The sequence below is a fragment of the Brachyistius frenatus genome, unplaced genomic scaffold (genome assembly GCF_029030835.1).
Source record: "Brachyistius frenatus isolate BFR_SWC_R1_liver_20210118 unplaced genomic scaffold, ASM2903083v1 Contig_5, whole genome shotgun sequence".
Taxonomy (NCBI): Eukaryota; Metazoa; Chordata; class Actinopteri; family Embiotocidae; genus Brachyistius; species Brachyistius frenatus.
The window spans coordinates 940,889-1,012,977 of NW_027210604.1; the positions used below are offsets into that span (position 1 = coordinate 940,889).

The 72,089-nt window shown below is 40.7% G+C and overlaps 1 protein-coding gene across 1 annotated transcript; it reads right to left on the reverse strand.

The window, feature by feature from the left end:
• Positions 1–5,825: 5,825 nt before the first annotated feature.
• Positions 5,826–13,780, reverse strand: LOC138631239 (histone deacetylase complex subunit SAP30L). The gene is made up of 4 exons (XM_069716059.1): positions 13,523–13,780; positions 12,061–12,183; positions 10,711–10,809; positions 5,826–8,133 (listed from the first exon to the last, which is right to left on the reverse strand). The coding sequence occupies exons 1-4, from the start codon at positions 13,706–13,708 to the stop codon at positions 8,005–8,007; spliced, it is 537 nt and encodes a 178-aa protein (XP_069572160.1). The 5' UTR covers positions 13,709–13,780; the 3' UTR covers positions 5,826–8,004.
• Positions 13,781–72,089: the final 58,309 nt, after the last annotated feature.

Sequence of the window (72,089 nt, forward strand, 5' to 3'; positions counted from 1 at the left end):
ACATGCTATAGTATGACTTTTTTTATCATATTTTAAACGACATGCTATAGTATGACTTTTTTATCATATTTTAAACGACATGCTATAGTATGACTTTTTTTATCATATTTTAAACGACATGCTATAGTATGACTTTTTTTTATCATATTTTAAACGACATGCTATAGTATGACTTTTTTTATCATATTTTAAACGACATGCTATAGTATGACTTTTTTTTATCATATTTTAAACGACATGCTATAGTATGACTTTTTTTTTATCATATTTTAAACGACATGCTATAGTATGACTTTTTTTATCATATTTTAAACGACATGCTATAGTATGACTTTTTTTATTTTTTAAACGACATCTATAGTATACTTTTTTTTTATTTTAACGACATGCTATAGTATGACTTTTTTTATCATATTTTTAACGAAATGCTATAGTATGACTTTTTTTTGTAATATTTTGAACGACATGCTATAGTATGACTTTTTTATCATATTTTAGACGACATGCTATAGTATGACTTTTTTATCATATTTTAGACGACATGCTATAGTATGACTTTTTTATCATATTTTAGACGACATGCTATAGTATGACTTTTTTTTGTAATATTTTGAATGACATGCTATAGTATGACTTTTTTTATCATATTTTAGACGACATGCTATAGTATGACTTTTTTATCATATTTCAGACGACATGCTATAGTATGACTTTTTTTTATCATATTATAGACGACATGCTATAGTATGACTTTTTTATCATATTTTAACGACATACTATGGTATGACTTTTTTTCATATTTTAACGACATGCTATAGTATGACTTTTTTATCATATTTTAGACGACATGCTATAGTATGACTTTTTTATCATATTTTAGACGACATGCTATAGTATGACTTTTTTATCATATTTTAAACGACATGCTATAGTATGACTTTTTTTATCATATTTTAGACGACATGCTATAGTATGACTTTTTTATCATATTTTAAACGACATGCTATAGTATGACTTTTTTTATCATATTTTAGACGACATGCTATAGTATGACTTTTTTATCATATTTTAGACGACATGCTATAGTATGACTTTTTTTATCATATTTTAGACGACATGCTATAGTATGACTTTTTTATCATATTTTAGACGACATGCTATAGTATGACTTTTTTTATCATATTTTAAACGACATGCTATAGTATGACTTTTTTTATCATATTTTAAACGACATGCTATAGTATGACTTTTTTATCATATTTTAAACGACATGCTATAGTATGACTTTTTTTATCATATTTTAGACGACATGCTATAGTATGACTTTTTTATCATATTTTAAACGACATGCTATAGTATGACTTTTTTATCATATTTTACGACACGACATGCTATAGTATGACATTTTTTTATCATATTTTAGACGACATGCTATAGTATGACTTTTTTTATCATATTTTAGACGACATGCTATAGTATGACTTTTTTTTTTTATCACATTTTATGACGACATGCTATAGTATGACTTTTTTATCATATTTTAAACGACATGCTATAGTATGACTTTTTTATCATATTTTAGACGACATGCTATAGTATGACTTTTTTATCATATTTTAGACGACATGCTATAGTATGACTTTTTTATCATATTTTAAACGACATGCTATAGTATGACTTTTTTATCATATTTTAAACGACATGCTATAGTATGACTTTTTTATCATATTTTAAACGACATGCTATAGTATGACTTTTTTTATCATATTTTAAACGACATGCTATAGTATGACTTTTTTATCATATTTTAAACGACATGCTATAGTATGACTTTTTTATCATATTTTAAACGACATGCTATAGTATGACTTTTTTATCATATTTTAAACGACATGCTATAGTATGACTTTTTTTTATCATATTTTAAACGACATGCTATAGTATGACTTTTTTATCATATTTTAAACGACATGCTATAGTATGACTTTTTTTATCATATTTTAAACGACATGCTATAGTATGACTTTTTTATCTATAGTATGACTTTTTTATCATATTTTAAACGACATGCTATAGTATGACTTTTTTATCATATTTTAAACGACATGCTATAGTATGACTTTTTTATCATATTTTAGACGACATGCTATAGTATGACTTTTTTATCATATTTTAAACGACATGCTATAGTATGACTTTTTTATCATATTTTAAACGACATGCTATAGTATGACTTTTTTTATCATATTTTAAACGACATGCTATAGTATGACTTTTTTATCATATTTTAAACGACATGCTATAGTATGACTTTTTTATCATATTTTAAACGACATGCTATAGTATGACTTTTTTTTATCATATTTTAAACGACATGCTATAGTATGACTTTTTTATCATATTTTAAACGACATGCTATAGTATGACTTTTTTTATCATATTTTAAACGACATGCTATAGTATGACTTTTTTATCATATTTTAAACGACATGCTATAGTATGACTTTTTTATCATATTTTAAACGACATGCTATAGTATGACTTTTTTTTATCATATTTTAGACGACATGCTATAGTATGACTTTTTTTTATCATATTTTAAACGACATGCTATAGTATGACTTTTTTTTTATCATATTTTAAACGACATGCTATAGTATGACTTTTTTATCATATTTTAAACGACATGCTATAGTATGACTTTTTTATCATATTTTAAACGACATGCTATAGTATGACTTTTTTATCATATTTTAAACGACATGCTATAGTATGACTTTTTTTATCATATTTTAAACGACATGCTATAGTATGACTTTTTTATCATATTTTAAACGACATGCTATAGTATGACTTTTTTTATCATATTTTAAACGACATGCTATAGTATGACTTTTTTATCATATTTTAAACGACATGCTATAGTATGACTTTTTTATCATATTTTAAACGACATGCTATAGTATGACTTTTTTTATCATATTTTAAACGACATGCTATAGTATGACTTTTTTATCATATTTTAAACGACATGCTATAGTATGACTTTTTTTATCATATTTTAAACGACATGCTATAGTATGACTTTTTTTTCATATTTTAAACGACATGCTATAGTATGACTTTTTTTTATCATATTTTAAACGACATGCTATAGTATGACTTTTTTTTATCATATTTTAAACGACATGCTATAGTATGACTTTTTTTTATCATATTTTAAACGACATGCTATAGTATGACTTTTTTATCATATTTTAAACGACATGCTATAGTATGACTTTTTTTTATCATATTTTAAACGACATGCTATAGTATGACTTTTTTATCATATTTTAAACGACATGCTATAGTATGACTTTTTTTATCATATTTTAAACGACATGCTATAGTATGACTTTTTTATCATATTTTAAACGACATGCTATAGTATGACTTTTTTTTATCACATTTTAAACGACATGCTATAGTATGACTTTTTTATCACATTTTAAACGACATGCTATAGTATGACTTTTTTTATCACATTTTAAACGACATGCTATAGTATGACTTTTTTTATCACATTTTAAACGACATGCTATAGTATGACTTTTTTTATCATATTTTAAACGACATGCTATAGTATGACTTTTTTTTATCATATTTTAAACGACATGCTATAGTATGACTTTTTTTTATCACATTTTAAACGACATGCTATAGTATGATTTTTTTTTATCACATTTTAAACGACATGCTATAGTATGACTTTTTTTTTATCACATTTTAAACGACATGCTATAGTATGACTTTTTTTTATCATATTTTAAACGACCCTGCAGGTGTGCTGCATCTCCCTGATCACCTCCCCGGACCATATGTACCCCCCCCCCCCCCTGCACTCCTCTGGTTGTCGGTGCATTAGTACTCCTACTACTAGCAACAGCTGGACGACGGCGAGTTACTGCGAGTTGTGCACCGCAAGGCCGCCGGTCCGTCCCGTTCCCGTTCCTCCGGCTCCTGTTCCACCTGCAGAGCTACCTGTCGGAGTCACCAGTCAGTTGAGTTGCCCTCCCGACTTGGACGTTGCAGGTGCCACCTTTTGTTAGTTTGTTTGTTTTCTGTTTGTTGGAGTAAAGACTGTATTTTGGAACTAAAACCCGAGTCTGTGAGCCTGCATTTGGGTCCTGGTAAAACACCACCTCATAACAATAGCATGTAGAAAATATGAAAAAAAAAAGTCAAACTTTTGACATTACTCAGGGTCGTAGTTGAGATTCCAGTCAAAGTCCTTAACGGGAATCCAGTCAAAGTTTTTCGTCAGCTATTACGGATTATTTTTTAATGAATATTTTAAATTAAGAAATTTCCATGTCAAAATGTGAAAAAAGTGAACATTGCCTTCGATTTTCTCAGTAACTGTAAGGTATAAACTCTTGATATAAAGTAGGGTCATAGTCAGGAGGGACTTTAACAGGAATCCACTCAATGTTTAACACTGCGTTCTTAATCTCATGTACATAATCTCGCGTTCTTAATCTTGCATACATAATTTGTCATTCATAATCTGCCATTCTTAATCTAGCGTGTATAATCTGTCGTTCTTAATTTCGCGCACATAATCTGTCATTGTTAATCTGATGTTCATAATCTCACATGCATAATCTATCACACTTAATCTCATGTACATAAACTGGCATTCTTAATATCACGTACATAATATGGCATTCTTAATCTCACGCACATAATCTGTCATTCTTAATCTGATGTTCATAATCTCATGCATAATCTGGCATTCTTAATCTCACGTACATAATATGGCATTCTTAATCTGGCATTCTTAATCTCACGTACATAATATGGCATTCTTAATCTGGCATTCTTATTCTCATGTGCATAATGTACATTTTTAGGCATTTTAAAATATTTTGGCTGAAAAAAACCGTCATACGTATGACTTTTTTGTGATTTTTTTGGACGAAAAAAATGGCATGCTATAACATGACGTTTTGGACGACATACCTTTCTCTTCATATTCACGTTCAAAATATCATAAAGTCACAGTATAGCATGTCGTCCAAAATATCATAAAAAAGTCATACTATAGTACGTCATCCAAAATATCATAAAGTCATAGTATAGCATGTCATCCAAAATATCATAAAAAAGTCATACTATAGTACGTCGTCCAAAATGTGATAAAGTCATACCATAGCATGTCATCCAAAATATCAAAGTCATACTATATACATTTTTTGGCTGAAAAAAAACATACTATAATGACTTTTTGGTGATTTTTTTTTTTTGGATGAAAAAAATGGCAAACATGACATTTTGGACAACATACTATGGTATGGTACTACGGTCGTCCAAAATATAATAAAGTCATACCACAGGCCACATTTTTATCATCGAAATGGATTAATTTAAACGTTCTCTTTTTAGATGATGCCTCGAGGATTCAAATCTGTCATATTCCTACACATTTTAGTTAACTGAGAGCCTAATAGAGAAGTATTTGTAGAAACGTTATTTTTCTTTTTCCAAAGTCTGAAAATCACGTAGTTTTTCCAAATTAAATCCACCACTCTGTCCTGCTGCCCTCCATTTATAAGGAGGATCAATAGTGACACCTGGTGGTTGATGACTGTTACTGAAACAACACACCGTGAAGAATCTGCAATATTTCCCAAGACCAAAGAAAAATCTGGTTCTTCTCTTCATCCTTAATTTTAACATCTACAAATATCATGTTCATAGATTCTGTATACGTATTCGGACATTTAGACTAAAAACAACATATACGTGTAACACATGCATCAAAGCAGAGACGAGACTGTAGCTTCTCCCTGTACAATACATTTATTAATATTATTATTGAGAGCAATAAGCAGCTGTACTTAAATATGTTTTTTTTTTTCTAATACAACAATTAGGTTAATGGCGTGGCGTGACCTATAATGTTAATAAAGACGGGTGTTATCTACATGACACTAACAAACCTACAAGCAAAATTGAAAATGAGACAATTAAAAAAAAAAAAACCCTGTTAAATGTAGGCAAACAGTGTGGCGGACAAAGTTAAATAAAAAAAAAAAAAAAAAAAAATCAACTGCGAGATCAATCCACGCAGTTACACGAGGATGGATCAGAGATGATGTAAAACACCTAACTTGTACGTCATCCGGGGGGCTTCAGCAGTGCATTAAAAATTGTTTTTAAACTTTTACGTTTTCAGCAGTGCACAACGTTTGACGTGTTACCTGGGACTCACTGAGGGCTTTCAGTCCTTTTCAATCACAAACTGAAACTCATGGAAATAAAAAAAAAAAAAAAAAAAAAAAAAAATCCCCAATTCAACAACAACAACAACAAAAAAAAGACACTTTTAAATTCAAATTTCTGGCGTTTTTGGACTGTTGATGTTGAATTAAAACAAATATAGTCGCGGTCTGATGCCATTTTGGAGCCAAATTCATGTCGCGATGACATTTTCGGAGACATACAGGACACTTTCGACGGGGCATAAAAATGTGAAACTATTCAGTCGTCACCAACAAACTGTCATTAAAATTCAGATCACATGGAAGGAAGGCTTCGACCCCAGTGTCGTGAAATACATCCAGGTAGTAAAATCAAGAGCTTAGACGTTGCCCACTATAAACATTGCTCTTAAATATTAAAATTACTCTTGCAGCCGGATCACTCGCATACGCACAACTTTCACTTCACGCGAGAAACAAAAAAGGATGGAGAAAAATCTAAATCATATACGCAGACAAAAAAAACAAAAAACAACACAACTTTATACAACTTGTAGAATTAAGGCTGAACTAAAGAGAAAAAAATAAAATTAAAAAAAATGAAAGTAGCTACCAACACCTGCTACGCACAGAGAGATAAATCAGCATGTGTGTGTTTATAAGTATGAAAAACAACAACTAAAGGGCAGGAAAAGAGTGGGCGGGGCCGTAAGCCAAATGCTACATCGTTCCACACCGTCTTGTAAATGCGTCACGTCCTTTTTGGAAAGAGGCGACGAGTAAACATCAGGGATAAGTTCAGTTTTAAACGCTATTAAAGAATTTTTTTTTTTTTTTCTATTTCAATTTGAAGCGATTTGGATTATTATTATTATTATTTTTAAACTGAACTCGAGCCCCGATATTTGAAGATGTGAACGTCAATGAAGGCTCCGCCTCTTTCCAACCAGCCATTTGTTTAAGATTAAAAACAATAAAAAAAAAAAAAAAAAAAAAAAAAAGTCCACTCGGCATCATTCAATTCACTTTCCTGTTTGGCACAAGCATCACTCGCGGTGAACGTTTAACAGTCGACTCGGCAACGAAAAAAAACAAAAAAACAAATGACCAAAACGTGTTCTTTTTTTTTCTTGTTTTTTTTTTTAACTCTTAAGGCAGCTATCTCGTACATTGCATTCAACCAGATCGGACGCGGTTCCTTTTGTACATATAGACAGTTACATTACAGTAGGACGACGTAGAACTCTGCAGGGGGAGTCGTGGTCCTCGACAGTCTTTATGGACCTCGCTTGTGGTTTTTTTTTTCTCTTCTTTTTTTTTTTTTTCGCGAATCGGAAATACCTTGCAGAAGGCCGAGTCGGAGAGGACCGACCCCGGTGACAACATGAGACTGCATTTATGTGAAGAGGAGAGGGGGAGGAGGGGGAGGGGGCGGCAACGTGTGCCGAGGCGAGCTCACTCCACCTCCTCTCTCTCCCCCCCCCCCCGTCCCGCCTTCATTCTCCGCCACTTCCGTTTAATGTCCCTTCGAGGACAAGAGTTCATGTTCTCACCTGACGGGGGAGGGGTGGTGGTGGTGGTGGTGGTGCGGGAGGAGCTGGTTTTGGTTGTTGCTGCTGTTATTGTTGTGTGTGTGTGTGTGTGTGTGTGTGTGTGTAGCTGCTGCTGTTTTGTCACTGTGGTTGTTGCCGTCGATGCTTGCTGCTGTCGGGAGGAGGTGGGGGTGAGGAGGTGGGGGGTGGGTGGGGTGTGTGTGTGTTTAGTCCAGCGGTTTGCCACCGTCCCCTTTCTGGTCCAAGCGGCTCTTGCTGCTCTTCACCATGTAAATAAAGTAGGTGAGCGTCTCCTTCTCGTTGACGGGGATGTTCCTGAAGTGACGACTCACCGTCTGCAGGACGAGGACAAAGGGGGAGGAAGAGAGCTCGTTAAGAGGTGTCGGACAAAAAAAAAAAATCATTTCAGGATTCGTCCGGTGGAAAAGGGCTTCCGTTTCTGAGGATAAAACATCATAGAAGTTAAGAAAGAAAAGTCCTCTAACAGTTTTTGTTGTTGTTGTTGTTGAAGACGCTGATCTCACAGTGCTGTAAACATGTCTTCAACACGACTTAATTCACGACCAGAATTTGTGAGAAATTGGGCGCCAACGACCGACCCATGAAGTACTGCTCTCCACTGTCACTGGACCGACAGAAAAGTTGAACCCCCCCCCCCAAAAAAAAATTCAATTCAAACTAAAAGTTGCTGCTAAGTACAGGAACTCGGAGGGAGGCAACGTGTCATAACGACGACGACGACCGCTTCACTTAATGTCCGTGACGATAATAATTCTGCCGGTGTGCGCCAGAGCTGCATCCTGCTGTGGCGTCACGCGGTCTGGGATTCATGGGCTTTCTTTGAGGTTTTGATGATCGTGTGGACGGCCGTGATGAAACGGGACTTTTTGTGTTTGTTTGTTTGTTTGTTTTTGTGGTCTGCACAAAGCAGTGCAGCCGGAGCTCTCGTGCTAAAATACAAGCCAGATTTAAACTCTATTTTTTTTTTCTTTTAAGCCTACAAGAACAAAATCTTTTTATTTCCGACAACGGGCTACAAAGTTGTTGTTGTTGTTGTTGGGTGTTGTATTGTCAGCCAGTTGTCATGGTAACTCCTGGGCGGTTGTTTGTTTTTAATGGCGAGCTTCTCCCTGGAACTCTGCCCAGCGTGAACGGAGCAGCTGAAAACTGTTTAAAAGCCCACGACCAGGACGATCGCTGGAGAGAGACGGGGAGAGACGGTGAGACTTTTGAACACGCCAACTGTCATATTTTCCAGCGGGGGCGGAGGGGAGGAATTTAATCAGGCCTCAAAACTGCAGCCGGACTCCTGGTTGTTTGTCTTTATAAAAAAAAAGGAGCAAACAAAACCGGCGTGTGCTGCCCATCTGCCCGGCAGCCACCGAAGACAGCTGTAACTGGTTGTGTGTGTGTGGGGGTGGGCGTTGACTGCCGCTTTATTAATGATGTGGGAAGGCTCATTCATGGTGGGGGTGGGTGGGTGGGTGGGTGGGGGTTCAGAACCCCAACTGAAGGCCTCAGGAAACATCCAACTTACAGCTGAAGTTTACTCCATTCATTCCCAGTGAACAGGCGAGTCACGTCCGACCGGGCGCACCGCGTGCAGAAGGTATTTGTGAGGATGGAGGGGGCGGGGGGTGAGAGGGGCGATTGGGAGGGGGGGGGGGGCAGCTGCACGACGTCCACCTGTCGGTTTCGAAAATTAAGTCTAACAATCTGTCCATGACCGGTTACTGCGGAGCGGGACCTCCGACACCACGTATATCACGGTAAATGAGGAAGGTGGAGCCGAGAGGAAAGAGGCCCGCACACCTAACGAGAGCAGCTCGGCGTTCCCAAAGACCATGAACTTCTGGGGCCTAAAACTTCCAAAGAAATCCTTAAAGAGAAAGCTACAGGTTGAACGTTGGGCTAATTAACATATTTTGGAAACGACCAATACAAAAAACAAAACAAAACCGTTAATGTGTTATTTTTTTCTTTTATGGGACATAAAGGCATTTTTGAACATCTCCCACTCTCGGTCAAATTCCCCGAACTAAAAAGCTGAAATTCAATGAACTTTAATAAACAGAAAAACAGGCTGCAGACGCCAAACAGCCACATCGTTTTTTATTGCCGACAGTTTGCGAGCTCAAAACTTTTCGCTGCTTGAAGCTGCTGCACAATTACGATCGCGCGCAAGAGAGCTTATAAAACCGAGTGCAAAAATTAAGTCTTCTCTCAAATTGGACCGGTAAGAAGCCAACACACTTCATTTGATAGATTTATAGCAGTTTTACAAACTTTGCATTTAGCTTTTCTGTCGTCTTTATTTATCACTCGGGCTTTTAAGACATCGCGTTGTTGCCAAAGCTCTTGAAATCGACATTTTTCTGGCACGTTTGACTTCCTAAACAGGTACAAGAAAAAAAAAACATCTTCACTTAAGGGCTAATAACACAATAAAAAAAAAAAAAAAAAAAGACTGCATAGAAAATATTACATTTTGATTAATGGCAACTCAAACTAACTCATGCAAACTAAATTCCCTGACTTTTCCTGTCTGGAAAAGAGTTTTTAAATTTCCCTGATACGGCATGAAATTCTCTGACCTGTGGGAACCCTGAAAAAACACTTAAAACGAGAGGACGTCGTCTCAGCTGTGATTTTTTTTTTTTGCCGCTTTTACTCATCCGTGAATTATAGAGCAAGCGGCACAAACTCCATCCTCTCGGGACATCGAGTCCACAGATTTCCTGACAGGAAGAAGAACGGAGCTGCTTTTGGTGTTTTTAATCGTTCTCAGAAACAATTCACGTACATTTTTTATTTCTTGGATTAGGAATGATTTCGTTTTGGCTTGAAGACAAAAAAAACAACAAAAAAACCAAACAGACAACACGTTGGTGTGATTGTTTGGGTGCCGTTACCTCTGCCAGCTGGGCTTTGTTGAGGCCCGGCCTGGTCTGCAGCTTGTAGTGTCGCTTGTAGCGTCTCAACGTGTTCACCTGCAGCTGGAAGAGGTCCACCTGGAAACAGCAACAGAGGCAGGAGATCAGAGAGGAGAGACAGAGAGAGACAGAGATGGATGGAAACGTCTCACCGGGCCTCCGTCTCAGGACGACATTTCAGCGAGACTCCCTCTACCTCGTTTCCAGCTTTTAAAGGAGATGAAACTTTAACGATCTCCGCGGAGAAACTGGGTCACCGCAGTAATAATAATTAAAAAAATTAAAAAAAACACACACCAAGAACTAAATACGGGATGAATATGAATTTCTTAAAAAGAGCAACGCTGGTAATCCGAATGTATTCTGATGACAAAACCGGTATGAGCTGATGTTTTCTGTTGTGTCGTTGCGATTTCTTTTGTGTGGTTAATCTGCAAAGTATGCAAAAGTTAGGGACCCCCCTCCCCCCCCCACTCCAAATTACATATTTTTTTTTGTTGGTTTGTGAGCCACAGCAAGTGTGCATGAAATCACCGTTTACTAATTAATGGTGAAGAAGCAGGGAAGGTTATAAAAGTATATCAAAGCACCTCGAGATTGCACATTTCCATGTCTGAAATGGCAGTTAAGTTGGGACCCGTAGGACCGACCCCAACAAATAGTTGTTTGTTTGTTATTTATTCTATGTGATTACGCCTGCCTGGGAAAATGTGATTTCACCCATTTCAAAAACAGGTTTCAGTTTCGTAACATGAACATATATATATATAAAAAGCAAAATAGGAAAAAAAACAAAAAAACATCAACTCCTTGTTTTTTTTTTTTACTTAAACTTGAACCGTTTGTTGCATTGAAGGCTTGAAAACAACGTCTGCAGAAGCAAAGAGTCCTTTAGGAAACAACTACTGTCGAGATGAAGTTAATTCTGGTCTTTCGCTACGATCGCAGAAGGTTTGGTGAAAAAAAGAAGCAGCAGACTTGAATGAAAAGAACACCTCGCTCGCCGTTCTGCAGCGGCACCGGAGACGGACGGAAGAATATCCCTTTAAAGTCCGTCAGTAAAACGAAACTGAAAGGAAAGATAATCACCCAGAGCGGAACTTAAAATCCACCGCGACCTGCTTCAAGAAACACGAGCTGGAGGATTTGGGAGAAAACCCACAAAATGACCTGAACATTCAAAATCTGTGGGTCGATGTTAAACATGCTGAAGACGGCCTTAAAAAAAAATAAAAATAAAAATAAAAAAAAATCATCTCAAGACAAACTTATAGAAATGGAGAATATAAACACAGCTGTGCGGCGCTTCGACCGTGACGTCCGTCTCACCTCGGGCACCTCCACGTCGTGATCTGGGGACTCGCCTCCGTCGTCGCTCGTCTTCCTCTTCCTCTTGTTGCGGACGCTCTGGATGAAGTTCTTGTGGAAGTCGCAGATGTAGAGGTGCCGCACCTGTCAAAGACATCGACGAGCGTTAAACGGACGACATCTGAATTTCTGCTCTAACGCCAAAAAAAAAAAAAAAAAAAAACCAACAACGAGTGACGTTGTTAACTTTAGACTGGACACGAGGCCGTGTTGCGCAACAGGATCGTTCCACTTAACTTGTATTTACAGTCCAGTAAACAAATACTGCAATGGAAAACAAAAACAAAAACAAATACTCCATTAAAGTCCTGCACGGACAAAACTATTTCTTAAGTTAAAGTGCAGAAGTTTCAGCGGCGCGTTTGTTCCCCCTGACTGATGTATTATTACACATGACATCATTAGATTATTGATAGGGAGGCATCAGTGTGTAAACAGCATGTTAATGTAGCTGCTGCAGGTGGAGCCGGTTTGAAGTGCTTTCTAGAAAGTTGTATTTCCAGGGACGGCACAAACATCCCAGGGTTTTGTCAAGATGACTGCCTGCAGAGGAAGTTCTTATCCAGAAATCGGGTTTTTTTTTTTTCCTCTGATATTTCGATTTTTGGTGCCGTATAGGATCCAGTTGTACATTTGACATGAAACCACGTGAGGAGTTTCATGGTCTACATGTCGTGGCACCGGACACCGTGGACAGAAGTACGTTTGCAGTTGGGAAACGGTGGCCAAAAAAACCATGCTCACCACCGAGAGAGCCGGCATGGAGCCGAAGAACAGCCGAGGCTGCCGGGGAGGACCGAGGATAACCAACCAGCAACTCCGGAAACATACGAATCATGTCCTTTTTGTTTGTTTGTTTGTTTTGTTTTGTTTATTCACGTCAACCGACGCGAACAGCTGAGGAGTCCAAACGACGCTGAAGTCAGCTTCCGATTCGTCCTTAAGGGGAAACGTTTCAGTGAATTTACAACCGAGTTGCTGCTTCTGTCGTTTAGCACATTTTGTTTTGAAAAGCCCGTTAAAACATTTCAGATGAAGCTTTTATAAAAAGATTTATTCTAATTGATCAAAAAAAATTTTAAAAAAAGGGGACATTTAACTGCTTTTTTCTTCTTTCGTATTTTTTAACTGGGTCGGATCTAAAAAAAATAACAACACTTTACTTAAACAGGTCAAACCTGGATTAAATGACCCCACACAGACTGACGTTTCTTAAATAGTTTCCAAAGTGTTTTGTTGTTGTTGTTTTTACAACATTAAAACGGAGCTGAAAGCTCGAGTCAAGTTTTCCCTTAAGTGTCGAATCGCAAGCTGACTTCAGCCTCCCTCCCTCCTCGATGATAGCCCAACTTTTCAGCTGACATGCCGCACTTCGGAAGCGACCAGGTGGGGTGGCGGGTGGGTGGTGGGGTGGTGGACTTACGCTCTTGTCGATGTCCAGCTTGAGCTTCTTCTGAGAGATGCTCTTCTGGATCCTCTTGCTGAACGAGGCGTTTCCAGCCGAGCGGCCGCAGCGCTCTCCGTCCTCGATCAGGCAGCAGCTCTGCCCGTAGAACGGCGGCGCAGGCGGTCCGTCGTGGCTGTCCTCCTCGGTGCTGAACCCATTCATTCTGGACGTCTGGGGGGGGGGGGATGATCTTTGTTCAGTAATCCCAGGCGATAAGAATAATAATAATAAAAATAATAAATTAAAAAAAAGTGCCCCCTCTTTTTTTTTTATTTATTTATTTTTGATCCCGGTTATAACGTCGGCTTTAGCTAGCGAGCTAACTCGGCTAAGTGGCTAGTTCGCGAGCTAACAGCTGTCGTTGTTGTTTTTAAAAAAAAAAAAAAAAATGCTGGCCGGTTTCACGAAACGCCGTATCCCCGGTTTGAAGACATATCCCTGCAAATCTCCCGTCGGATTCACGCCACCTACCAGCTAAACCGCTTGACTTTTAGCCCCGGTGTGCTAGCGGGTGGGTGTGTGGTGGTGGTGGGGGGGGGAGGGACACCGAGCTGCCGCCGCCGATGCAGAGATTCCTTCGGTGTTCGTCTCTCCTCCCTCTCCCTCTCCCTCTCCCTCCGTAAAACCAGCCTCTACTTTTCCCGACAACAACCTCGCGTGACCTCGGACCTACTCGGCGGCCTCCGGCGTCTGCGACAACTTTCTTTTTTTTTTTGTTTTGGGGGGAAAAAAAAAAAGACCCACGCGTTTAAACGCCCGCAAACCTCAACAATCGCGGCACTCTTTTCGGAACGGCTCGTACAATGGAACATGCTCCGTCCCGTGTGGCGGAAGTCGCCGTTCGGAACGGCGATTGGTCAGTTTCGCACGAAGGCGGGCTTAACGTGCGAAACGAATGCTTTCCCATTGGCTGGAACGGAGCGTCGCTCTTGCGAGCGTGCGTCTTTCCTGTATCGCCCGACCGTCATATGTTTTCTACCGTCGAGTTAAAAGAAAGAGGCTTTAAACTTTGCACAGCACGCCTGCGAAATTACATCGGCCTCACCAGTTATAAATGAAATATAACGACGGTGTTACCTGATAAATAATCTGAACGCACGAGGAGTGAACGGGGAAATCCTGCGTGTGTGACTTGTTTACCCCCTTAAAAGATGCCCACGTAACAACGTCGGTGAGTCGGTTTGAATTCTTCGAGAAGCACGCCGGCCAACGAGCAGGATTTAAACACCAATGAGCACCGAGCTGTTGACATCACCGCAGCGACGTTACCGTCTTTAACCGCGCGGCGGAGACAAAAGCCCACAAATGAATAGAAATCAGAGAAACGCCGACAGATGCAGCAGTAAATAACGTGGTAATGCACTTTCATGAAGTCAAAATAGAGGCCGAGACAAGTGACTTTTTGTCCTCTGGTATTGTAATGCATTCCTTCTCTTTCCAGTAGTTTTGTTTATTGTTTGTTTAGCAAACGATGCATACATTTCCATCGCTACAGATGACAGCCGGACTAGTAGTACAGCGTATGCATAAAGGTCCACAGATGCTGTTGTCCGACCTCAACACAAACACCTGGAACAAACACCATTGTGTATTTGTGTATGTAGGGCGGCCTTTTTTCTTTTCTTCTTTTTTTTTTTTAGACCCTTTAATGGTTATATGCAACTTTTGATAAAGTAAAAAAACAACAACAACACTATTAAATAGCAAGAAAGTTATGTAACTGAAGAGCAGGAAATGTACTATATTTTCAGACATTAACGTGTGCTTGCAAAATTGTGGTTTCAACTTGACTATACACAAAGCTGAGGTCCATAAAAATGTGGGGATTTAGTTTTTTCAACTTTGGTGTGGAAGTATTCCACTGGCTTACACGAAGCCCTGATCTCAACCCCATCCAACACCTTTCCACCGCCTGTGAGGGCTTATCCCTTAACATCAGTGGCCAACTTCACTAATACTCTTGCCGCTGAATTGTAACAAATGGCTGCAGGCAGTCCCCCAAAAAATGTGGTGGAAAGCTTTTCTGGAGACAGTTACAGCAGACTGGACCGATCACATTACGAGGTGCGGCGAGTTCATTCGGGGAAGAAGCCAGAGACAGAGCAAACTTCAATGTGAAGCCTGTTTAAATAAGGATTTAGCAATAATGCTCTTTGTTGTCATTTTGTCTAATGTGATATTTTCTAATGTGCAAGCCGTCTGCCTCATCATGCTCGGTTAATAGAGAAGACGAGAGTGTAATACAGAAGGTACGAAAAGAACGAGGTAGGGAACACCAGATAAAAAGTATTAAAGGAGTAAAGACAATTGGATTTTTTTTTTTAGTTGGAAATGGTGTTGAGCCCAATAAAGACTCTCTAATGGAGATCTTTGATAGGAAACTGTGGGAATCTAATAGACCGGTGTGTCTCCTCACCCTTGTATGGCTCACGAGTGGAGGGGAATGCTGATTGCTGTGCTGACGGATTGACTTTAAAAGTGGGAGATGATGGAGCGCTGAAACATTAACAGGTTTTTCACTTTGCAATTTAGAGGTTTATATCATCGGGGAAATGTCTCTAAGAGGCAATAACATGTAAAGCGATCTCTCGGTGTATTCAAAGTTCTCCCCGGCACCTCTCTCTCTCGCTCCCTGAGCTGGTGTGACAAGTTGAGCGTTATGACATCCCATGAGACTCAAGGAAATGGGCCACGCTGAGGAGCAATATTCAGCAACATCTGAGTAAATCACTGCTGGCTAAAAGCTATCTCAGCTCCTGTGTTGACAGATGAAATGATTATGTGATTAACATTTTGTACAAGTGTGTTTTAACACCATCAGTCACGGATATGATTAAACTCATAGAATAAAGCAAAAAAAAAAAAAAAAAGAAGAAGAATGCAATAAAATAAAACAAGAGGTGACAAGAGAGGTAGATTACAGAGCTGGGAAAGTTCCCAAAGAATGTATTCAGGGAGGAGACGACCATTGTTGAGATATGAAGTAGGGATTACAAAGAAAGACAAAAACTGCAGTGAAAGAATCAAATCCGTTCAGTTTGTGCTGCAGTGGGATGCGGATAAGGTTTTGAGACGCAGAATAAACAGCAGATTTTCAGAGTTCAAGAAAAAAAAAAATGAAGCAAGGGCTGCTTTGAAAGGCAAAAGGAAGCCCCGTACGAACCTCTGCCAAGCACACACTCAAACTGACATTTAATCTGAAATTTCTAGAAGACATTTCAGGCATCCGGCCAAATTCCATAAAATATTATCAAACATTCATCAAAAAGATTAGATTTTATCGATTCCGGGAGGGAAATTAATACTCCCAACATCCACCATCCATCCACAAATGTCCAGTATACATACAACCTGGTTACGTTTCAAAAACATCGACAACGACAAATGTATACTGACCAATGGACACCCATTCATTTTAGCACTGGGCCCTCTTATCAACCCAACATGCTTTTAGGGGCATCATGAAATCTCACATGATAAGATTCAACATATAAATCAATCAGATAGACGTAAATAAAGCCGTCTGTTCCCGATGCCTCAGATGTAAAGACAAAAATCCCCAAGAAAAATGAAAACAACACTGTTGTTACTCTTGCTCCTTCTCCCACTCTGTTGTGTGGAGGTCTGACAACAGAACATAAATCACTTTAACCACATCTTGGTGGGAAACGCAGGATCCTATCGCTACATGCTCAAAACTAACACGTTAGTGAGCTTGGCCAAAGACGGAGGGTAAAAACCAAATGCTGTATCGTTACAAATGATTATCCTCAAAGATGTTCTCAGTGTTATACAGTACTCTTTTGTGCAAACATCCGTGATGGTCTGATTGTTGGTTTTACGAAACATACGAGCAAGTATTGGATGAGTTCATGCATGGTGTGTCACGGTTGGCCGACCACGATAAAAGAAATTGAATGTGCAGAAATTGGACATGTACCGTGTGTGTTGACAAGCTTGAGCAAGCAGAGTAATAATTAATATACTGTAGGTTTTCACCTGGCGTTCAGGCTCGGGGATTTTCTCTGTTCGAATCAAGTGGCAACCAACCGTGACATCACTCATTGGACTTTGGCTGTCTCCATTTTGCTTATTTTGGAACCAGAGGTGACCACATTTGGACGAGAGAGATGGATCTGACTCAATCTGATTGGTAACATGGGGACGCTACGCCCCGCCCACTGATAGCGGAAACCTGACTGCACCACGAGCCTGTCAATCAAACAGACACGCCTCCCCCCCCCAAAAAAAAACAAAAAACCACTTTTTGAGGCCTAATATCTAATTAATGATGGAATTATTTTCAAATGGACCGCCAAAAAAAACTAATAAGAAGGAGTGAATTTATCGAATGACACCAAATTAACTTTAATTTATTGACTTTGTACTTTAAAAGAGAAGTTGAATGGGAATCTATGGAGCCAGAGGCTTTTTGGAGCCAGACCCTAGTGGCCATCGATGGTATTGCACGTCTGTTTTGGCCTTTTTCAGACTCGGAAGCTACGTCCACTTTTATATGCAGTGCATGGTTTGAATGTGTGCTTCCTTCTCTCCACACATATTTATTTGTATTTGAAAAAGAAAAATCCGTCCAGTTATTGGTTGGGTACTCACAGAGACATCAAACTGTTCTGTTGGCACAGCTGCAGTCTCACCGCACTGTTGTGTGCGAGTGCTCATTTTAAATGTCGAAAATTATGTGTCTTTTGCTCGCCTTATATTTTCCAATTCTATCTCGTTCTAGGAACCAGTGTGTGTCCAGGTACGACCCAGTGGATGTTCGTACGATGCTTCTTGATAACCGCCAGTTTTCTGACACTGAAATTGAGTCAAGAAGCCTTCAGTCTTGAAAACACTAAATCAGTCGAGTCACACTTCTCCTCCACACACTGTTATTTTTCCTTATACCTTTGCGTCCTCTTCAGCAGATGTGACAGTACTTTATGAAAACCATGGCCCTGAAAAGCACCTGCTTCTCCGGGGGACTGAATGTTACTGAAAGCCAATTATCCTGCCTGTCACACAGGGGAATGGAGCATTTCCACCACTGTCTCATTTTCTGACAGTCCGTGGAACACAAAAGGACAAACAGGTTCAGTCTGTGGAGACAATTTCTAGGTTGGGATCTGATAAACTCTCTCAACGACCACGACACGGTTCTTATTAAAAAAAAAAAAAAAAAAAAAACTGGAACATAATCTGGATTTGCTTTAACGGAGAATCTGATGAATTTGACGGATTATATTCAGGAACGAGCTGCACCGGTGCATCTGTTTGCATCATGACACAATAAATATGAAAAAAAGAACATTACTGACAAATTAAATGACAGGATTACTGTTGTGTTGTGTTTGAGTGCAACATATCATTTTAATAGCATGGAAAAATTGTCAATATTAGTGTCAATGCCAACAGAGATATCAGGAAAATGCTTCTTTCATGGTAATCAGTCAGTAATAAAGAGGACCCTTCTTCTACCAAATCACATTTTGCTTATTTTTGTGACTAAAGTTGCAACATTTTTTTTTGTGGGATTTATTTAAGCAGACAGTTGCATGCAGAAGTTTGCGTACGACTGTGCTCTCCCCAAAAGCATCAGCTTGCTTTTCTTGAGTTGTACATGGTGGATTTTGGGGTGCATGTTGGAGAAACCTTTTCTTGACTCTCAGCACATTTGCATACAGAATTTGCTGATATTCTACCCTCTATATTTTCTCTGCCACTGCAGAACATTTCAATCCCCACACCTTAGTTGAACGGTGCACCACCACTTCTGTCAGCTCAACGTCTCTGCAGCCTTTGCAGTCCTACCAAGGTTTTGCTTTGCGTTTACGGCCAGCGCACGTGCAGTTTTATCTGAAAGTTTTTTTTGGTCTTGCAGATCTCGTTTCCTTTTTCAAAACTGCAGTCAGTTTCTTAGAGGAGTCCATTTTTGTCGAACGTTACCGGAAGGTTTGAAGAGTCAGCTAATTTCATCAAGCTCTGCCGTTGTCATCAGTTTCCAATACCTATTGGCAGTTTGACAAGACACACAATACGTCTTCGGAAAGGCTTTTCATATCCACACACATTTGTCACCTCCTCCGGCTTGATTAGACATCCACTCAGGTTGAAGGTCAGTAGCACGACACTGAAATAATGTGAAAATAGTGATAACATCTGTATCTTTACAGAACGTTTCCCAAACAAGCTCGACAGTGTTTCACAAAAGGCTGAAAGGCAAACGAAATAATACTAAAAAAAAAAAAAATCTGAGTTTTAGAAGGATAAAGGTGTAATTTGTGATACCATAACAGATGAGTTAGGGAGATATCAATCAATCAAAAACAGTTAAGAGTTGAGGACAGTCTCTTTGATATTACACTGACAAAAGGAAAATAACAACAGGACAGAGTGCAAAAACTTTGGTTTATTTGGATTGCAATGATCTTAAAAGTAAGTATGATGTAGCCTTGGAGATGAGAGGAGACAAAAAAAACAACCAAAAACACTGAAAACATTTGAACCTTGGAACAATAGTTATAATCCTCTAATGCCTCAAACTCTTTGCTTTGAATGTCCTGGGAAATAACCTCTAATAATGCACGGAACAATGAAATATGCAAAATGGAGATAAAAGTGCCAGCATTATAGAAAATAAACCAATTTTGGCTCTCCAGGTCCTATTCATTCCCTTAATTATTCAGCAAATGGTAAAGCTCTGAAGGAGACCGAAACAGAGAGAGTGAGGTACAAATTTTGCTTCGGGACCAACAGGCGCGAAGAAAGACACATTTACTGTAAAGGTCAGCTCAGCAGTTTATATCTTCCCAAAGTAGCTGCCTCTTCCATGTGCTACAAAAATGGAGAACATTATCAACCAGAAAACATTCTCTTTTGTACATAATCCTGAAAACAATCCCCAAATATGTGGGAAACATGACAAAGCAAATTAAAACAGCAAGCAGTGATATGCGGGCCCTCGCACGCTGCACGTCGGGGATCCAGCTTTCATTTTAAATTGTTTTCTCGATCTCGTTCCTTATTCTTCTTCTTAAAAAAAAAAAGAAGCCTTTTTTTTGGCAGCTTGAACAGGTTTCGTGAGGTTTGACCTAAAACATCAACTTCCTGTGTCACGGTGAAACATCAAATTATAACGCGGAATAATAATTCCTTGAAGAACAATAGGGCTTTCGCACCATCGGTGCTCGGGCCCTAATTAGTATTACACAATGGGACACCTATGGGGGCAGCGTTGCCTGCAAACCATTAAAACATGAGTCACATGGACAGAAAGCTAACAGTAAATAATTCACTGGACATTTATTGACTTTACATGAGTGTCAACCTTGTAGCTCTGAGGATAATGAATACAGGCTTTCTTTATGGTGACAGACCGACAATCTAATCTTATTTGTCTACATCGATAGAGGGACCATGATCAGGAGATAAATCCTGTAAAATTGCCAAGTTTCATTGATGAATTCATAACAACTGTCACAGACCCATATGATATGAGCCAGAGATTAGGCAACGTGGAAGAGTGTCCAGAAGATCTCGGGTGATCTCTCTTGGTTGAGGTCTAATCTTGAAATTAATCAAACTAAAAGGAGCAAACAATCCAAGAGGACGAGGATCAGATCTCGTGATATTTCCAGACGTGCTGCATTTGGATGGAACAAACGAACAATTCTATCCAATCAGCATGACAATATCGATAATTAAACGTCCCTGTCGTCACCTGAAATCTCCGCTGCATCCGTCTGGTCTCCAGCAACGTCTGAGATTTTGACCGGAGGTCATGAAAAAGAAAACACTCTTTCCATTTCTACACTCCTGTTTTTAAGCTCGTACGTGCAGACATATTTTCAAATCGCGAGGCCTCAAATTCATTCAAAACGTACACAGTTTAAAGGCAAAAAGGGCACAGACATGAGTCATCTTTAGCAATAAAAGTTACGCAGGAGCAAATACTTATTGGATTTTGGCATCGAAATGCCCAAATATGTTTTCCAGCGGCCAGGTCTTCAGTTTGAGTTGTGGTGTTTCAACAGGATGTGATCATGCACCGACTGCCGGCTTCATCACTCATAGAGAAACACCGTCCCTGTATTGATTTATATAGTAAAAAAAACAACAACAAAAAAAAACTCAAGGCATCAATATTTGTCTGGGACCTGCCTGCACAGCGCTGACCCCTTTGCAGCTTAAAGGGCTGTACATAATTAAATACAAAATATCATGGCAGCACAGGTCCGGGTTCTTAAATCAAACCGGCGACAAGAAAACACCAAAATGACTTAATGATTAATTCTGGATCAATTTTCTTTGTTATGTTTACTGTTTTGTGCTAAACGCACCAATGATGCATAAGATAGTGTGTTGAATCAGGCACCCTTGCCAGGCACGATGGCACTTTGACTTATTGGTTTCTGACCTTTCGTGGCATTTGGAAAGGGCAACGCTGCAGACAGATGGTGCAGACACATATGCAAATGCATAATGTTAGGTGATGGCAGCGGCGGGATGTATCACTGGTTCCAATAATTTGCCCTGAGCCGTGATAATGCTCCTCAATGATAGTGCCACTGATATTTGAATCATTTTCATGCTGTCACTATACTTTTCTACAGGCACAACATAATTGTGTAAAATGTGATTGAAACTCTGCCAGCGTGTTCTCAGTAAAACGATCCAAAAACTCTCAGTGCTGTTAGAGGAAAAATAAGACTGGCTACATTTTTTATGCGACTAAAATTATAATGCTTTAAACCTCTGACCTCTCTCTCATCAGACATTTGTCTCCAGTCAGAGTTAATTTCAGAAGCTAAATCGCAGAGCTGCCCATTGCATATATGCTAATTTCATGGAGCGTCACCCTTGACCTCCACTAACCATTTTATTGCACAAGCACACATGAGGGGCATCAGTGTGAGTTCAGTAAATATGCACAACATTTGCTATATTTGCATGCATAAGGCAACCTAATCACTGAGAACAACCAGGTTATGTCATTACCTTATTACCTGTCGGGGTTGGTCCGATGATCAGAGTTTACATGGTACACAACAGCCCACTTGCACAATTAAAAGGGGTCCCACATTAAGTTTAATGTGCAAAGTAAATATCTAAAAAAAAATGGAGGTGAACAGGAGATGTCCTATTTTAAATTTATAAATTTAAACTTTGACTTGAATGTCAAGGTTGATGGAGGCTGAAATATGTTCATTTCTGCACATCCATTGCCTTAAATGTCAAAAAGGGACATTTCCCACTTGTCCCCTGTGAGGACAAATGTGACTTGAAGAAGCCAATTGACATTCATCAACTGCAGCCATATGGCGAGTGTTTTTAATCGCGAAACTTTCAACCACTTTTAGTTTTTTGTTTTATCTGCAAAACACTAACTAACAGCGTATTTAATATTTGTTCCTTAACGTAAAATTGTAAAAAAAATAAAAATCTATATGCAAGGGACAAGGACAAAAAAACATTATTGGATGCCTGTGATCGAACCCTCAGGCAGCACTGCATGAAAAACCGCCACAAATCTGTAGTGGAAATCGCTGCATGCGCTCAGGAACACTTCTGTGAAACATTGTCTGTGAACAGACAACGGTGGTCATCGCTGCATATTTAAAATCATCACATTCTGTTTTTAGGTACATTTCCCATCGTGTCAGGACTTTTTTTTGGAAAGCTGCGCAACCGGCTTGTTTGGAAGCCCTCGAACTTTATTTCTGCATCACTTAACCCCATTGGAAATAATTTTGAACCTAATGTGGTTCACGGTTAGAATTATAAACATGTAACAATATTGACCGTTTAATCGATACACGAGAGAACAAAAGGTGATAAAAATTAAAAATCCCCGCAGCAAGATTCTTCTTTAGTTCCTCCCTCTTCCACCGGCAGGTCAAAGGTCAGGGTCAGTAACCTAAAAGCACCGGTGCAAACTTAATCAAGCTGAATATCTGCTGACACAGAGGCTGCGCGGCTGCTGCTGTCTCCCTGCTGCCCGAACATGAGCCTAACATGTATTAGCATCTTTTCCCCTCATTTCTCTGCTCGCTCTGGTCCTCGCTCTGGACGCCCGGGAGAAAGAGAGGACGAGAGGGCGAGCAGCTCATTCCTCTCTCGTTCTCCTCATCTGTACCAGACGGAGTTGTGACAATTCAATCTGTTCAGCGTCTTCCCGCATGATTTATGAATGCACCCTGGAACCTCTGAATGTGGTGGGGATTTGCATTGATCGAGCAGCCCTTCCTCTTTATAACTCCCCAACGCTCGTGCCACAGGCTCAGCGTGGATTTGAAAGACGTTGAAAAAAAAGAATCGAAGTCATTTGCAAGGGGTCAAAGCAGAGGAAATGTACCGCCATCATGTCCTTGGTCCAATTTCTTCTGAATTTCTTCAGAAATTAGAAACCTAAAAATTCAATTGGATTTGACTTTATTATTTTTTTTTAGTGACAATTGTGCAAGATACGTGACTTTTTGGACATGCCTGGTTTCTATTACTTAAATATTTCTCAATATAATTTAGTTGTTCCTGCGCAGGTTTGCAATGCATCCACATAATGTATACTGGCAATGTCAAATTCAAATAAGTTAGCAAAACTAATACAAACAGAATTTTTCCCCTTTTGGTTTTCTAAGTATGAACACAATGGTTGATTTAAACATATGATAAAATAATATAATACATTAATTTAGCCTGTTTTGTTTAAATTCATGTTGGTTAAATTAATATTATGTGAACATTGCATGTACTTGCATGTATCTTTGGTCTGGTTTTCATTATTTTGGACTTTTCCTGTTTGTCTGTGGAAGACCTTGACTTTCCTGCACAAAGCTCTGACCTCAACTCCGTCCAGCTCTGTTGGGATGAACTGGATTGTCGATTGTAAGCCAGTCTTTATCGCCCAAAAATGATGAACCACGCTAATGCGCTCGCGGCTGAATGGGAGCAAATCCGAGCAGTCAGGCTCCAAAATCTGCTGGAAAGTTCACAAAACCGATTCTCAGACCTGGCTAATCCCTGTTTTAAGATGACAAAGTCTCATCTAACATCTAGCAAGTGTAGTCATCAGTAATAAAATCAGGTTTGAATCCTAAAATATGACCCAACACAATGTGAAATTCATTTAAAAGTCATCGTGAACTTGCCACGAAAGTTGTCTGGGAATCCTTTTCACTGAGGCTTAAATCTCAGCCTCCTTCTCTCCCACTGCTGTCTGTATTGTGTATTTTCAAATAAACAAGAAGGCTGTTTAAGACTTCATCCTCCAAGTTTGAGAAAATCTTATTTTGTCTGGCTGACATGTCTGTAAAAGAGGAGAAAGGTGTGAGACTGTGTGTAAACTGGGAGAGTAAATATTTAGAAACTGGAATTGATTGACCAGTCAAGTCACTGACTCAACAAAGGCAATCTTTGTTCTTATTTTGGTCCTCTGACATTTCTGTAGCAACTTGAGAACATCAATTTTGGGTGATAATATTATGAGTTTTTAATTTTTAATTTACCATAAGATTAAGTGTAAATAGGCACTATATTGGAATCAAACTATTAATGCGAGGTTACAACTTAAAACATCAAATATTTTTAAATGTTCCGAGTTTTTTTGTTGACAAGATGGTGAAATAGTCTATAACAATAATCCCAGTATATGTAATTCAATATATATTTATGAAAATATTTTTGAATTAAATTGATAAATTATATGTTGATATGCTGTATTTTTGGTTAAATGAACACTCGGGATGGGCATTTTAAGCAAAAATGCTATTCAATATTTTTGAGGACCAATTGAACTATTATTCAAAGGTATTATAGCTTTACCTGGCAGCGTTTCCACTGCAACTAATCTTTGTTTATTTTTGGAGTTACACGCCGAATTTTTGACGTTTTTGTTTTTGCACATTTTGCTGGAGCCTATAATGTGTTCTTCTTCTCTTTTTTCTGTTGTTTAATGGCTGTTGGCAAACAGCTTTTAGGTGCATTACTGCCACTTTCTGGCATTACGATCTGGTGTCAGTAAAAATAAGGGAAATAAGAAAAGACAATCCTCTCGATGACCCATCCCTATCAAATATGTGTCAAATCAGGGTATGTAGTCTTTCTAAAAATCTGCAGTCAAATGAGGGCAATCATGCTGGGATACGGGTTTGTCCATGGCTCGGAGGAAGGAAGGAGAAACTCGACCAGTATTTCAAAATACATTCCAATACACTGGAGCAAGGCAATAGGACTAAAGGCCAAGACTAACAAAGCTGTACAACAACAACCAAAAAGGAGCAGCCATGACGTGCTCATATTCTGTTATTTACTTGCAAATCAAAGCAATCTCTGCCAATATACTTTATACTTATTCTCTGGCTGAGGAATGAATGTTCTAAATGATACCAATTTGGCCCAGAAATACACAACATAAGACATTTCTGACGGGTCTACTGCTTTTTGTGCTTAGTAGAGCTCCTGGATAAATAAAAAGTGAAATGAAGCCTGTGTGTGTTTGTGTGTTTGTTTGTGTGTGTGTGCGTAGCTCGGCTATGTGTGCAGAATGGAAAATTAGATTACGTTTCTTGAGGTTTAGTGAGAAAAGGGTGAAAGTCAGTTACAATAAGAAGCCCAGTCAGTCATTTATATAAAACCAAATATTGCATTTCATCACTGGAGAGAAAGCGAGGCGGGGATGAAACACCTCAGGAGACAAAGTACAAAATAAAAATTCTGCCATTTGTTTTGTAGACAGTTTTCTTCCTGAGGTTTCTCCTACAAGCTGCCGTGCTTGCCTGTCAGGGGTCTGCTGAGATCAAAGCTGGGACAGATACTGCATGGGCCAGGGTCCAATAGGTTGTTTGTCAGACCCTTCAAATGACCCATAAAAAATGGTCCAAAAAGAACATAGGAGCTTTTTTCTCTATCACTTTCACGGTGTGGAACTACAAAGGAAAATAGTTGGCTCTGAATCACAAAGAGGTAAATGCTTTTGGTATATTTTTTGACTTTGAGGAAAACGCCTCAGCTCAGATAAATCAGATCCTACAGATTCTGTAAATGAAGGAGGAAAGATAGTGAACACAAATATATTTTATGAAAAATCTAACTACAGTGTGTGTGTGTGTGTGTGGACAAACCAATGCTCGCTTTCTCTTTACATCCTCTCCTATCTGGTGTAGTTCAGAGACAAAAGAACAGAGCAAAATAGAAACATACAATGAATGTGTGAACGGAATTAATGTAATTGTAAAAATCAAACAGGTGATTATAACCACACATCACCAGCAGGATGTGCTGAAGCACCACTGATTCACTCAGTTCAATACTGTTACAGTCATAAGGCACCACCCACCCAAAAAAATCAGATATTGACTCGAGTTTCTCATCAATAATTTTAGTTTTCCAAAGTAAAAAAAATCTCTTTCATTTTGGCAGCAGCACTAACCTAAAACTCATCAGTTTCACTCTCTGCTGCTTTGGTGTCTTTATGCTGTGGTTTGACTAGAAGAAGAGGACACGGCCAAGACTAGAATGACTTCATGTAAGTATGGAGTCTTGTGATGGAGGTGATTAGCAAAGTAGAGGCAGGAAATACAATTCAAGCAAGGAAAACCAGACTGCATTTGAAACAAGGAGTTTGCACTATTGCCAAGTGTTAATATTACACGTGAAAGACAACATTCAGTTTACTTATAATATATTAAATAGACAACATCTGCATTTGATGATAATGCATTTTCGGATTACTTATCAATAGATTTCTGTACATCTTTTCTCCGTAGACAACTGCTATTGGACAGAATGAACTCCGTCGGTTCCAGCACGATTTGTGTCTCAATCTCCCACGAAGGGGACGACTCAAGTGTCAAACCTCAACTTCATCCAGGCTTCCTTAACATTGTCCAGATTTTCTGTCTTGAAGAACTCGATGAACAGACAAAACCTGAGCACAAGCTTTAAAAACCTGCCGTCGGAAACTAATCCCATCTCCTTCCCTGCTTGTCTTCAGTCTGGGCAACAGCATGCTGGCTCACAGCCACCGTTTACAAAACGCCCATTTTCTGTCTGTCTTTCTATCTTAATTTTTAATCCCCACTGACATTCTAACAATGTCACAAAGAAGTAAAATGGCACAAGCCAATCTGTCACTCAAAACCTCATAATATTTGTGTTGGCAGTCGTCTCACACACTTTCCCGCTCTCAGAGAGTTTGAAAAGTTTTCTTACAAACAATATTGAGCCCTAGTTTCAAACAGCGCTAGTTGTAGTTCCATGGGTTCGCAATACATCAACATATTGGATGTTAAAACAAAATCTTATTGTTTTATAAGAAAAAAAATGCATGCTCATCTAGAATTTTAGGCTATGGCATATTTCAAAGAAGTTGAGACAGGGACAAAAAAAGACTGAAAAGTTTTGTAATTAAAAAAAACCTAAAAAAAACTGGTGGAACATCTCGCAGCTAATTAGGTCTATTTGCAACAGATTAGTAACATAATTTGGTATAAAAAAGAGCAGCCCAGAGAGGCAGAGTCTCTCAGCAGTGGTTTTCATCATCTACAGTGCATAAAATCATAAAAAGATTCGGAGAACCCGGAAAACTCTGTGTAAGCAAGGAACGAGGCTGAAAAACCAATATTGCATGGCCGTGACCGTCAGGCCCTCTGGGGGCACTACATTAAAAACAGACACAAAATCACTGCTTGGGCTCAGGACTACTTCCTAAAACCATTATCTGTGAACACAACAATACAATTTCAAAATGTAATGAAAGGAAAACATAGAAAACAGACTGTCAATAAAAAAAAAAATTGATGTAGTTTTCGGGTGTAAAAAGTAAAGCCAGCACGCAAGTCCCTAAAAGAGAAATACCACTCGGGACTATGTGGGGCCGGCTCCAAAAAAACTCCTGGCTCCTAAAGACTGCCATTCAGATCTACCCCTCGCCAACTAATGCTCCAAAAAAACAAGATGGCGATGGCCAAACTACCAGACTCGCTGTGGGATGGTGTTTTGGATGCATCCGACCACACAGGTGTTTGTGATATTGAGTCCAGCTCTTGCAGTTGGACGGGTCTGAGGGCTGAGTCAGAGTAAAATGCTCCATGGCAATTCGGACTAATATGGTAATTTGACAGGGAGCGACTGAACGTTCCACTGCGGCGCTGGGTTAATGTGGTGTCCAGTTTCATTTCCTGGTTATTAGTGTTGAGTGATTATGACACCATCTCTGGGACTTAAATTCCCTCTGCTGTTTGTTCTCTGCTGCTGTGAGAGAGATACATTTCTTACTTTTTCTTAGTGCCATTACGACTCTGTCCTCAGTTCTCACCCTCTTCCCACCTTCTGTTTCCTCGCTTTGATTTTATAACCCCACAGTATACATGCACAGGAGAACAGAAAGGCAAATAATGTGCAATGAGCATCTAACACTGACATATACTGTAAATTATATCACATGTAATGGGCGGCTTGCCCAAGTAAGTCTATGTATGGGAAACGAAACGTGTTCAATGGCAGGAAGATCGGCCATTTTTATATTTAGATGACAGAGCGCCTTTCAAGGATGAATTCTAAAGATAAAAAAAATGTAAACAAAGAGTTTGCTTAACTAGTAACGTTACGTTTCTAACAGCCCATAATGCAACACTCTGTAGGAGCTGTAGTTTCAATGCTACTCTCTTCACACAATACAAACATTCCTCTTGAATATTTAAATGTCTACCCTTAAAATAGAGCAACTCCCTATTCCCTAAAAATATGTAAATACAAGCAGCTGTCGTGAGTGCACTGATGACGGTAAAGTATTAAACCAAAAAGGTCATCAAATCAACAACTTTGCGAACTGTACCCACCTCCACCCCTAGTATTTCCTTTGATGCCTGTTTTCCTCTGGAGCTTCTAGACGCCGTCCATATTGTGTTTTTACGAATTATCCACTTGAACGCCAAAGCATACGGCGCACACGACTTCCCACGTTGGAACCGCGAGCTCGCGAGTTCCATTTAAACGCAGCAATACATTTGTTTTCAGTTCATCGTAACCTTCAAGATTTTCTTCGTTAGCAGGGGGGTCCAACTTATCGTGTCACTAATTTGATTTTGAGGTTTAAAACACGTGGCATGTCATTATGAAATGATCCACTGAAAAACAGGGTTAATTTGCCAAGTTAAAATAAGCACATGTTGAGAGTGTTTTATGCTCTTACTGACAGGAAAGGGACATCAAAGTTTCACACTATAGATTTCAGTAACATCCTTTCTCCGGTTCGAACCACATCTTCTTGTCCAAACCTAATCAAACATACGGAGCCATAATAGAATAAGATTCCAGACAAAGTTTTGCAACAGTGATTTGTAACAATCTTGGAGAGCGCTGACGAATGACATCCGACACATCGGGGCATCAGACCAAGAAATGTTTTGTTGCTGTGGAGCGCAATTACAAGTGATTTATTTTGCTATTTACTTTGGAGGCCTTGTTGAGACAAGCTGATAAACATGGTTTGAATTGGTTTCACTGCGGAGCCAAGTTGTGGCTCGGTACTTTTCAAACTCAACACTCATCAAATGCAGCTGATTCCACTTTTACAAAACCCATCTGTTTTGGTCACGACATTCCTTTTATCCCTTTTTGCAAACCAGTTTAGTAATATCCCCCCAACCAACTTCCAAGAAACAAACAGCGCCAGCAGCTGTCAGTCTTCCCGCCTCTCCTGACCCGAGCCGTCCGTCTCCTCCCTCGTTTCCTGACATTAGCTATCTGAGTCGCGTAGCCCCTTCCTCCCTCCTCCACTTTGATGCCTCTTTCTCTTCGTCTCCTGCCACCTGCGAGCAGCCTCTTTAAATTTAAAAGGGCCCCGAGGACTCTCAGTCTGACTGTGTAGGACTCTGCTGCCCTGACCTGGATAATATGCGACTCTTTTAATGACTGGTAATGAAATCTGCCGCCTCTCCACTTACCACTTACCACTTCTCTCTCCCTCTCTCTCTCTCTCTGCTCTGCTCTTCTGTTATTCTTCTTCACATCCTTCGTTTTTAATTCTTTTATCTATTTCAATTTATTCCCGTCTTCCACTTCGTGTCTGTATCTCTCTCTGAGGCTTTGATGGTAATTATCTCTCTCCCAGGCCTGTCTATCTGCCCGCGTGTCATGCACTCTCCACTTTATCGTTTCACTCCATCACTGAATGACAGAGGGTGAGTTAGCGGTGCCCGGTAAAGGACTGATGTGACACGGGTACCACCCAGCTGTCAGAAACACATCACTCCGCCTTCACTTTTACCGGTCTGACCCCCGTGCCGCCACCCTCCGCCCCCTCAGCTGTCGCTGCGTGCTCCTTAGGAAGTGTCATCGTCATGGTGACAGACGCGTCAGGGGCCCCCTCACTTCTGGTCCTGACACTTTTCATTCCTCTGCGGCTCTGACGGCGGCACAAACTGCTCTGACTTGTTAAAGTTACCAAAGAAGAGTCCTGACTGAGTGGCATGGTGTGATCACAGAACCCATCCTGCCTCGGGAGAATTATTTTAACTCACTGAATTAGAAAAGTTGCATGTTAATGGGAACTCTGCTTATTAAACAACACTGTAAACACCCTCTTCTACAGTCTTTCTAACATGGGTCTTTAAATCTGGGACTTACAGTGGGGTCACAAAAAGCATGATGTGCATTACTCTATCTATAATTAAAAAAATGCAGCTCTTTATATTGGAAAAAAGATTAAGTTTGTAATTAAAGGTTCCTTTGATACATTTTACTCTCACTGGAGGCCACTGATAACGCAAGGGACGGGATCAAACTGAGATATGAGCGCATGTTCAATGTTCGTTGTTCATAAATGAAAATTGTGCATATTGTTATCTATATGATGCACTTTGCACTACTTTTCAATCAAATGTTGGAATAATAAAAAAAAAGAAAAAAGAAGAGGAGGAATGCATGCAGCAAAGTAGTTTAAGAAAGGACAAGAAATGGGAGAAGTTGTCCCCTAAAATGAGGCCCTTATTTATTCATTAACAACCCTTTTTTAATTTCCAAGGTTAGCAATGATTTTCTGAAGGATGCACTGCCATTGTTTTCTACCATACAACTTCTTTGTGTTTGTTTTTCTTTCTCTGCCTCTCTCTTCGTTTGGGGGGGAAAGAGGAATCATGCATATTTCATGGATATATGCCTTTTTAGCAGGAAATTATATTTGGAAAACGAATAAACAAAAGGGATTTGATTATCCAAAGTGAACTCCAAAGCAGAGCTCTACAACTTTTTTTATTTAGAGACGACACGCCTGCAGGGATGTGTGCAGGGGGTGAATCCATGTCTCTTACCGTGTCCTTGTTATTTAATAAAAAGACACCGAATATTTTACTCTTCGGCTTCAACACGAGCTTCTAGCTGCCATCTTCCACGCGGGCAGACAACCGGGACACAACATGTGTAATGAGTTGGTGCAAATCTTAAAACATCACAGGATATTTGTCTGAAGATTTACCACACGTACGCCAGCTTTGAAGCAGCTCCAAGTTTAAAATACTTAACGTGAACCTCTGTGGAGAAGCTGTCTTACAGCTGTACTGAACAGAGGAATCCCTTTCACAATCGTTTGCCATAACTGTGCAACAGAAAGAGTGAAGAGATTGAACCTTCTGCCACCACTTATTTCAAGCCAGATGAACTTTAAGCCCTGAAGATTCGGGATTTGTCAGGCAAAGTTCGACTCTTGGTTTTTCAAAGAGCAGGAGGGGAATGGTTGCAGCCCATAAACACTTAAATTGTATATCTTATAATTATCCGAATTAGTGCTGCCGCCGACTAAAGATTCTGAGCAGACGAAAGGTCATTAGTGTGTGTTGGTGTACGTGTGTGTGTGTGTGTGTGTGTGGTAACTGGCTTTACCTTTTGGACCAACTCTGCAGTGATGTGCACAGGCAGAGACACCGTCATAACCTTACGTAATTTTGAGCAATCATTTCCTTCTCCGGAGCAGCGAACACAGAACACAACATTTGGATTACTGTTATACTGAAACTTGGGCCTAGCTGCACTCTTTATGGCTGATTACAGGAGAGTAAATGCCAATCACTGTTGACATTCACTTCACTGTGGCTGTGGCTACGTGCTGTTAACTTTACTTCTCACAAACTCGCAACAAAAGAGTCGCTCACTTAGCACGACAAAAACATACAAAGAAAATCATTAAAGCAGGTTTCTCACAAGGCCACCTTCTTAAAGAGGAATGTTCAGCCAAAAACAATTATTTATAACGTCTTTTTCTCCCTACGACCAAACAACTAATGAAAACTTAATCGACTGAGACGTTCTCTCAGTGAAAGCTCAGTCAACCACTCGGGGGCAGCCACGATCCAAATTCAGCGACCATACATTTTCCTCTTATACTGCTCGGAGTATTTTGCCATAAAACAAGACTATAAACAAAAACTTAATTCCAAATAGAGGGTAACTCCCACTTCGTCGCTCGCAACAGCATAAAGAGCCATGGGATTTAGTTTGTCTTAGATTTCTCAACTGAAGTAAAACAAGCCTGAAAAGTGTCTGTCATTAAAGAGAGGAATTGGATGCAATAAATCATACAAAGGGGAACAATTCTGCACACTTTCAGTTACATTCCCCTGAAGATGTCCATGATATTGCAATCAGGTGTAAAAGTAATGAAAACCCAGAACGTAGCAGCCTGAATTCAAACATTTATGTAGTCAAATAAACTCTGCAGTGAACTATCACCAGTTCCAATTTAAAGCCTTAAAGTTAATCTCAATATTCCCATTTCTTGATTAAATCATATAATGTCTAATTTGCTGCTTATTGCCTGTGTTACCAAGACGGGCCATATGTGAGCTGTATTTGTGTACATCTGCAGGTTTCCTCTTGGTGCTAGCTGATAAAAACTGCAGAGCAAAAAGGAATAAAAAAACAAAACCGATCCTGTTGTTTATTTGTGCAGATAGTGGGTGTGTTTGAGACGTGGGTTGGACCGCACAGGTCACGAGATCGCTCAGGAATAAGACGCTCCCTCAACCACCTCTCTCTTCTTTTTCTTTAACATAATACTTAGCTGTCCACATGTACCGGAATTTGTTTTGCATTTCACGCTCCGGCAATCACACAAAACAAACCACCCCTTTTTTTTTTTTTTTTACTCCTCTGTCCACTCTTGGTTTTGCTATTTTTAAACCCCTCCATGTACTTTAAAACAATTTTTTTTTTATCCCACTTCTTCTTTACCTTTTGTCCCTCTTTATCTGCCTCTCCGAGCTCCTCTCCTCTTCTCCTTCACCCCATTTCCAGTCTGAAAAAGCCACACATCTAACACCGCTTTACTCGACCGTTTTACACTGTGGCTGCAAAGCCCTGAGCAGATCTGTAATATCTCTTATTGCTGCCTCAGTAACTATTTACCCTGTGAGCTGTGTTCTCTGCTTTGTGTATTCAGTGCCAGTGCTGGCTTGGGTGAACTAAACCCCCCAAGGGTGAAAGGGAGCAGAGATAGAAAAGGAGAGAGAGAGAGAGAGAGAGAGAGAATAGGAGAAAGGGAAACGAGGCCTTTTTTATTTTTATTTTTATTTCATTTTTTTTTTTAATCTTCCCGGAGGACCAGCCTGTATCATCCTCATGGATGCTTCCTCAACTGCATTTTTTTTTTGTTATGACATTTAAAAAAAAAAAAAAAAAAAAAATGGCAGCTTCAAATCATTGCAGGATGGCCCAGAAGGGAACAAGTGACTTTATAACGGAGTTCACAAGAGCAGTGGAATATTTTTGTTTGATGAAAACATTTCCAGCTCGGCCCATCGGTGCTGAGCAAAGATGTCCACGACCTGTTTGCAGAATTCATCTTAATTTGAAACTAATCTATTAAAATGGTTTGTGCCATTGTACATTCCACATAATAATATTTCAAGAAGATATGTCATTTTTTAGAAAAATCACTCAATTAAAGTAAAGAATTTAAACTGTTAAGTGACTGTTCATTTCCTGCAGTGAATGTTTAAGTACATATCTAATGTCCTGGCAATAACTGGCACTGAATATCCCTGTGCCTGCCCACTGACATTTTACAATTATTAGTAAACCATAAAAGTCTCCATTCACAAATGTGACCCAGAGCTGAAAGCAATGACTTCAGACCTTGATATTGAGTTATTCTGGGGAAGCAAGAAAATTACCTGCCAAAGCTTGAACTATGCACAATAAAGAAAGCGCACCACAAAGACAAGTTACGACAAAAAAAAAATCCTGAATGAAATGTCGTTTCAAACATTACTTACTTACTTAAAAAATAATATCTGAGATTGATGGACTAAATGGTATATTAATCTCAAATCTCTACATACTATTAAGTATTTAGAAAATATTTATTCCATTCCATCTCTTGTGCCTCAGAGATACAGTGAAGGTCCACTTCGAAAGCAAAACGTGAGATAGTTACGCTTGGCGCCATACAGGCGTGAAAGTTAGACGTTTTGTTACAGTGGATCGGCGTGTCTATCACACGTTTTGTTAGCGTGAAACTTGCACGCACATGAATGTCATGTGAAGAAGGATCATGTGACCGCGGTGCCGCAACAGAGGTCTTGAGACCAAGTACAAAAGGAGATCAGAAACATCAACAGGTTTGGACAAAACTGCAGTATTTTGACAGCCTGGAAATAAAAATGTGTTGTTTGAATGCCATCGACCATACGGGAGTTACAAGTTTGAACACGCTACTCTATATGAGCCTCGGGGGACGCACTGTCATCCAAACATGTGGAAATACAGTGTGTGACATGAACCTGGGTGGCTGTGGAACAGGAGCACAAGAAGTTTGAAGCAAGGGGGAAAAAAGAAAAAGAAAAAGTGCAGCAACACGATCTGAATCAATCCTTATTTTGTGAATTAGACCTGCTCTTCATTTCCAATGAAATGACCTTCATCAGCGCAAATCCAATTTGAGTCGCAAAGATTTTCATTTTGTGTGACTGACATTGACACAGCGGGAGTGAGGGAGTGAGATACACCGCGCAGAATGAGACAGACTGTGGTGACGATTTCATTTGATTTCTGTCCTGACATATCACCGCGGCTCCCTTTTTGCTTAATAAACTCAAATGGCAGCATGGTTTGGGTACAAGTCTGCGTTCGTCTAAGCATCCCTGATCTAAATGCAATTCCGGCGTGACAGAAACCCGCATTGATTCACATGATGCCGCCATTGGGTTTGTGCTGGCTGTTGGAGAAATAAAGACGACGAGGCTGGCGCGAGATGATTAAGCAAAGTGTGACAAGTAAGGGTGCTTTGTACTTTGAAATGTAAAAATCTTAAAAAGGGGCATTAGACTTTGGTAGGCCTCTTGAAGCATGGTTGACCTGCCACTGCTGGGTAGATATACAGGCTTTGAGGCCACCGTGCCCTTTTATTACAGAGTCACCTGTACAACTTACTGAATCAACAAGTGTCTCTTTACCTCGGTTATGTTTAGTGTGGTGGAGAACTCTTTCTTTTGACTATTTCTGTTTTAAAAACTGTTAATTCACCCGGTAGCAATGGCTCGTTTTTGCTCCATAATGCTAATAATATAAAATAGACACACTACTGGTGCTGGGTAATTGCTGAAAAACCAACACCTTCTACATCAAAATCCATTTTAAGTTTATTGATGTTTTCTGGAGCTACAATTTACAGATGTTCCTTAAACGCCTTATATTTTAACATGCATGGGAAAAGCCATGGGTCACTGCCGTTGGTGACATTTACTCCTGTGTTAACGTAGCAAACGCTTTGCATTTGTATAAAAAGAAACTGTCGGTCTCGAGGCAGCTGAGGTAACGAATGACGAGGCGTTTGTTGATTGTAGAGTCGTACCCAAGCAATTCGGTCAGTTTGGCCCACGGACCTACACACAGTACACTCCATTTGACAGATAAGAAGAAAGCCACTTCCAAAGCCGTGTCACCCACACAGACACTGTGGTCAGCTGTGTCGAAGGCTGCACTACCAGCAGTACCAGAATAAAGGATACGCCCACATCACAAGCCATTCAGAGATCACTGGTTGCCTTCAAAGGACTAGTCTGTGTGCTTTGGTGTTTACAAAAGACAGATGGAAACTTAAAAAATGTCAACATTTTCCACAGCAGAAAGAAGAAATGAGACTTTTTTTTTGCTAGAATTTTTGGAAGAAATGGCAGCTTGGATAGAGGTTGGTAATTCTACAGGCGGGTGGGACAAAGCCCAGGATTTTCCTTTAGAATTGGTTGCACACGTGGCATTAAAGTAATCAGGAATATAACCAGAAACAAATGAACTGTTAAACAGAAACTAAACAATGGCCAAGAGATTCTGTTACGCTGAATAAAACCTCAGGTCAGCGTAATAGGACAAAAGTCTCAATCAGCAATCAGCATTACATTCAGCTGGGGCCGTCGGCGAGGTTTTACTCACCAGTGAATCAACAGGCTCGAATAATTTCTTTTTGGGTTGTGTCAGTTCTGAGAAATGGAAAGTTCTGGCGTCCCTGACCAGCTGTCCGAGACCCACGCAGCCGCTTCCCTGCCGGCGCTGAACACGAGGCCCAGCGGGGAGTCGGGCCATCGCGTTCGGGCTTCTGTCCTGCGTGGCCTTGATCGGGCTTTGGCAGCGAACCGACGCAACTCGCATCTAAATTAGTTGTGGCGGACAAATGTCTTTGTGCGTAACACGATGGAGATGGAAAAGAAAGGAGCCCGACTCTCCAAAACCACAATTCAATTATTTTGAGAGCGTCCCCAACTCCTCAGAGATAAAGGACTCATCCTCCTTATGTGCAGGTCCGGTCAGGATAATGAATGGCTCATTGAATAATTCATACGGAGGCACAAGTCAAAAACACAAGTTAATATGTTTTCCTGCGTATGATGGATGAGGAGGGCCCTCAGTGCAGCAGAGAATATTTAGTCTAAATGATGGAAACACGAGGTGAAATGTTAATGTCACTGCAGCTGCAGGGGAGAATCTTCCTCCACCATCAGGTTTGCTTTTCGCTTCTGGTTGGACGACTGACCGCTGGGGAAGAGTTTTATTTTGAATTCAGGGCGAGTTTTCCATTCTTCTGTAATTTCTAAAAACGAGATAGATGTGTCCTCGTTCCGTTTGACGCGCATGAGACGGATGACTGAAAAACATCTGCTGTGTAGACACGCTGCAGTATCTGCTGAACAACCGTACGTTGTTTTTTTTAATACTGGAACCTTCCCAACTGAGGCCTTATTAAAAACCGATGAATTGAGCTATTGTTGCAGTGACAACATTAGACTGAACAGCCTTGCATCCTGTGCAAATCCGCCATGTACTGCAAGCCATCGTCTGTAAAGAAGAAAGCCAATCAAATAAATTGGCAAGGTACGTACTCCGTGGAAGATTTGGCTGCTGGTCTTATTTTTTCCGGTAATATTAACATGTCCAACACCCTTGGCTCTCGTCAGTCCCCATCTGCTGCTGTTTTGGCCTTTTCAGCATGTTAAAAGCGTGTTGATGGAGATCATTGTTAGTTTTACCACTTTCTTGCAACCATGTCTCGTATTCACTTCTAAGTAAAACATTCACATTCACCTTTTCAATGCGGTTGGGTATTGATTTCATTTGCTTGCTGTATGGGCTGAAATGTAAGTGGTATTTAGAATATTTTCAAGGTCCAAATTCTGTGAGTTGCGAAAATCTACCGTGTCTCCATATTATGACTGTCAGTTGAAAATTTAACTTGAGTTCTTAGTCCTGCAGATCCTCTGCACGTGCAAAGTTCACGAATGAGCCTCAGTTTGTGCATAATTTATGCAGAACTAGCCAACTGTCACTCACTCTCTCTGCACTTTAATTGGCATGAGCTGTAAACCGAATGATCTAAAGCTGCTCTCGTGTACGCGACACCCAGAAAACTCCGTTCTACTGCCGGGACCACATGGGGTGTCACGCTTGTTGGAGATCAAGTCACTGAGTACACAGAGAAACACACGGACGACCCCCCACCCCCTCAACACACACACAAACACACACACACACACTTCATTAACTTACTTTACCCACCCACAGACATGCAGTTCTCGCACACACACACACACACGCAGACACGAAAATGTTGTGATGTATATTTCATGCTCCGTTGGCCCCCTCTACCTCAGCCAAACCTGAATGAAACATTCATACACAGAGTCCCATTTACATATCAAGCAACCCGCCTCAGCTAAATTTGGTTTGTGAAAAATACCTCTCGCGCTCTGTATCTTAGCCTTCCCCCGCCAATCCGTGCCGCTGTTGTCTTTCTCCTGAGCCGTCCCCGTTTGACATCGCAGGAGCTCACACGAGTCGCCGTTGCTCTGCGAAGTGTCTCCGTGCATCGGGGAAAAAAACAGATATTTACTGAATATACAGAAAGACTGAACAGTTCAGAGGGAGGTTGCTGCTCTTCAGAAAAGAACATCTGAGCGCTACAGTCGCAGCAGGTGAAACACTCGGCGCCGCACTTCAAGTCTAAGTCCTCATTCACAGAAAGGGGTGTCAGAGACAGCTCAAGGATGCCAACTCATTACGGCGAGGTCACCAGCCCCGAACGTGTCTGTGCAGCGAGTGGGGTCCTCCTCATTCATCCGGCATTATGACGACTTGGCTTTTCATCAAGATGGTATTTTAGTTTAAATGGTATAATTAGGAGGCGGCCGAGCGGGCGCATTTGTCTTGGGATTCACATGTTACATGTTAGGCAAAAAACCTGAAAGATTGTCAATTTCGAAAATTGTCCAGTCATCTGCCCCTGTCAGCAAAAATTTAACTCCATTCATTGTCTATACCTGCTTGATCCTGAAGGCTGGAAGCCTTTCCAAGCTGACTTTGGGCGAAGATGGCGTACAGGACAGGTCAAAGGTTCAAAGTGCTGATTGCATACAACAAATTATTAGGGCCACATTAAAGAAAGATTTTTTTTTTTTTTTTGGTGTCTTTTTACAGTTTGTAGAATAAAGTCCAAATGTCAAGAAATGAATTGAAATGCCATGTCAAGAGTAAAGTCGAAATGTTGTATGACTGGCACTCATACTGAAAGTTATTCCTCATATTTGTTTGTGTAACCTTAATACTCAGTTTTAACTGCATGTGAGTTTTGTACATAGTCCAAATCCAGATCTTTCCAATAAGTCATTTTCTACTCGTCAAAGGGGCTTCTTGATCTCTGCTGACGGCTGCATGTGGAGACATCGATGGATTACGAGACAATCGGGCCGCGGGCACGATGTAAGCGATGGTTCCACGGGGAATTTGCTTTGACATGCAGCAGCTCTCACATTCAACAGCTGACATCCAAAAACATAAAGACTGAAACATGCTAGATTAAGACACAAGATAGGACAGAGAGTAAAAATAGAAACACTTTTAAATCTGTTCAAACTGCGACATAAATCAGCAAGTCAAACAGTTTTTGATGAAAGTCGGTTTCTTGTTCTGGAGCAGAAACACAGAAAAATCAGCCTCTCTGCAGATTTCTGACTCTTAATTATGGCGTTCCTATTGTCCAGATTGTTTTCCTCTGTTCTTACTCTTCGTCTTTCAGTCGGCGCTCCTCTATTAACTGTGACTAAAAATATATAACTTTATTTCACCTTTGTAGCCTCGAGGGATGCAATTTGAATGCAGCGAATGTTTTGCAGAACTGGACACTTTTAGCTGCAAATTGCATAATTGCAGTGCTTTTTCCCTCAAAGAATCTTATTTTACCGTACTTAACGACCGGCTTCTGAAGCCCTGTGAGGAGGAAATGTAGTGGTCGTTTCCAAGGAATGTGTTAATGGTGTAGCCGTCCGTTTGTACTTTTTAATCAGATATTTCAAGAGTGTAATTTTGATGTGCCTCCACTCTGCAATTTTGAAAATTGTTGGACATAAGTAAGCAGGGTGAGCATCTGATGGTGACTAGGTTTCCTAAGCTTTACTTTAGTAAGAGAGTTTTGGAAAACCAAAGAATTTCTCAAGGAAGACACCTGCAATAGATATTCCCCTTTGTTTTCCAAAAAGGTACGTTGGAAGTGAATGTTCGAAAAGTTGCTTTTGAAGACGTAAAACTGACAATAGTGTGCTTCCACGAGTTTTGCGGAAAGGCCTTCCCTAATTTCAACATCACCTATCATCCCTATGCTGTGTTCAAATGCGACTCGTGGTTCCAACGTGGGAAGTCGTGTGCATTGTATTCCCGGCGTTCAAGTGGTTACATCGTACAAACACCATTGCGAGGCGAAAGCAACGTGGACGGCGTCTAGAAGCCACACAAGCTAACAACTTAACAAGTTAACAGGCAGGTAAAGAAATGCAGGAAATGCAAAAGTCACAGAAGGAGACGACGAGGCCGTTGGGATGATCAGCATTTTCTAATGATCTAAGTTATGTAGACAAATTCAACATGACTAAAAATTTAAATTAAATTTAAAGTGTTTAATGACCAACACTTGGTCAGCAATCCAGATGAATTATCAACCGATGATTGACAGTGACAATCTCACAGCTGGCCAATCAGCGACTTGATCAGCCGCCTGATTGGACACAGCTGCCATTTACCGCTCTACTCCTATAGGTTATTTTTTACTTTTACTTCTACTGCTTCAGAGGAAACAAACAACGAAGCAAAGCTGCTTCATCAACTGGTTCAAAGTTGACTTTACAATAAAACGTTCAGATATTTTCAATCATTTCTACTCAAATCCAGTTTGAAATTAAGTCATCTTGTGAACTTTCCGAGAACTCGGTGTCACTCTTCTGCCTCGAGGACGTGTGAATACACAGCTGTAAAATCTTTCATTATTTGTTTGTTGAACGAAAAGACCTGATGCGACTGATCTCTGACACCATGAGCTGTCACCGACAACGACTGCAGTGCAGACAGCTTTTTTTTTTTTTTCCAGCGCAGCCAATGGCTTCTTTAAGCACAGACAATTTCACACATGAAAGATTTACACCCGAGCGATGGGAAATCCATCCATCTGAAGCCTTTGAGGTGTAAAGGAATACAAAAAATACAAAAAAAACCCACAGCCTGTCAGCCTCTGAGGTACGGACGCATGTCTGGGAATACAGATGGTAGTAGCCTTGGAGGTATGGATGGTGAAATGAATGAGAATACAGCTTCAGTGAACCTCCCAGGAAAGAATAATTTCAAATCCGCCGGCCTTTGGAGGTACAGATGTAGCAGAAAAATGACTCAAGCCACACACACACACACACACACACACACACACACACACACACACACACACACATATATATATATATATATATATATATATATATATATACACCAACAAACATTTTGGCTCTCTGGCTACGGGCTAGCAAGTTACAAAGAGCCAATGAAAAATAAGTTTACTCATCGGTACAAACAAAACAGATTCAGGGTTTTACTCAGCTACACACTCCTTCTTATGTAAGCAGTGTTTTAGCATTTTGGAGGTGTCATATACTTTACAATGTTGGGAATCATTTAGATTTTTTGTGTGCAAACATTACACAAGTCATGTATTTTTGTATAGAAATCCTTCACTTACTTTAATAACTGTCCTCTCCAGGAAAACATATGTGAGTGTGAACCTGCTAAGAGTTTTTTTTTTTTTTTTTTTACATGATGGTGTATTGATGTTGCCTTCAAGGACAAAATAGAAAAACAGGTACTGCAAGGACCAAAGACTTTCCATGTTTGCAAAATTCATGCTCTTATAAAGCTACAATATTTAGGAAGCAACTACGGTTGGCACTGGGAGTTTTGACGCCACCGATTTTGAAATTTGTCTGACACACATACACATACACCCGGGCAAACATTTCCGACTTTACCAAGCTCCTATTCCCGCTGGATTTCACGTCTGACATCTCCTGTAAAAGCAGGCATGTATTTACACTATCACACACAGACAAACATACGTGCTCTCCTTTGTGCAACTGATTGCTCGCAGCCAAAACTCAGCACTCGAGGCTCTCCAGGTGACGCAGAGTTCAGCGATACCATCTGTCTCGATGGTGGCTGCTGTGCAAGGTAGGTGTGTGTGTGTGTGTGTGTGTGTGTGTGCGTGTGTGTGTGTGTGCGTGTCTTCAAGCAATAGAGTGATAGAAGGTGGTACATAATCGCATCTATAACATGACCAGAAGGGGGTGGTAGTAGGTTCGAATCCGCACAGACAACACAGATGCAGTAAACATTATTTTACAAGGATATACATATTCTGCAAAGCAAAAGATCAACTTCACATTCTCACCTTGATCCAGCTCGTTCAATTCAAAATTGAAACTGACACTATGGCCAAATATATAGCTATAATTTATACACATTTCAGTTTTTAAACACCGTCTCTGAAACCGTGGACATCAATCTTTCATCTCCGAAAGATTCTGTAAACAATCTGGAGGGAAATGCTCCCATTCGAAGCGGCTCTCCAAAAAAATATGACCCGATGTGTCTTGAGTGCGAACAGCTGATTACGATGCACAGTTCAGTTTTTAAAGTTAGGTGGGTTGGGTGGATGGTTTCCATTAAAAACAGCAGACTCGGGTGCAGGAGATCATGCACTTTAACCTATATATAAATAGCCTATATATGTCTTGTTTCATAATACATGCAAGTTATTTATGGCTTAATAATATTTCTATTATGCTCAAGGGATTTCTGGCCAAGACTGTTTCCAATATAAACCAATCCAGTTCAGACTACAACAAAAACTCTGGTAAAAAATTCTCATCAGCTTTTGTTTGTTTTCTATTTATTAAAGGCCCAAACACCATCACACACAAACGCCGGTGTCGACATGGAGCACGCCGGTCACGAGTATCTGACCCAACAGCTGCAGCCACAGCTGGCTGACTGACATTTTGCTTAATAATTTATAAGTGGTCCATAAGCAGATGTGTGCCAGCTGCTGCCTCAGGGATGCTACTCGCTCTCCTCTGGCATGTTGCAACAGCATGCAGGGCTTTATTTGGATATGGTGGTATTTATACTCCAGACATTTGGCTGATGCTTTTAGACAGAGAAACCCCGCGATGAACAAATGCACGTCAGCTCACTTTATGGCGACAGCTACGCCACTGTGGATGATCGACGTGATGGTGTTTGAGCTTCACGTTGAAGGCAAGATTTTTCTTAAGAGTTCGCACAATATTCAAAATAATAAGCTCTCTTGGGTCATTCTATTTATTCCTTTGGGGGAAAAAAAAAACATAAGCTGCATACAAAGACCCACAAAAGTGTGCACAGAGCACAGCTTCATTAAATTTGTGTTGTTTTTAATGGAGCCTGTTTTGTCCCAGATGTCACCCTAAAGATGCTTAAAGTGAACTCATAACGCCGCGTTGATGAATTGCATGTTTCCACAGTTGAAATATTGCAGCTCTGAGCTCTGACAGTTTAATTACGGTAATTTAAAGACGAATTGTGGCTTAATCTCTGTCATGGTTTGCGATCGGTATTCGCTGCCAGAAGCAAATGGCATCGCTGCAAATCAAGTGTGGCCCCTCTGGCAGCTGTCCTTGTCAGGGCCTTTTGATTTGGTACAAGTGGACCAGAGGCACTCATTCAAAAACTCACTAATGGAGAAAAGTGAGAAGCGCCTGGGTGTTACTCATCATGATTTGCAGCGACGCGCTTGTCCGTCTGCAAAGTCGCACCGAACACGATCTGCGAGGCGGTTAAAGACTTGTCTCAGAATTGCTGTAACTTTACTGACCGAGAAACATAAATGCAGGTTAGTTTGTCTTTGGCGCTCCGGTGCAGAAACATCTTTGGGGTGTAAAAATAGTCAAGGGGTTTTTCTTTATTTGATAACAGCACAAACAATTTTGTTCCAAACCAGAAAGGAGTGAGCAGGGCCAAAAGAAAATAGACACCGCTGCACACTTTCGATCGTAAGAAGAACTCTGGAACTGAGAAAATACAAGAGTGAGAGGAAAAGAACGCTGCAATAATACGACCACATAAAGAAGATTGTGCCGGCAGGATGTAAAATATATAAGCTAAAGTAAAAGGCAGGGAGGACGGTTCAAATTCAAGGTTTAAAACTGCAATAGTTTCCAACACAACCCATTTTCTACTATTTCCTTATCCACCTGTTTTTGACCTACCTATCACACAAAAGTGGATTCAACCCAGTCAAGTTGTGGCCTGGTGATTGAGTGTCTTTCTCCTCTTTTAGAACCGGCTTAATTAGCACTAATCAGCCGGACAGAGACAGATACTTTATTGGCAGTGCAGTGGCCCTAGGGAAGGCAGCGTTGGTCGATTTTAGATGAGACTTGATTATTGGCATGAAATCATTCACCGGCACCAGAGGCTAACTCAGCTGACCCACTCACTTTTTATCTAACCATACCAGTTGGTCAACACAGTAAATCCCTGTTATCGTGGCATCAGATCAAATCTTAAAAATACTTAATTTACAAAATATACCTGCCAAACTACTGACTTTTGCGTCGTGCTACGTTACACGTCACCCGATTGGCAGTATGCTTAAAGAGAGCCTATAATGCTTTACTGTATTTTCTGACACATGTAACCTAACCCTCCACGTTACAAAGTTGGATATTCATAATGAACGTGGCCACAGTTTCAAATAATGAGGTAAATGTATGTAAAAGTAAGTCCTTTGAGAAAAAAGTTGAGGCTCCGGACTATTCTGAACACTCGGTTCACAGATTTTTTTTTATGTGATCATCTGATCAGGGTACCGCACGCCACAAAGTACACGCCCACCTTACCACACTTAATGTCTATAACACTCATGCACAAGAGGAGATAATCAAAGACAAAAGCCTGTCAAACTACGGTCGAGTACATGTCCCACACCTAAACCTATTAAGAGGGGAATGTGTAGAAAAATATAAATATACAGCTTGTGATTGAATGAATAAATCCACGGTTATGTCACACATGTCATTCGCTTAATGTTTACAAAATGTGCTGCTGTAAAAAGTTGCTACTGCAGATGTTCGTGCTGTCCACTCTCTTCTTGATTGTATTCGGCTTCGAACATGTACAGATGATTTGAGAGGCTTCTATTTCCAATCAAGAATGACAAATTATCGTCGCGAATATGTTCAAAGTTTTCTTCTCCCCACCGGCAGGAGTGTGATGCGTGGGTCACGAGCACCTGGAGCTGCCACTCAGCAGGCTTCCTCGAAGTTGGCCAATCAGAGGAAAGGGGCCGTTCAGGGAGGGGGGGTCTTAAAGAGACCCTGTCACGCTTCAACGTACAAAATGCGCAAGATGGACAACAACTAGACATTTTGTTTTATATCAAAACAAACACGCATCTGACGTGCAGCATAGTTACTCTACAGTTTACATTTTGTCCTGTGTGTCCCACAACAATAAATGCTGTGAACAAAGATTCCTTTGTTTTGCTGAGGGCAACTTCTTGTTGCTTGTTCAAACGTTCTCTACTTTATCTTGAAGTATACATTTTATGCATTTGATGTAACAATAATAATGTAAGAAGGTCTATTCATAAAATTTGAAACAGCGGCACTCTCTATGCATAATTTGTCCAGGCTCCAAATAAGGAACAATGGTAGTAATTATGCTGGTCACACAAGGAGACGGTTTGAAAGTGCTTTGGTTTGATGGACAACCAAATGGATTTCCAATATGATGACGGGGGCCACAGTGGAGCGGTGCAGCCTTTATGTAAAATGAGATAAGTCCTGCTTTTTATGGCGTGCTCTCTTGAAGATGTGCGCCCAACAGGGACCCTCAATCTCTGGATTCTCTCCCACCCTCATGCTTTGAAGCTCAACACAGTCCACAGCCGGAAGAAATGCTGTTCAGTTTGCTCTGTAATTGTCGCCGCATCAAAGAACAAATTATATAGTTTGAATATACGTATTACCATGATGCAAACAATAAACATGGCAACACTCGAGTATCTTACCTGTTGGCTAAATTTGAGGATCACGACAGAAACAAACGACAGCGACTCAACCATAGATTAAATGTAAGGCCGTACACTTGTCGTATTATTTTGGTTATCAAATTGGCCTCAAAGGCTGAATAGCTGATAAAATCAATTTGTTAGCTTTGGCATCTGTTGATTGGAGGACAAAACACTCCTTTAGCGTCGTCCTCACTCCGTTTTTCTAACATTTTCTGCCAGGAACTTGTTCCCATTTAGTTTTGCTGGCTTGCAAAAAACTTCTAAAACTTCTAAAATAGCACTCATTTCACTCCAGCCCCCTCGTGTTCATGTGCATATTGCATCTCGCGTACGCGTTGTGTTGATTTCTGTGGACAAGTAGATAAAAGCACGAATATCTCCACCTTAGCTGATGTTCTCTGGAGGGATGAGGAGTTTTGACAGTTTTTCTAACATATTCTGCTGAAGAAATGTAAGTGGAATGATGCGTCCTCTGACTGATCAGTTCCTGTTTTCATCTTTTATTGGAGATGACATATTCTGCTCAAGATTGGCACAATACACTGTTAAAAGAAAATGTCGCCGTATCAAAGCTAAACCGCTGATATCACAAAGATACATTCATGTTGATATTATACTGTATGCTCGGGTGAAAGAGTAATTGTACATCTGTCTATTTTAGCTTTATTATGTTAAAAGCCACCACCCTATTGCTGGTGCTGAGCTGACAACCCATTTCTATTTCAAATCGCCGAGCTGTCCACCTACGCGATATTATCAGCCGGCGAAGGTGCAGCCAATTCCCCCTTATAATGTGAGATTTGAAAATATGAATGAAATAGAATGACAAATAGAAGTCTGAAAAGAGAACTCAAATATAAAGTAAATTGCATCCTGTCAAGAATCAAACAGAAAAAAAAAAAAAAAAGAGTTTCTTTTTATCCAACTGTTACTGGAAATGTATATCCAAAAGAGCTGCTTATTACGCGTGAGATTTTGGTCAAATATATAGGATGGGAGATAAGTTCTGACTGGTTATCGCGCACACACAGGCCTTTGAGTTTGGAGCTGAGTTAAATGCCTATAAAGAGAAGGTAAACCTGAGCACAGATACCTCTCTCTCTCTCTCTCCCTCCTCTCTGGGGGGACGCCTGGTGTCGGTGTGACTAATATCCGAACGCTCCTGCTGGCTTCTGATTCTTTCAGTCCAGGGAGCCGGGAGAGGTGTGACAGGCCTGCTCAGCTCATAACCCATCAGCTGAATAATTACCGCTAACCTGCTTCTCCACAGGGCCCTGGTGCTATAAACGACCACGCTGTCACACACTAATGGAAAATCACGGCCGTGGCAGTGTCGCAGCGGCAGGCTCGGGTCATCGGGGACCTGGCTGGATGTATTCGGGTCAAATCCTTCCGTTAATGTGCCGGACCTCCTCTAGAAAAAGGCTCCATTCTGCCAGGTTTTGAGTTAAAGTTGCCTCTTGTAGCCTCAGAAAAAAAAGCCGCAAGAGCAATTCTCCAAGGAAATTACGCTTATTTAATAAGACGGATGCAGTATTCTATTTATACATTTGGAGTGCAGGTGTGAGCACGTGTTTTACTAATCAGAGTGTTTTGAATCTCCTCCAAATCACACCGAGTGTCCTGAGAAGTGGACTACACTTCATCACAAGCCAGCCCCTGTTCTTCTCTACTCCAGAGGAGAACCAGTGGAAAAGAGGTTGGAGATGAGGAAGAGGATACGGTGGCTGGATTTAAAGTGCCCTCGTAATCATCAAGTAGCTGAGAGGGAGCTTCAATTTTTCCCTCGGCATCACAACATTGTTGGCATCATTTCATGCGGTCGGTGGCTCGGTATAATCGTCCGTAACTCTCGGATATTTCTATAAATTGCTCTGGAGATTTTCAATTGTATGAGCTGACTGTCACACTGATGCAGAAGAGTGAGAGCGCGCGAGTGCAGCTGGATGTGATGGCAGGAGAATCAGTCACCAAGTAGGAGGGAGATGAGAGGGCACTCCAGTTTTTTCACTGCAGCTTCGATTTACAGGTGGAAAATAGCATTAACCGTATCATCCTGTTCAAACAGGTGAAAACATGCACGAAAATGTGGGCGTCTGGTCACACGCGAGAATTGGCATTTAATTGAATGCAGGTTTTTTTCTATGACACTCGATCATCATGATTAAAATCCTAATTTTCATCATACACTTTCACAACATGTCGCCTTCTTTCTTCAGTTTGTGGGTAGAAAATAAATCCAGACAAAGATGTGTCAAAACCACCTGAGCACTTTGAGCTTCTGAGGAATTCTGTGAGCCGGAAAAGAAAAAGAAGAAAAAGTCGAGGAACAAGGATGCTTTGCTCATAGACTCCAGAAAATATTGAGAAGCATTTTTCACCCACCGGTTTCCTGAGAGACTTTCGGAGGCCTGAGGCTCTACCACTTGCCATAACCTTGAAACCCTGGAAATGAATATATTTGATTTAGTCCCAGAGTGAACCGCCCAATGTGAACCTCCTACGACACAAAACCCTGTATGATGACCTGTGATCTGTCGAAACATTGGCGGGGGATAGTCGGGTTGGATGTGGGAAAGAGTCAAGCTCATTAGCTCGCTTTGCAAACTTGTATTTTGTGTGCAGCAAAACAATTGAGATTGAGGCTGGTGGATGCACCAAGTTTGGAAACAAAAGTTGATAGAGCGTCAACAATTGCTCAGAGAAATACATTTTATATCAGTCATTCAGATCATGGTCAATCTGTTTCATCCAAAGGCAACTGGACTTCTTACGTTTCTTCAAGATGTTTTTCTTCGAAACAGTTGCCTTTGGAGAAAACTTAGATTGACCATGACCTGGATGGCTGAGAACCTTCAGAGGCAACTTAAATATTTCGTATTCATTACGACGGTTGACTATTGCTCGAACAGGCGTCACGTAGATCGATGACCGAACTTTAGCCTTTGTTCCAGATGTTTTTTCTCCGTGCTTTTCGCTTTGCTCGAGATGGCAACTTGTTTACTGTCAAGCCAGCTTCCCTAAGTATTTGTATGACTCAGCAAAAGGTGCTATCTAAAATGGATATGACTACAATCTAGTTCTGCATTTAAAAACTAAATTTAAAAAAGCATCGAAGGCAGACTGAAGACGAGTCAGACCCTGGATTTAGATTGAATCGATATTTCTCAACAACTTTTAGATAGTTTGCTACAAATGTTTGTACAGACATGCACTGTCACCAGCGGATGCATCCTGCAGAAATTGACACTTGTGACTAAGTAACATGTCTCAAACCGTTGGATGGATATCCATTTCCCCCCCGTAGCACCAAACCTTTAATGTTGCATCATCATTCGGTCAACAATTTGAATGTGCCCTGATGCTGTACCTGCAGAACTAATACGATCTTACACATCTTCACTTGTACTTGTAGTGATAGTTAGCTTGTTAACATGCTACACAAAGATGATGAACCTGTAAAACATCTTAGCATTATCACCACTGTGAGTGTGATAAAGCCGGAGCGTTGACATTCAGCTCAACCACTGCGGTCTCCAGCTTTTACATGGTGTCTCTGATCTTCTGCAACTCGGAGGTAAAATGTTGGTTTATTTCTGCTGAAAATGGAGCATCAAGCCCGTTATGTCACTGTAAATTTGAAATATTTGTTGAGTAAAGATACTGATAAGATGCTGTGAATGGGTTTTCTGCAACAGCAAGATCAAGTAAATCTGCACAGCCAAACGGGTCACTAGTATTAGAGGATTGAGGATGTGTGAAAACAGCCCGGTGTTTGAATATGCTTGCCCTGTTTCCATTTAATGTCCTAAAACCATCCAACTTGTCAAAGAAATTCTCTCCACTTGAAATTAGCTTCTCCTAATGAAATTTTAATTTGTTATTACGAGCACAGTTGGTGCCCGAAGCGCTGCCTGTGAGCCAGAGATTTAAAAGCCTTCAATGCACTCAACTTGAAAACAAATGGATTGCAGGCTGGAAGAAATTGGATGTATCCATTAAAGTGACGTTACTCGGGCTGAAAATGGAATCTGACCATTTGTCTCCAGCCAATGACATCAGCTCAGTCCAGCATAGAGTGCCGAATGGCTGATGGTGCATTCAGCATGAGGACAGAGTAATTCCACCTGACAATAATCATGGGATCCTATCAAGTCAATGGCAGCAGTTACCACGAACACCATTGCAAAGATTGGGCAATTTTCTGTCTAGCAGATCCCCCTGTAATGGCCTTGAAATTGATTTTCTAGACCCGAGGTGAGAGTTGGCGACAGCTGAAACTTTACCAGGAGAGGAAGTTTATAATGTGAAAGAAAGCTGAAGAATTTTTTGTTTTGTCAAAGGCTCCACAGCTTGACACGGTCATATTTCCACATTTATGCTCTACTTCTACCCTTAACAACATGGTTTTTGATCATTATCCTCCAATTGATTTAGAATCTCAAATATTACGACTGCACGTTCTGGTTTTACATGAGTAATCAGTCTGTAATGTGGAAGAGGTCACTTATAAGCAACTTTGCAGCTTTAAGGAGCTATTAAACCCATTTATTAGAAATGATTTGGTTTTATGGCATCTTTACTGTGTATTGTTAAGTGTCTTCGCTTTTATCAACCTCCACCAGCAGCAGGCCGCTGTTTTCAGAAAATAAACTCTGATAGGCCCACTGCTGAGAAACAGTAGTAAATCAAAATTAGCTACCAGATGTTGCCCCCTATTTACCAGATAGTCAGTAAGGAGCCAGTTATTTGCTCTCAGGAGTTGATGGAGATCAAACCAGAGTTTAAAGGAGATTGAATATCGGATTGGGATTCTTCAGTTGAAATAACACACAACTCTAAATTAATGGTAATGTTACTCTGTCTACTAAATATATAAATAGGCAACCGTTTGCCAACATGATTGCACCAAGCGGCAACCAACAGTGACGTCACTCATTAGTTTGCCAACTGTCGTTATGAAGCCTAGAGTTTGACTTTCCGGCCATCACCATCTTGCCAGTTCAGATGAAATTTGGACAAGCTGGGGAGGAGGGAGCCGTGGATCTGACCCGATTCGATTAGAAACCGCGATGACAATATGCCCCGCCCACCTGTAGCGAAAACCTGACTGCACTACAGGCCTGTCAATCAAATGGACAAGCACCCAAAAACATGGCTTTTTGAGGACTAATTTCCAATTAATGATGAAATTATTTGAAGATGGATAGCAAGAAAACAAATAATAAGAAGGGACTTCAGCAAATGACAATAACTAACTTGTGGAGAAAATTTGTTGAATTGGTATTTTATGAGGGAAGTTGAATGGCAGTCTATGGAGCCAGAGGATTTTTGGAGCAAACCTCTAGTGGCACTCGATGGTATTGCATTTCATGGCACTTCAGAATTGGCCTCACTTTTCAAATCCGGAAGCTACGTCCACTTTTATATACCCTCTATGGTCAGCACTAACAACTCTACAAGACCCTAATAAGTCAGGGTAGTGAGTCGTTAAGCTTGTTCTGGAGTTGTTCTGCCCCCTGGTGGCCATTAAATAAATGAATGCCGCTTTAGCAGAAGCTTGGTTCTCATGAATCAAGCATACCAGTTACTTCTTTCATCAGAAAGATGTCACCATTCCTCATTGATGAAGAAGCCACACGTCTGTGTTATTGTCTGCAATCTCAGCCTCTTTTTGAAATGTGCTCGTACTTTATCCGTCTTTGAGATCTGTGCCAGACATCCGGCATCCCCAGTAATGGGACGGTGAAGAACAGAATGTTTTTCTTCTGCAGAATGGGACACATTTAGATATTCTTTTGATGTTACAAATTGCATTTTTGACGCTCAGGCCCATCCAAATGATAAGCATTTGCTCCTGCAAAATTCACTTTGATACCTCACTGGCAGGCGTGATGCAACAGCAAGGCATCTGGGCTCCAGCCAATGTAGAGAATTGGACTGATATCATTTTGTTTAAGTGGTAAAAAATATTGTAAGTGATCTGGTCTGAAACAGAACTGATTGCCACATGACACTACTGAATTTATTTCCCCAAATCAATCTGTCTGGGGAAGCGACTGGTGCAGTCGCTACTGTAAAACTCAATACTGAAAACTGGTTAGAGAAGACGGTATTATTTGGAGGTCTATGAATTTTGCTGACTCAAAAGTGAATGCTAGTCATTTCAGAAATAATACACACTGAATCTCTCAACATAAAAGTAAATTAACACAGAGTCTAAGTCACTTGGATCTGAGTAATTGTTACAGGAGGTGTAGCGTTTGTTTGAGTCTTTCGAAAATCACTTGTTGTTCTGTTGCATCGTGATGTTAAATGTCTGTGCAGCTAGAGTTTATTTTCTGAAGTAGAAAAAAAAATCCCGAGTAAAAACATGCTGCATCAACAACACAAAGGCAAAGAACTGCAAACTTTGCTGGAGGGCAGAAAGTGTGGCAGAAGCATCAGGTGGCTAAATGAAGTTGTAATTGTCACATTGAAGATCTGGTATCACGTAACCTCTGATGTTAAAATAAAAATGTACATCGGGGCTGGATTAAGAAATAAAATAAAATAAACACTTCATGAAAGAAACGGAACAATATTTGTTGGGTTTTTTTTGTGAATATTTTGGATCAACTTGCATCACATTTTATGTCAGAACTTCTCTCCTATTAATGCATCTGCCATTTGGTTAATGTCTCACCAAGCACAGTCCCATTCCAATTGATGCTTCCCATACAAAAAAGTGCTCATGAACTAAAATACACATTGTAAAAAGAAACCCATCTATGGTGTTCCTAATAGGTGTAGAGGAAAGAACATTTGTAACTTGTCTGATTCAGCATATTTTGCCCCTTCTCATCTCTCTCCAGCTCAACTATTGTGGAATAAAAATTTATTTTAGACATTTTCTAAGGAAAATTAATCTACAGCCAGCAGCTGGTTATTACAGTTAATAGACTAGCACTGTATAAATGAATGAGCATATTTTCCAATATTTTAAACTGGTCCTTTAAATTGCATGTATTTGGCACTCACCGACACTGGGTTCAGCACCTTTAAAGCTTTTTCCCACATTAAGAGGTATGTGCTATGTAGTGAATGGTGTCTCTGATCTGGTCAATAAGCTCCAGCTGTTGCAATGAGAAGCAACCGGCTACGTGAGCTGAATAACAGAACAGTGCTCTAAAGCACATGGAGTGATTAAAATGTGAAGAAAGCTGAATTTAAACTGCTTTTCAGTCAGGACATTGGAAAAATATATTTTTGTCAAGCAGTAAATGCGATTTTTTTAAAAATTTGAACATTTAAATGCAGATTAGAGCCATGATGTTGTGTTTTTGCCCATGCTAGAGGAAAGTAGGGTGGGAGGTTTATTATACCTGTACAAATGTAAGCGGTACAGTTATAGATCCCAACCCAGATGAGTTAAAGATTAATACATTGCAAGCTTGAAATGTTGTGGTGGTGTGTGGTGTGGTTCTTTACACTACTCCAAAAAAAAAATAAAAAAATAAGCTGGCAATCTTTAGCGCCCTATCATCAAAATCGTACAGATGTCAACTACATCCTTTTATACACAGATTGCAGTTTTACATGGACACCCACTCACTTACTAACACACACACGCACGCACGCACGCACGCACGCACGCACACACACACACGCACGCACGCACGCACGCACACTTTTAAATAAAACTAGAACTGCAGCTGTAAACAACATATCAATAAAGCTGAAAGTGGGCAGAGAAGATGTGAATAATTTATCAAAGGAAATCACCTTGACTAGAAAAAAACATGATGGACATAAAAAGTCTCTGAACTGAACTTTACATCAAGCCAAGTTAACCTCCACTGCATGCACAAGTGTGGTAAATGGACGGCTCATTTAAAACATCAACAAGAGAGAGAGACATCTGACAATCCAATTTCAGTTCCCACTGCAGTGTATTCAGTCTGAAAGGAGCAAAACAGTGAAACATGGGGACTTTGAGAAGGAGGCACTCCTGAGATCTAGTGAAGCGATAACTTCACCTCAACTGTAGACGAAATCCAAGATATACAGGCTGTTTTTCTAATGAATATTTAAGAGGGCAGGTGCCTTCTGACCGAAGGAGGAGGGCCAACTTGCTTTTCTGTACTGGTCGTAGTGAGGAGCAATGAATCTTAAAGCATCATGATACGGTGGTGCTTAAAAGTTTGTGAACCCTTTCTAAGCTGTTGGTTTCATAGTTGTTTAGATTTCAACCAATCAGCAAATCAGTATGATTATAACAAGCACTAAACTTAAAGAGCTGCTAGTGTTGCTGTTGTCGTCTTTTAATTATATATATATATAAAAATGGATACCAATAAAAAAAAAAAAAAAGGAACTGAAAATGATGGCAACTACAAGATAAAACGTCAAAAGTACAGAGGCATTTGAAGCTCTTTGTTTTCTTATAATATTCTTTGACATATTTAAATAATAATAACTAAAGGTCACAAGGCCTGTAATTCGAGCCCGTTACGAGCATGGACGCCGTCAGCCCGGAGTTCCTCGATAAACTGAGTTTCAAGGCTGAGACACGCACATCCTGAACGGGAAAACGATAAATGGGGAAATAGGAGAGACAGTATCTCCGAGAGAGAGAGAGAGAGCGGCAAGGCCTTGGGCAACGCTTGTCATTTTTTTCCCCCCTCTCCGTGCCTGAACCAGGTCCTGGAAACCGCTGCTGAAATCATCAAGGTTGTCTCCTGAGGCTGTATCCTGCAGAGTAATCCAGCGCCACGATTTCCCATCACACTAGATGTGAACAAAAAAGCAGCTTCCGGTTAATCTTGTTGTCGAGACGGCCCGGGGCGCTGTACTGTAGCTGCCGAAGCAAATCACAGGTAAGGTGTTGTGCAGGAATTAAACGCAGGTGGACTTTCAGCTTCGACCATGAATTTCCACCGCCAGAGCCGAGCTTTCCAGGTGAGCAGCTGCAGACAAGAGCGATGGACTCCAGATGGAGGACGCCGTACGTGTCCTTCCTCGGGGTCATTCCGCACGACCTCTGCTCCGTCACTGTTTTTCCGCCTCATTAGAAACCTCTAACCCACTCTTCCTCCATCATCTCACCTCACAGGCTGTACGACAGATGGCAGCCAGAGTAAATTTACATGGATGGACGGAACCAGTGTTGCGGGCCTGAGTGTGTTCCGTGTTAATATTTCTTATTTTGTTAGTGAGAATTGAAACATATGAAGATGAAGTGGCCTCACTGGCATCGTGGAGCGTTTCATTGGTTGCGAGAGGTCTATCCGTGCGACGATGAGGACATACTCCCGCCTGACATGCGGTGTGTGGTCGTGCTTTCCGCAACGTTTTTGATTGGTTTGTGTTCCGACATGTGACTGTAACGTTGTGGTATTATTAAGACAACATTTAACATCTATCTTCATCTTTCTTTGGAAGTGGATGTTGTTGCAGTCATTACTCGCCCTAAAGAAGTAGCAGTGTCATTCTCAAACCATTCCTGTTTTTATTATCCTTATATATTATCCTTTAATATCCTGTTGTGTAAAACGTACTCAACACTTTTATTGGAACTATAACTTCTGTCAGAAGTAGAAGAGGTGGGCGGACTATTTAATGCTAATAAATTAGAATGACTAATGGTGGTGTAATGCGAGTTCAATAAACCTTAAAACATAGTACGGGAAACTTTGAAGTCTTTTCATAAAACGATGTGCTGAAAGGTCACGAATGTCTTGTGCAGACAATGGAAAGCAGTTGGTGATCCCAGTGTTGGAGATATGATGCTTTTGAATTTGTTCACAGTGCTACGAAGGTCAGATCTTATCATTGATTAGTTGTCTCTTTGTTGAATGCAGATTGGTCTCTTTTAGCCGCCTTCATGTTTTGACCAAACTGTACTTGCTGGTCTGTGGTGAAATTAGACAAATCCGGTCTCCATTCACTGACTTCTTTATGCAACACTGATGCATCACCACTCTGTGATTTATTACTGCCGGGCGGCTGTCGCTTGATCCTCTTTTATGCTCGCTGGATGCCGCTATTTTATCGACTATAGTATGTGTGATGAGATCAGAAAAGAGATAAGACGTTTTGAAAGATGTCGCATTCTGGTATTATCCATTTTATTCTTTATTTTCTCTGTTGCTAATGACGGGTGAATTATCCATCTCTGCTCTCGATGTTCATTTACTGTGATATATTGGAGCGAAAGCAGAAATAATTTACAACCGTTGTTCCACAGTGCAGGTGGACCTTGGATTGGTTAATTGGAAAATGAACAGGGGGAAATGAGACCGGGTGAAAATCAGAAGGATCTGTCTGTTCCTGTCAGCACCCAGACTGAATTATTACCCTAAAGGTACAGACTCGAATCTGCACGGCGCCGCTGACGACTAAAAATGAAAATTATTCATCCGTCTGACTGAATACAATTGGCATTTCATAAAATACAAGTCATAATGTGATTCATAAAGCCCAATCTTATTAAAAAACACAGTGCTGCATCAATAGATTTAAGACCATTGGACTTCAGTGTTGCTGTCAGAGGCTGCCAAGTTTAACAAAAACAGAAGAACTGGTGTTTCCAAAAATTGGGGGGAGGGGGGGGTCTCCTGTCTCTTTTTATTCATTTTTCATACAGAATAACCAAATAATATTTTAGTCATTTGGATGAATGCCATAAGGTAATCTACACAGTTAATATTTTAAAAAAATGACAGTGGAGTTTTGATATTTTGGTATTTTTTTTATACCTTTGTAGAAAATGTTACTATATTTAGAATATTTGACAGGACTCTGACCACAAAGCTGTGGTGACCGCTGATTTAAGCTGCAGGTAAGACCATCTTATCAGATAATGGACAGAGAGCATTTGTCTTGTGGGATTAGGGTGAAAGGCCCTGTGGCCCCGAGAAGCACTATGCCAGGTCTTGTAATAAAACACGTCAGATTCAATCACCTCAGGTGCACTGTAGCTGGAGGCGGGCTTGTTTTGTCTTGACCACCTTCTATCGAGTTATCGATTCGCCAGCAGCCCCTTGTGATGCTTATTAACCCTGCGGATTGTCTCACACTGAAAGGGGAACATGCTGGACTCCTTAAAGAAGAGAACCACAGCATTGGGAGAAAAAAGAGGAGAGGGGAAAGAAAAGCAGAAAACAGATGCAATGAAGCATAAAAGCTGTCTTGAAATTTGACTCCTGGAGAGAATGTCAAATTATCCCAGAGCATGACGTACAAACATGAAAAATTGAAAGTTATTCGTGTCTGACAAATGATCTGCCGTTAAAATGAGTGTACTGCGAGCTGAATAACCAGCTGAGGAAACATCAAAATCTGCTTTCCAGACAAATTCTTAACACCAAAGGAAGCAGAAAATTCCCTCTTCAAACATGGCCAGAATATCATGCCCATTCAGACTACCGGGGGGAGTTTCACTGTGACCACCAAAGCTACAAAACGAGCCCACTGATGGTAATGTAAGGCGCTTTGGATAAACGCCTCCAAACCCATTGGCTTACATTCATTATCGTGTTCGGTCACAGTAGAGACTTGAACACGACAGACGGAGGAGGCAGACCAAGCGCAGCTTCAACTTTCATTAGAAAGTGTCCAGTGTGCGGATGTACTGGTGTATGACTAAAGTGGCTATGAGTACAATATGAAACTGTTTGACTTTGACCCAACTAGTGGAAGTACTGTAAAATACACTGCTTTATCATCAATCACACGTACATCAGTCATGGTCGAACACAGTATATTTTAAAGCGCCGTTCCTATTTTTTGACCACAAGGGGGCGGAAACACACGCCAAACAAGCAAACAGACAAAATCACGACATCATTATTACCTTGTAAAATTGTAATGGCGGATATGTCTCCAAACAAATTGCTTGTTTACATTAGCATGCATTTTCGAGTGTACTGTGCCTGCAGGGACTTTACATTGTGTTGTTCATTCTATGGCAGTGTTACAGGTTCAGCCTGGGGGGGGAATGTCCCTTCATTTATTATTAATCACGCAGATATCAAATCCTTCAGGCTCGATATTTACTGTTTCAATAAATGGTTTAAAACTGTGGTAAAAGTAAAATGTCCAGGGTTTCAAATAAAAAGGAGAGATATTTGATTCTTACTGTCGTGTTATTTCGCCTTTTTTTTTTTCCTTCATTGTATTTTACTTTAAAAATTAAAAATTGCTATTATATGCATCTAAACCACTATGACTAGGCCACCACAATACTTCATCAGCAGTTTGACACCGTTTCTTAACCACAGACTTTCAAGCCAGTTGCCCTAATTTTTTTTGAATGCCATTACATATTTATCGAAAGCGAACTCTTTGGATCAGCTCATGTCCCAATTCAAGGATGAGAATCAACACCTCCAACGTCTCTTTTTGACCTCAAAGCGCAGCTCAACTCCACTGGCCTTTGTTGGTTTTCCATCCGGCAAAAGTTGCGGATAGTACCTGGTACTTTCTTAGGCATCACCTCTGTCGAGGTTCCAAGTGAGCTGAGCCAATACTTAAAGCTGACGTGAAAACGCTGCACACCTCTGATTGGTCAGAGAGAATCATCGCTAGAATCATTAATGCGCCACACGGGACATAGTGCAGAAATCCACTAGCCAAGCTACTATGGCAGCCGCAGCGATCGAAATGTAGGGTAGCGGTAATGAAAACCACAGACCGGACTGCTGTGGTGACAAGGGAGACAAACAAGAAGGCGAATAGTGGCCGGGAGCCGTGAGCTTTCAGTAATGACCAAATAATGATGTCTGAAACAAGCAATCAAAACGGAATATCTCATCATTTAGGACAGATTTAGGACTGAGATTGGATATCTGAAGAAAGCTCGTAAAAAAACCCATTGAAAATAGCCATTTGAAGGGGTTCAGCATCTGATCAGGTTGCCCCATTTTTCCTCCTTATTCTGGAAATTTCAAAGCTGGACGATAGCTGTAGGTCTGGCTATGGAAAATATCGCTATTCCCCAAAAGGAGGAAAACGTTTCTACGCTACTTTGCGAAGTCTTCTACCTCTACAAGCAAAAAAAAAAAGCAGCAGAAAATTGATCAATTGGTGAATGGGTCCGATCAGTTGCGCATCACTAGAATGAATGCAACATTCTCACTCATATCCCTACAAGTATAATCGAAACTGGAAGAGTACTCCGCACCTTTAACACGCCGTTGTAAAACCCTTAGGCCTTAATATGCTGCTCTACCAGCTTCCGCTCTCAGAAGGCTTTCCACAACCTTTTGAAACCTGGCTGGAGGGATTTGCTCCCATTAAGTCACAAAAGCTTTAGTGAGTCTCACAGGTCTTTGTTCCAGTTCATCCCAGAAGGTGTCAAGTTCTTCCTCACCAAACTCAAAAGGATATTTCTTTATGCACTTGGCTTAGGGCGCAGGACCATTGTCATGTTGCGCTGTATTTAAATAAGAAATACTTACAATTTTCCAGCCAGTCCAATATTTCATGTTCAATCTCTAAACAGCACTCCACTGAGAAGAAGAAGAAGAAAAAAAAACCACCATCATTTCAAAATGTAAAATTAAACTCGGCCCGAGAACATGCGCCTTCTGAGTCCATTTGACTACACAGCACACGAGCTGTACATCAGACACTCCACACTAAAAGCCTTGTTACGCTTGTGTGTGAGCACTGATTCATGCTTGCAGACTGTGAATGCATTCCCAGTGATGAGAGTGTACTCCAAAGGGGTTTTTCAAAGGCCTGTCTGAGCCCGAAGAGCCTCCTCTTGTAATTCACCTGCACAAACTGAATTCTGTTCCTCTGAGTGTTTTGCTTTTTCCAAATAGACATGTTTGCCTCTGTTAATACCCACTGAATATTCAGGGGTGTCAAAATAGAACGGCAAAGGAAATTGTGATTTCCTGTCGAAAGTGAAAGGAAATTTTACATCATGAATGTCTTGAGCAAACACAAGGTACTATGTAATTCTTCCTTATAAATTATAGCTTTTAGTAGTGCCATTAAAACCATTAACTACAGAACAGAGCAACATGCACACTGCAATAGTTTGCACTTCCAAAATGAGTTGCTTAATGTCAACCGATGCGCGTTACATTTTACCTCAACATGTTTAAATAGAGCAAACCACCAGAGCTAAAAGGAATATAAAATCAGCGCACAGTACAAGTGAGGTTTGCAACAAACACACTCACAACTACACACAGGAAGCGGCGTGAAGTCACACTCAGGTTTCCCTCTCCGTCTCTCAGAAACACACAATAAGAACACACCCCATCGGTGTACTTGATGTGCTCTCTATAATCCTCCTCTCCAGTAATAGGAAGGAGCTGACTTCTTTTGCCGCAGGGAAAAGCCATCATGTAGAACACCTGCTCCAGGCTCCGGCTGATCAAATTATTACCTGGCTGATCTGACCTGCTTCCTGCTTGGTAGTTCACCAGCTACTCAGGGTAAACAAATCCCTGAAAAAGAGTTCTGACATCATGTTGTCATGAAGCCGTTTATCGAAAAAGACTGCCACATACTGGTTGATTTCGTTTTATCTGCATTTGATAGGAAAACCAACAATAGTTCTAGTGAGGTTAGTGGCCATTAAAGAGGATGATGTCCCTATTTCATGGATCTACCAAGAAGAACTGGATATAGGATTACAAGATGGCACCTCATTCATTAGCTGTTTGCGAAAAAAAAAGTTTTCCGAGCTTCTGCCATGAGGCACCGCGATGTTTCACACGCTTCTGCAAATTTGGACCCGTCGCTACTCGGTTTGGACCTGAAAACCTTATTTGACAACTGGTATTACGCTAAAGTGTGTAATACGCCTGTCAGTCTGATTGACCTCAGGAAGGACACAAGTGTTTTCTGATCGACAGCATCTTTCGTCTGAGCCTTTCACAACCATTACGGATCACTGCTGAAAAAATAAATCGGTTTTGAGTCCCACAATGCAATAGTAAAGAAAACCCAATCATCTCTTGAAGCCCTCACTGTTATGGTCGACTGGTTACAGCTGACTGACGCGCAATGACACCAGCTCGGGGACATCAAATCCAAGAAAAAAAAAAAATCAAAAACAAGGATCTCGGCTTGGCAGGAATGTTTTCCCAGTCGGCAGCTCAGACTTACAAGCACACGTGATGTGAATTCAGCACGCAGGTGCTCACCTGATAATTTGACAGTAGCTTCTGAGAGCAAGGGTAGCGATTTATTCATTTGACTAATCCACCTGGGAGGATGTGCTGATTGAAAATTATTACCCAAGGACCCCAAGTTTTCCATTACGTCTGCAATGAACATGTCACGGATTCTAGCGGTTAGCGAGATCGCCGACGGTTTCGTGTAACCTCTGATATCCCCCCCCTGCTCAGATCGACATCTGGTGTTTCAAGTAATTACTGACGTGCACCTGGCATCTCTATGACACAGACCACATAACCCGATTTCACACTGGTGATGGATTGTGGTGTCAGTCGGTGCATCCGACCTCGGAGTGGTGCTACGTAACTGCAAAGATGGTCTCTGTTTTTTGTTTTTCTGTTGATATCATTGTATGGCATGCTACAACCACACGGCCATTGATTTCTCAGATGATTACGTGCAGTACACTGCGATGTTTGAGATACAGTTGAGCAGATGTCGATGTTGAAGAGCAGATGGATGTGACGGTGAGTCGTTGACTCGTTGGGAACGTTACAAAACTATTTTGGAATTTCTTCAAATTTGGCACTAACATGCATGTTCATGAACTGCACGTACACTACTGCTACAAAGACAAGAGGCATACGACATACACACAATTATCGTGTCGATATTTCGAATGGTTAATCACAAAAATATTGACTTCTCGTGCGTGATGAAGATGAGAGAGCCAAAGAGAGAAGAGGAGGCAAGGAATCTCGTTGTTTTTTTTGGTACAGACTGCAACTTCAGTTAATTGGAATTCGTGCCAATATCAAGGCATTCGCACAATGCTGACTTGAAGCAATTGTAAGATGAGCTAGAATGCTTTTATGCTACCTGAATGTCTCAGCAAGGGTATTATAGAAATGGGTCATTGTAATGACCACTATACTGCAACACGTTTAATATAATGTGTTACTGCTGTATAGACTTAACTTCTTCCATTGTAACTTTTTCAGGTTAAATCATCAGAATTTTTTTTTCATTAAATCACTCCATATTTTTCATGTTCAAGACGTGTGTGAAAGAGTGGCATTGAGCTTTGAAAGTGTGGGAGAGATGAAATGAGAGAGGAAACTATCGCAGAGAAAATGGAAAGGAGACGGTAGCGCTCACAATAGATGAATACAGAGATAGGAAACTTGTGAGAAATGATCTTCCTAATTGAACTTTTTGTTTTATTAAATTATTTAACCTGTTTGATGACTGGCTGCAGTTACTGATGTGAATCATGGTGAAATCAAATTAGAGACCTCCCTTTGATGAGATATTCCATCTGGAAAGGCCTTTACTGTGGGGAACTCAACTGGAGAGCTTCTGGTTTCAAACCCTGAGAGCCTCCACCTTCTTGGCTCTGAAGCATCTGGCTCTGAATCTGTGATAAAATAAACAGCTGTACCTGTTTGTCAAAACTAACAATGCTAAATCCACCGTGGACCCGCACCCTGACACTGATTTTACAACGAGAGTCCTCAGAGCAGGAATGAAGAAATAGTTTATGTGGAAGGGAGCAGAACCAACACCTCCCATCCAATACAAATTACAACAAAGATATACTACTCCTGGAATCACCTGATTATTTACAAAAAAAACGAGTCATATTTTAACCTCTTGTGCAGGATCACCTTCCCACTTTTACTGGACCAACTAGTTTTGGAAGGGCCAAAAAAAAAAAAAGGAGAATAAAAACATAATTTCAATTTGGTTTAAGAAACTCTGACTCAAGCAAGCAGAAAGACTCAGAAACTGAGAGAATAAATTGCCAAATTATAATGGCTAAAGTTGTGTTTCTGTCCTCCTAATGAATGTAAATCTAGAAATCCGCTCCCATTTCACTCTTGGGTTAAATACCGAGATCTTTAGCTACTATTCAGTTCTCTTTTCCTGTAACTCTTAAATTGTCTTTGCTACTTTGTATTATAAAGACCTATCTTTACTGAGCTTGTCTCATCAAAAATATCACTAAATGCAGGTGGGAATTTTTTTTTTCAATGATTACCATTCAAAACGTGAATTTCTCCTGAGATGGTTAAGGTTATTTAAAAAAAAAAAAAAAATACTGTACTGTATTTCATTGTTGGTGGGGACCAATTTGGATGATTGGCAAATGTATTAGCCCGAGGCAAAGATTTTCAAAGGCAGCATTGTCTTTCATTTGAGAGTCCAGGCCCTGAGAGACAGAGCTATGGAGGCAAAGTACAGTAAACCAGCTCGCACCTGAAATTAATTTCACTTTCAGATTATACTGTGTTTTTGTATTTATTCTTGATCAAAATGACATACAGCTGTGATTCATATAGTTATTGGGAAAAGGGATTCTTGCCCGTTCCCAGAATAACTACAGTTTACAGATTTTCACCTGTAAATTCTTCATTTCCAACTACTTCTCTGATCAGTAGTTCACAGCTGAAGCAATTTTAATAACACAAAACCTCAGGAGCCCTGAAAAAAACAAACATCTGTTACACGTCACTGTTACTTTAAAATCCATGAAAATGGATGAGCGTTGCGCCATGTCCCAAGCCCCGAAGAGGAGCTACTCTTTGTCTTAACACAAACTACTGATAGGCACACTGATATGAGATGTGTGTTAAGGAGCAAAGGCAAAAAAAAAAAAAAGGATCCATCTTTACCCAGTCATGCAGATAAGGCAATTATTCTGGGTCACCAGGTTCAAACAGCTACTGTAGATCTTTGCCTGGAGCTGCTGGTCTGCTCACTCTCTGTCGCTTCTCTTTCCATCTTTATTTTCTCTTACTTTTTTTTTTTTTTTTAATTCCTCTTCACCTTCATCTGGCTCTTCTGTATGGCTCTGCCTCAAAGGAAGGTGACACAGGGAGGTTTAATGGATATAAACACTCTTTCGCAAACCACCTCTGGGGAGGGGAAACTATGGAAAAGTGTTCAGCATCGTAACATTATTGCTCTCCAAAAGGAGATGACGTGATAGATGGATAAATGAAAAGAACCTGTAGTGCTGAAGCAGGTCTTCAGACTCGTAGAAAAAGGTGCACTACCTAAACCAACACGCCATGTAAATACAACAACTTGGGGCATAAACACTAATCCAGATAATATGATAACCATGTGTTTATGCATTTATCCTATTCCACACCAGCAGGCACATAAACTGTAGCATGTAGGATAAGAAAAAAAAAACTTGCCACCACTTGTGGCCACGTGAATTTTTACCGAGGAAGTAGAGGTGGTATGATATTGTGATCACTAAGGGTGGATGGATGGATGGGTACGCATAGGAGATTCTGCTTCTTGCTTTTAAAAATGATCTTTCCTTTCCCGAATAGTCGTGGCTACTTAAAGCTGACTACACATTAATGCTAAATAAAAGGTAGGAGATCAACAAAATGGCCATTTTTGTATGTTTTGGAGGGAACTGACCAACAATGGCATCCTGCGTAAAGGTCACGAGTCCTTTCGATGATGAAAGCCTGTGTATTACAAGCAGAAAAATCTGTCTGACATGACAACAAATAGCTGTCGTGTTTACATAAATAACAACAGGATGCAATATTGCAAATCTATCTTTAGGAAAACCAATATATCAGAATCATAATAACCCGCTCAGTTTCTTGTTTAAACGTGTTTTGTATTGCATTTTCTCACAGTTTGCTTTTGTCTTTACTGTTCCCTCGTACCTCCGTTTCTTTCCTCATTCATGTCCCCTCTGCTTCAGGGAGGTTCATTGGGGGGGATTTTCTGGCTGCTTTGTGACTTGAATAGACCTCCGGCAGTCAGCCAGCATCGGCCTTCAACTGTGATCTCCAGAGACGGAGCCAAGCAGCAGTTTCAGATGTAGAAAATTCGCTTTCTCAGGAGCAGTAATGGAGCCGAGATGCAATCTGCTGTGCGGAGTGCAACCGGTGTGTTTTGTGTTTAATAGGAGTGAAATTAAAGCTTGTGTGTGTGTGTGTGTGTGTGTGCATTAGGAGTTTGTGCTTGTAGTTCACATTCTGGTGTCAAATGAAAGAGTGGCGAGTTTGTAGTTGGTACCACGTCGGTTAGACTCTAAACGGTTGTTTAAGGTATCTTCGTTCTCACTCTGTATTTATTGGGATGCTTGTGGAAGCTGTCCAGTTTTTGTTGCATGATGCAGAAGCTATAAAGCAACGTTATCTGTTCCCGTACGTGTTAGTTTAGAAAATAAATAGATGAATATAAAATTGGTCGGCTGCTGGAGGCTCTTGCATGTTATAGCTCGTTATTGGCTCTACTGATTTGCATGACATTCAGTTTGCAGGATGTAGAGTCATGACTCAGTCGATGGATAAAATTTGGTAATGCTAGATTAAAGTGGGCGTGGCTTATCACAAGAAGTCTACAATTCACATTCAAAACCACAACAAAATCAAAATAAATCCAGAACTGAATTATTTTCAGCAGAGACACTGAATTGTCACAAAACTTTGGTTCACTGCACCCTGTGGTCAATTTAGAGCGTTCGAAATAGACCAAAACCAATAATGAGGCAATGAAGGAGTCACGGTATCACTGGAGTCATTATAATGTAGGTACCATTAATGTCACCATGATATTAGATGTGGAGAGATGTCACTATTGAATTGATCTGATGGCGGTGCAAGTAGAAAGCTCAGGGGATCACCGAAATCAATAGGCTGAATGGTTGTTGAGATATTTCAATCTGGATCGAAGTGTTGAACAGTCCACAGAGCCATGCTGCTACCATGGTTAAAAAAAAAAAAAAAAAAATACACTAGCTTGTCTTGTGCTTTGAGTCATACTTTGAGACCTTTTGTTACCACGAGTACAAATGGAGAGCAAGAGAGGGGATAAAGACCCAATTCTGTCTCGAGCAGCAAGGACGTGGCTGACATCATTTGCTTCAAATGCCGACTGACGGCACTGAAAATCGTTTTTAAAAGAGCCGTAATGAAAAAGTAAGGAAGTGTAAGATTGGTGGAAAACCCTGATAATCTTCTCACAAATAGCTTTAATTGTTCTGAACGGTGAATTCAATCCTCCGCCGTTGTAGCTCGCCGTTTCAGCTCCACTTGCACTTTCTGCTGTTGCAGCGCGCTTTCGTTTCTTATCTTCTTCGTCTGTATGAACTCTTTCTGTCTGTCTCCCATAAAAAAAAAAACAAGCATCGTTATTGGCCCTGCTGCTCCCACATGCCACGAATCTGCTGTAATTGAGACCTTGATCATCCCACACAAGACGATGCATGGATGGGAGACGGAGTGAGAAAAGACAAGGTCCAATTAGCATCTCTGCAGCAGCCCGACTCCCGGGAGTTCCAGGTGGTCCCAGGGATCTAATTTGGAGAAGATTTTGAGAACTCAAAAAGTTCTCAGTCAGTTTTATTGCAGAAGAACGGTTTCCACATATTATTCATGCAATGAATATCTGCTCCTGCCAATCATTGCCGTTATTACTATTCTAGTGTCGTCCCAACGTACTGCTAGATGAATGCCAGAATTCTTTATTGATTTTTGAAAAAAAAAAAAGTTTTAACCACAATGCATTATCTTACATATTTATTCGGAAAAAGACGGCTTGTCATTACTAATTCCAGTCTGGACAGGGCTCGGCTCTGTCAGTTGGAGGGTATGTCCTTCTCAAAGAAAGTAGTAGTTTCTTTGATTTCCTACAGTCAATTAGTCAGAATGACAGGACTTTTACTGGAGGACATTTATGCACCAATTGGGGAAGAATTTGTTTGGTTTACTTGGTTCCATGAGGTGCCAACCTCAAGTTTTTGCAATGCCCCTACTGACAATCAAGTGGGGCCTTAATAGGAATTTCCCATGTCAAAATAACTTCATAAAACATTTATCAGATTAGTGTGTGTGAGAGGTGGGGGGGGGGGGTCACCAGTAAAGCGGGTGTTGTACCGGACTGTTTTGGGGAAGACGGAGCAGAGCCAGAAGGCAAAACTTTCGATTTACCACTCGATCTTCACCCATGTTCCGCAGCTTTGGGTAGTGAGCAACACAAGCAGCTGAAATGAGTTTCCTCCACAGCGTAGCCGGGCTCAGCCTCAGAGATAGGGTAAACAGAGCCGACATCCAGAGAGAGCTCGGAGTGGATTCGTTGCTCTTTTGTGTCAAAGGGAGTCGGCTGAGGTGGTTTCAGGCATCTGATTAGGATGCCTCCGGGACAGCTTCCATTGGAGGTTTTTCCAGGCACGTCCAACTGGTCGTAGACCCCGGGGTAGGCCCAGACCACGCTGGAGAGATTACATATCTCGTCTGGCCTGCGAAGCCCTCGGGATTCCCCCCCCTGAAGGAGCTGGGAAACGTTGCCTCCGCAACTCGACCTCGTATAATCGGCACAGAAACGGATGGGTGGATGGATAAAACGTTTGCGGGGGTAAATGTCAGCTTTCAGTTGCCGCTACCAGGTTTATTACAACAATGCCGTTTGGCTCCCTGTAGTGATTTTGAAGATATGCGTAATGCTCTCTCCATGACAGCAGCTCAAAAAACCCTCGCAGACTTCAAGGTGTCTTCTTTGTTGTTGTTTTGTTGCGTACGACTGATATTCTGTTTACCATCCTGTCCCTGTTTTCTCCTATGTAGAAGCACCGCCGCCTGACACTGCTGATGGCTGCGCTGACACTGTTCCTCATCCGTTTGTCTCCTTTCTTCCCCTGCTGCAGTTTTTCCACCTCATCCACTTACAGATTCCCACCATACTGTTGTGCACTGTTTTCCCCCTCCGCTTCTAGTACATCTTATATTCCTACTGTGTGGAAGCCTATTTGCCTGGAATATAAACAAATGCCATCATCATCAAATTTTCTGCTTCGTTGCTCTGCTTATCCTGAGAACAGTTTGAGCACATTATATACCCACTAAGCTGCTCTACAACCAATGATTTTAATGCTGCCTCTCTCCTTTTAAATCCACTATTAACCTTGCATGTATCATGAATAAACAGTGTGCCACATGTATGCTAATATTGTTATATCCTGATGCATGTATGAATTCATCTGCTTGCTTCGGATTCCCTCTTCTCCTCCAAAAAAGCATATTCAGAGGAGTTCAGTTGTTACTGACGCCGTATAAATGAACTAAAATTGAGCTGCGAATTAAATAACGTTTTTTTTGTTGTTGTTATTTTCAAGTGGTATGAATGATTCACCCCGATTCTTTGTCCCGGCTTTTGGCCCTCCGGTCTTTTCTAATCTAGAAATAAATGTTCTAAAGAGAAGAAAAACAAAATGGAAGGTTTTTCATTACGTTCGACTTTGATTTCTGCCTCTTCATCGTCTACTGAGGGAGCTCTTTTCCAACCTTTTGTCTTCATCCTCTTAGTCATATTTCTCCTTCCAGCTAATACACTGCTTTCATTAACATACACTCAGAGCACCTATGGCTGCCCTCTCTCCCGCTCTCCAACCACAGCAGATGTCTTAAAAATACCGCAGAACGTGTTCCGCTGAGGTCTGCTTCTATCTTTCATTGAAAGCAGCTTCCCTTTCTCCTCGTCTGTCCCTTTGATTGGATGGAAATAAAGAAAAACTAGAAAAAAAAAAACAACAACATTGTTCTAGCAATCTCCCACAACCCCCTTAAAATCCCTGACCTACTAAAGTGGGCCCATCTCAACCGAGTCTATAATATATACTTAAAACAGGAAATAGGATTATACGACTGCAGGACGGTACCCTAAGCTAAATCCCTTTCCTCTTTCGGTTGCTCTTTCTCTGTAGTGAGTTACATGAGAAGCTTGCGAGTCCCCAGTGGAAGACATGGAACTCCTTCAGTCAGACACACAGCAAGCAGATCAGCTCAGAGCTGCACGAGAGCGGCTGCAGCTTTCTTCATCCTCTTCATCACCATCATCATCCTCCGCTGCTGCCGGACATGGTTGACAGGATCAGAGGGAGGGGAGCGTCTCCCCGGGTCTCATCGCAGAGACCAGGAACCACGCTGCTCTTTAGTATTTCAGTTGTTTGATATCACTGGAGCTTCACATGTGGCAAAAAAAAAATAAACCGTGTGTGTGCCACACATAATAATTGTCAACTTTTTTTTTTACAGAGAATAATACGTGAAATCTCTTCTGAACCGCAGAGTGTACACCTATGGCTCGCCGCTTTAGTTTTCATTGGGATAACGGTCTGGAAACCCTGTTTGCATTTTGTTTTGCTAAGTACGATGACATTGAAGTCGAGCTGTTGTTTTAAAATTTTGTTTTAAAATATTGTTCCAACGCCAGCTGGCTAAAATTAGCATCCTCGCGATTTTCAGGAGATCCAGGTAGGGTGTAGGGAGCCGTATTTCAAGCAAAACTACTATTCGAAATACGCTCTGAACTATTCCGATTTTTCTTCGAACGTTCGGTAAGTTTCAAATGGATGTTTTGACGTGACCAGTCGCTGCTTTTTCCAGGACGGAGATGATAAAATATGCACTGTAACTACATTGACTGAAAATGAACATGCTCCATAGCTTTGCTTCGGCACAACTGTGAAACAGAGGTTTTAAATAATGAACTCTCTGGTCTTCATGGTGAATTATTTAAAATTCTGGTTGTGACTGAAAAACTAAATTCAGCAAGAAATAACTAAAATGTCTGGTGAAACTGAAAGATTAGTTCCACTTCTTCTCTGCTGTCCATTTGTTCCAAACGATCATATTGTTTTGCTAAAATATGCAAATGAATAGCTAAATACACAGCTTCCATTGGTTTTTCGAGCACTGTCTGAGGATTTTGTTGAGACCCACATCCACAGTTCTCTCTCATCACAAAATGACAAAATCACATTTGGCTGTACGAGACCCGTGAATCCACTCGGGATAAGCTAAAGTAGCTGAGTGAACTAACGACTCTCAAGGCGCCCACTCACTTCGTCCTCCTTTCTCAGGAGTTGGGCTCACCCGTGGTGGCTGCGGGAGAACATGCTGATTCGTACGGCACTTCCGCTCTCAAACTTAAGTGTACCCCCGAGTCAGCGGAAAGCAGTCACACCGCGTCCCCGCCGACTCGTCTTTCCCACTGGCCCCGACAGCCGCCACGACTTAACAAGCAGACCGAGACAAGTTCGGATGTGGTTTGGGACGATTTACCCTCCCGGTGCTTTACACAACTAGGTCACTGAGCTAAAGAGTGCCGGCACTCCGTCAGAGAATATATTCTGGTTCGCCCATACGGGTGCTTTCTGACTGAATTCAACCAAATTCATGACAAAAAATCTGCTGCATTTCAGACAGAGCAACAATCTAGAAGAAAAAGCTATACTTATCTCTTGTTGTTGTTGGTGGTTACACAAGAACCCCAAAACACCAACGCTCTGTAGCTAAGCGTTATTGTTGCCGTCTTTAACTATAGTTTGAAATTAGCACATTATTTACTGCAAATGCAATCAAACATGTCCGACATAGTCATAAGAAAATAATATAATGGCTCAAAATTATTTCCAACTTTTGTTTTTGTCATTTAAAAGCAATTTTATTTCAGATCGATCTTTCTGACAAAGCAACTCAAGTTTTGTCCTTGTGCCCTTCCTGAGGTTGAGCGACGTCAACCAAACAGGTATCTGATGATGTCTATAGTGAACCATCGTGATGGACAATAACAGACATTTGGGATTTGGGTTGTGTTTAACTTTTTTGCATTCAGTCCTTACACATATTGGTGATTTCTTAACACATTATGCGAATGATTGCGAAATCAAAACCGTTTCCATGTGCAGCTACACCACCAGCAGTGGTTAAGGGGCCGCCCAAATGGCGACATCGTTGCTCGTCAACACAACTGCTAACAAGACTTTCTGCCCTTCACTTGAAGCCACCGACACGAGTTATTTTACGTTGTTTTACTGCTCAGCTGCCGGCTGCTGCCACTCAAACCATTTCTGCGGTGATCTCAGACGGACTTGTGACACTCAAACGCCCCAAAACTCTGAACTGTGCGAGTGATTCACTTTGGTCAAACAATGCTCCTTTTAAGTGAGGTCAGAAAATATGTTTATAGGATGTGTTTAAAGGGAAACGTCTGCTCACCCAGCTGGTGGTGGCGGAGGTGGATTGCTGGGCTCAACATTGTGAGGACTGTCGGTGATGGGTGAAGGCATCTTCCACAGCCCAACCCTGCTCCATCCTGCACCTGTTGCAAAACAGACAAAATCAAATTCATTCAGAAGCCAAAAAAAAAACATTGAAGTGGTGCCGAGCGGGGGGGGGGGGGGATTTATATTTTCAGCAAGAACTCCATTTCGCAATCTTTTTACATTCATTCATTTGTCACGAGTTTAAACACAACACTTCAATTAGGTTCCTGCTGAATTTGGAGCCAACGTTTTCACAAAAGTTTGAACCAATAAAGTTCTTGCCCCAAGACATCAGGCTGCCGCTGAAGCCTGACGAAAGCAATCTCTTCTCTCAATATGCAGCCTTTAAGAGCTGCAAACTCATAGTGGCTCACCTGCGAGGACCCGTTTTCCATGGTGTTTGACTTCTTTGTGTTTCTAAAACTTTTACTTGA

What these genes read in the sequence shown, in the direction of transcription:
- LOC138631239 (XM_069716059.1), bottom strand. Translation starts at nt 13,708, where the DNA reads ATGAATGGGTTCAGCACCGAGGAGGACAGCCACGACGGACCGCCTGCG. An exon ending in ACGACGTGGAGGTGCCCGAG is followed by an intron (nt 10,810 to 12,060) that starts GTGAGACGGACG and finishes TGCTGTTTCCAG; the next exon opens with GTGGACCTCTTCCAGCTGCA. An exon ending in ACAAAGCCCAGCTGGCAGAG is followed by an intron (nt 8,134 to 10,710) that starts GTAACGGCACCC and finishes CTCGTCCTGCAG; the next exon opens with ACGGTGAGTCGTCACTTCAG.